The sequence below is a fragment of the Pseudochaenichthys georgianus genome, chromosome 10 (assembly GCF_902827115.2).
Source record: "Pseudochaenichthys georgianus chromosome 10, fPseGeo1.2, whole genome shotgun sequence".
NCBI lineage: Eukaryota > Metazoa > Chordata > Actinopteri > Perciformes > Channichthyidae > Pseudochaenichthys > Pseudochaenichthys georgianus.
Window position 1 is genome coordinate 2,193,024 of NC_047512.1, and position 72,089 is coordinate 2,265,112.

At 42.7% G+C, this 72,089-nt stretch overlaps 3 protein-coding genes across 4 annotated transcripts in view; 2 read left to right on the forward strand and 1 right to left on the reverse strand.

Moving 5' to 3' along the window:
* The first annotated feature begins 5,083 nt into the window (after positions 1-5,083).
* On the forward strand, positions 5,084-23,225 carry LOC139434681 (zinc finger protein 675-like). The gene is made up of 2 exons (XM_071204579.1): positions 5,084-5,136; positions 22,310-23,225. Exons 1-2 carry the CDS (start codon positions 5,104-5,106, stop codon positions 23,090-23,092), a joined length of 816 nt encoding a protein of 271 aa, XP_071060680.1. The 5' UTR covers positions 5,084-5,103; the 3' UTR covers positions 23,093-23,225.
* A 22,903-nt stretch (positions 23,226-46,128) lies between these two features.
* LOC139434729 (cilia- and flagella-associated protein 58-like) lies at positions 46,129-48,360 on the reverse strand. Its single transcript, XM_071204710.1, has one exon. It carries the CDS (start codon positions 48,358-48,360, stop codon positions 46,129-46,131), a length of 2,232 nt encoding a protein of 743 aa, XP_071060811.1.
* A 10,510-nt stretch (positions 48,361-58,870) lies between these two features.
* Positions 58,871-72,089, forward strand: part of lman2 (lectin, mannose-binding 2) — a 22,719-nt gene continuing 9,500 nt past the window's right edge. Inside the window, exons 1-5 of one of the 2 annotated variants that reach the window (XM_071204569.1) lie at positions 58,871-59,222; positions 64,840-64,958; positions 65,118-65,235; positions 67,890-67,969; positions 69,167-69,328. In XM_071204569.1, coding sequence (XP_071060670.1) covers positions 59,087-59,222; positions 64,840-64,958; positions 65,118-65,235; positions 67,890-67,969; positions 69,167-69,328 — 615 coding nt within the window. In that variant the 5' untranslated portion in view covers positions 58,871-59,086. Of the gene's footprint in view, positions 59,223-64,839; positions 64,959-65,117; positions 65,236-67,763; positions 67,847-67,889; positions 67,970-69,166; positions 69,329-72,089 lie in introns of both variants that reach the window. The other variant, XM_034093034.2, reaches the window with a different exon arrangement.

The following is a 72,089-nucleotide window of genomic DNA, read 5'->3' on the forward strand; positions in this document are numbered from 1 at the left end:
TGGAAACCCGAGAATATTGGATAGAGTAGAAGCGTTAGGAGATCAGGTGGACCTGCATTTTATATGTTTGAGTTGAGAAGAGCAATTATTAGTGCTCGCCAAACCACTCCTGGGAAAGATGGTGTTTGTTACAAAATGCTGGAACACACAGTGGCGTTTCTCTATGTACAAAAGTGGTGGGGCACAAAAGACGATGTCTATATATAAGCTTCTGCAGTGAGGTTCAAGGCTGGTGAGGCTCTGGCTCCGACTCTTCAGGTTTACAAATATTATATTTTGACCTAAATCAAAATATAATATTATCTTCAAAAGCCTCTTTTGTCTGATGCTTCAATTAATTTTAAACCGACAGCTCCACAGAAGGATACCCAAAACATGTAATTTTATCATTTAAATATTGAATTGTTCTCTCTTAGTAAGATCCCATTTCAATAAAATTGCAGTCTTACCTTGACTTGAAGATTAAGTCCATTTTCCTTTCCTTCTGGACAAAAATCTCTATTACTTTTTTGTAAAAGTCCTCCTTATGTTCTTGTAGTTTCAAAAGTCTATCATTAATCTAATCAATAGATTTATGATTTGAAAATTATAAGTAGAGTAGACATGTGGATATTATCCGGCTGAACAAAAAGTTCATTTATCTAACAGGTTTGTTCCCACAGATCTTAATTGGAGCTATTTTCTAAAATCCTATGGAGAAATCTCGTTGCTTTTTTGTGGAGGGAAGCCATGCGCAGCTTACTTCCTGGTTTTAGGACGCGTCTCTCTCCTCCTCTTCACACACCACACTTTTCGCGGCACACGTACTTACAGCCAATCAGCTCTGAATGATGTGAGATGACGTATGGTGGGGATGGCAGCTCAGTGCCCCTCGGGTCATTATTTTTTGCCACACACATGAAATAGACAATACTCTGAGCATGCGCAGTGTAGTTTTTGCAGTCACCGTTGACTTAGACAGAGAGAGGGAGGGGCAGGATCGGGTTTTGTCCCACATGGCCTCTAAACAGCTCAATAAGCACACACTGTAGACACTAATTAGAAGAACACATACTAAAACAGCAATGAGAGGAATCAGATGATTAAACATGATCTTAATATATTTTTTAATTATTTTTTGCATTTTTTTGTAATCATTATTTGTAATACTTTCTGCTGACACTAGGTGGGGCTGTGCCCCACCTGCCCCTAATGACCAGTCGCCACTAGGAACCCATGACAGATAACTCTCTAGTCATTGTGTTAAGGTTGTTTAACAGGGTGTGGGATTCTGGCCAACTTCCTTCAGTGTGGAAACAAGCGATAATAGTGCCCATCCTGAAGCCAGGGAAAGACCCTTCAGATCCATCTCGCTCCAGGCCTATTGCCCTGACATCTCATTTGTGCAAAATCATGGAGAGAATGGTTCCAGAAGGTTAACCGTATATCTTAGAAAGTAAAGCTCTGTTGTCCCCACATCAAAGTGGGTTCCAGAGGGGTCGGAACACAATGGATTCTATATGTTGCTGAGAATCAGACATCAGGAAAGCACAGACCAACAAGGAAGTAGTGATTGCAGTCTTCTTTGATGTTGAAAAGGCTGATGACCTGCTCTGGAAGGAAGGACTACTAATCAAGTTCAAATCATTGGGAATTGGTTCTAAAGCATATAATTGGGTTATGAATATTTTTCATTTGTTTTGCAAAACGCCATAACATTGCTCCTATATCGTTAAAATGGTGTGAGCAAACCTCTTGAACAGGTTATACAATAAGACTTCTTGGTGTTTGGTTTGACGGAAAGCTAACATGGAGCAGTCATATAGGAAAAGTTCAAATAAATGTAAAAAGGTCAACAATGTACTTCAGTGTTTGGCGGGGCAGGAGTGGGGAGCGAGTAGGGTCATCACTTCTGAATATATATCGGGCACTCATGAGACCTGTATTCGATGATGGGTGTGTTAGCGTTCCTGGCAGCAGCAGAATCTAACCTTAAAAAGCTGGATGTCCTCCAAGCTCAGGCCCTGAGAATGTAGTGGCTTTTAAAACATCTCCAGTATCAACAATGCAGGTGGAATGGGAGAAATGCCTTTAAGGATAAGAAGAGTGAAGTTAATGTTGCATTCTGGGTAAACCTTCAGGGGCAAGTGAAAGTCATCCTGCGAAAAGTATCTTGAAAGACTGCTGTGAGCACAATGAGGCACATTTAACAAGTGCTGGATGGATTGGCGATGTTTAAAGCAGCAAGTATCGCTTTGAATCAAATACAGTATTGCCCCACAGCTCCCACCTCGTCCATTCCACCCTGGTTGTTCCCCATTGCCAAAGACCCAATATACCGAGAGGAGTTAAAGGAAAAGAAAGAACTACCAGTATGGCGCATAGTCCAGAATCACTTTGCAAGATATCACTCAGACTCAACAATCATATTTACAGATGGCTCCAAAGATCCAGAGACAGGGCGTGCAGGGGCAGCAGCTTATATCCCAGTGAGGAATACACATATAGAGAAAAGGGTAACAGACCATGTGTCAGTATACACCACAGAGCTGTTGGCATTGGTGCTGTCATTGAAATGGATAGAGGAGAAAGAAATACATAACAGTGTAATTGCATCTGACAGCTTTTCAGCATTATCGAGTATACGATCAGGCAGATCTTCCTCTAGAACGGACATAATAAATGAAGTATTTCTAATGTTATATAAAATGCAAATAAAATAGGCATAGCAACTCGTTTCCTCTGGTTCCTGCTCATGTTGGTGTGGAGGGTAATGAACAGGGGAGTATTCTGGCCAAACAAACACTCAGAAGTATGAACATAGACATAGAAGTTCCACTCAGCAAAGCGGAGGTTCAAACATTCATTCAGAAATATGCACAAACAACATGGCAAGATCATTGGGACCTTAGTGATACAGGAAGACATCTTTATAACATTCCAAAGGTATGTGGGGATGGAAGGAAGGTTGGGTTTAAAAGAAGGGAGGAAAATGTCATTTCTCGGATGAGAATAGGTCATACAGGGCTCAATCATACATTAAGTATAATAGGAAAGCAATCCAACCGGAAAGTAGTATACACTGCAGCCAGCCAGGAACTGTTGAGCATGTTTTACTGCTTTGCAGGAAATCTAGTACTCAGAGAAATGTGCTTTTCCAGGACACTGAAGAAAGCAAAATGCCATGACTTGTCGCTATCAGGGCTGTTAGGGAAAAACATCAGGCAATATATATTGAGAGATTATTACGTTTCTAAGAGAAATTGATAATTTAAAATAATCTAGAGTTTTGGTTATTTGTTTATTGTTTTCTGCTTAGTCTCTTGTCCACACTCCAGGTCCAGTTGGTGGAGGTATGCACCTACAGGTTGGTTGCCAACCGCCAATACACACTGAAGAAGAAAAAGAAGGAAGTAGATGGGGCGTGATTTTAAAGTTCTTTGCAATCCGACAAAAAAACCGAGAGAAGAACAAGAAGAAGAGGTGAGTGGATTAAACACACGCAGAGGTTTCATTAAGTGTATTTACACCTGTTAGCTTAGTTTACAGTTAATCACGAATCAGAAGTTATCTTATTTAACACAGCTGTAATATTGGAAGAAAGAAACTCACAAAAAAACGTTATATGGTGCGCCAAAAACAGTCAAATTATCTTTAAATAAAGGCTAACAGCTAAAGTCTTAAAGTCTAACAGCTACAGTTATTATTCCAGTTCGGCTCTGGGTGAGGAACAGTTGATTTGTAATGCTAAGCTGACTTTATGTTAGTTATGTATTACACCAGTTGTCTTTAAGACAGTTTGAGTTGTTGTGATGGTGCTCTTTACCATAGATATAGTTTTAATATATGCTTGTTAGCATCGCAATTCCATGTGACGCAGCATTTTCCCATTGAAATGAATGGGGTTCTTCAGTTAGCAGCTAGCGCTAAGCTAAGCGACGGTTCAGCTCATTAGATAAATAGATATACTTTATTTAATAATTATTTACCTTAAACTGAGAAATGATTGTGTCACAGCAGAAGTGTTTTTCAGGCATTACACAAGTTAGGCATATTTAAAAGAGTACAATAAGATATAATAAAAATGAAGCATTAGCAGCAAGTTTACACACGGGACACCATTATCACTAGAGTATCTAAAGAAATACACAATATACAGAACATGCTGTGTACATGGAGTACATCTAAACAGTCTTACTGGCTAATGTTTGCTTTCTGTGTTAACTTAGTGATAGTTAATGACACAGATAGCGTTATAACCGTGGTTCAACACAACCGTTAATGTCACTTTCTATGTGAATAAAGTCATTTTAATGAAATAAAAGTGAACAAACTGTGAGCTGTAAGTTAGAATGTGAGTTGCTACACAGATTATGATGAATTATATCTAAATATTTGTATTGTATTAATAATAATTTACACAGAAAACCAACTTGTTATCGTAATGGTTAAAGTCATGTGCATGTAATGTTAATAACTATCTGACCTTTCTATCATGTTCTCCTCGGCTTAGCATCACATTGACTAAATGGATCAATTGTGTGTGTGTGTGTGTGTGTGTTTGTTGTGTGTGATACCTTAATAATGACTTTCTCTAACATTATTTATCCACAGTATATTCATAAGTTTATATGCATACCGTTTAGTTTGAGTAAACGCTCCCCTTGTGCCTTCAGCATATTGTGTTAGGACGGTATACTCTTCTTTATTGCCGTTAGCATTACTGGTTTCTGTGAGGTAACTCCTTTATGTTACAGGATGAAGCCTCAGTTTTATTGACTTGTTGTCTTCTAGTTCTCTCCTGACTTACAGAGTCCTGGAGCTGTGAGTTTCTCCTCTTCAGAGAAGCAGCTTTATTAATGTCTCCTATTGTCTGCAGACAAAAGTAGCATTACATGGAAATATTCAAGCAAAGTAAAAGTACCTCTAAATAGTACTTAAGTACAGTACTTGAGTAAATGTACTTGGTTACTTCTCACCTCTGCTATGAACCTACGAAGTAGCTGTGGATTAGTTTGGTTTGTGTGTGTCGGTTTGTATTGAGTTGTCCTTGTTTTGTGTCAGCTGTAGTTGTGTTGATTATTTCAGAGCCCCACATGCCGGAGAAGGAGCACTGAGAGCAGCATGGAGGAGAACAAGGAGACTCCTGGAGCTCAGGTCAGTGTGCACTTCATCACAATATATTCCTAATTCCAGCGTTTCCACCAGGCGGGCGTCTTGCCGTCATTTGACGCCCTTATTCAGCTCGGAACGCCCTGGACTCGAGCCGAGGGCGTCCAGAAGAGTTTTTATCGCTTGAAATGAGGAAACAGGAGAAGGACATCCCTCTGCTGGAGGGGCAAAGGAGTCTGGTGGGATTCTTTTCACCGCCAGCAAAGCGTGTTCCTGTGCTAGTGGAGCACGCGCGTGAACTGCGAGCGCCGGAGCCTCGCAGCGGCGAAACTGAGGCTCTGGTAAACTGTGGTAACACGAAGAGCCGCTTGGGAGCCGAAAGAGCCGGCTCTTCTTAGTGAGCCGAGCCAAATGATCCGACTCACTAAAAAGAGCCGGGATTCCCATCACTAATACGTGAAGAGATGGTATCTGTAAGGGACGGCTCAATTCAACATTCACGTCCAGGGTTTCCCTCACAGAGCCTTCACTTGGGCCGCCCAGGTTTAACGGCCACCAAAGGATATTTCCCGACCCATTCATTATTATTTTTGTATCCGTCCGCGAGCACGACGCCATCTGCAATCGATTTACTAGTGGACAATGATCCCTCGCTGGCTGTACCTGTTCGCTCTGCTATCGCGTGGAGGGTCTGCTAACAAGCAGCCAACAGAAAGGTTCACGTTCACGTTGTTGCACCTCACGAATGCCTAACACTGTTATCCCCAAATGAAAGATCACAACCCGTTTGAAATATACAATATGAATGCACAATATGGTTAGATAGAGGTTAGAACGTTGTTGTCTACGATTCTTTAGTTGTCAGATCAAGTCTGAAATGTGACTTGCATCACAGCAGCTCCATGTGTAACATCAACATAGACACATAAGACAAACACAATACATGAGAAACAAACAACTAACATGTAACATAACAGCAGGACCAGTGAGAGCTGCTCAAAGAGCCTTCAGGCTGCATCTGATCTGAAAAACAGGCTCAGGGCTTAACAGGTTAACCAAATGTCTCTCATGCGGCTTTCACACCAGCGCTTTTCAGTTTCTAGCTCCGAGCGGGAGCTTTTCTGGTTCAGCTCCGGTTTCCCTTTTCAGCTCCCGCTCTGTTCACACCGCCCACTGGCGCCCAGAGCTGCCCTCGCTGCGTCATGACGTCACCGTTTACGTCGCTGATTTGCTCCCCAACGGCAGCTCACAACAACAACAACTGCGTCGGGTCGATGATCGTGTTGCTTTTAATCACACGAAGCCAGAATAAATTGAATAACGACTTCTCCAACCTTATACTTTGCTCCAGAGTGCCGTGGTTCATTGTTTATTAATGTGTTTCTGCAGCATTTACCGACCGCTGCAGTGCTGCTCTTCCACAGGAGTTTATTCTCCCGTTAGCTCCCGGTTAGCTCCCGTTAGCTCCCGGTTAGCTCACACTGCAGCGGCCGCTCTAAAGTATTCACTGTCCGACTCACACAAGCAGCTGATGCATATCCCTAGTTCCCCTTAGCCTAAGTGAATGTGTGTCAGTCTGAATTGACACTGTTTGGTATCACAACGCTGTTATGAAAGTTTCTCTGGTATAAAACGGGTGATGTTGGGCATAGCAACCGAAGCTAAACTGACTACTTGCATCCGATAGCTGCAATAATACAAAACAACACGTCTGCCTCTCTCCACATGATCGATAACAGTGAACGGATGGTCAAAGTAAGGTCACAAATAAACAGATCACACGGAAGCCTGGTTAGTGTTGCCTGACTTTATAAAGTGTGTTTATAGGCACTACTGCTTGTAGGCAGGCTGACAGTCGACCCATGGGAGGTGGCTTTAGTTTCCTGCACGCCTCGACGTAAGAGAGACGTAAGCGACGTCTCCTCTTAGCTCCAAAGCTCTTGCCTCTGGACCGACAATTTTTTGGAGCTGGAAATGAAGCGGATTCCGGAGCTAAGAGCCGGCGCAGCTCCGGTGTGAACTGGAACACCCGGCGCTTTTCAGGCTCTAGCTCCGAGCCGGAGCTGAAAAGGCGCTGGTGTGAAAGGGGCATAAGAGGACTGACTGGAGCACAAAGGATGCTTCAGGCTGACTTAGTGAATCTCCATCAGATGGTAGCAGTTCAGATTCTCTGTTGGAGCATGCTTTGGGTCCCAGGTGATGCTGGTGGACAGCCTCTCAGGTTAGTATGGTCTGTGGGATGCCCCTGTGGGTGCATCAGGAGAGAGGAGCTGGCTGTCCTGTCTGTGCTGTGGTGATTGGTGTTTGCAGTGATTGCAGTAACTCAGGGCACCTGGGTCTGGTGTCCTGCAGCTATTCAGAGCCTCTCTGCTCCTCTCTGGGCTCTCTCTGCTTTTCCCTACAGGCCCCTGGGTTTGTTGAGTATATGTTGTTGTTACTTTAGTTGCTTTACTTTGTGCACCTCAACACTCTCACACATACACATTCATGCAACCCTCACCCTGCATTTACCAGTGTGCGAAAAAGTACACGTCCCACCGTCCGGGACGTGTTATTTATAATATCGGACAAGTAGATCTTTCAATTGACTTGTCCGGTGGACAAGTGATGTTTTTCGCCCCGATTTATTGACAAATTATTGATACATTCAGTTTACAAAAGGCAGAACTCATTCGCAAATTGTCCGTGTCCGCCATTGTTCGTTTAGAAATGTTAGTTTCGGTTCTGCTTGTCGATTCCTAAGGAAATGCATCTCGCCGCTTTCTGTACAGTTAGACGGGGGCGGGGCGGGAAGTGTAGCACAGTGGCCGGGTTGGGAAGCAAAACTCGGTTCCGAGTAGGAAGGAAAAAATAACAATTGTCCGGTCCCAGGATTAAGAGTAGTGAGGACAGGAGGCGAGGCCGAGCCCCGCGGACCGCAGCGCTCTCTCTCTATGCTCCGTGTCAGCTGATCGCTGCACGGTGCAGCTCAGCGTCTATCTCTCTCTCTCTTTCTACACACAGCGGATCCGCTGCCTGTTTAACAGCCTCATCTTTGTCAAACTTTCTTATGTTCTTTCTCTAACACGTAATGAAGGTTATTAAGCGTTTTAGCTCCTGTGTCGTTAATATTGACCGCCATTTCCTTTATGAAGTGAAGCAGCCTCCCTGTCTGTGTCCTCGCGCTGTCCTCACATCCCCGGACCCCCAGACTCGGAGGAGCACAGGGATGTCATGTTAGTATTGTTTATGAAGCAGGGTATAGAAAGTACATTATTGAAATGAAAATACTATTTATTTACTTTTACAAACAGTGAGCAGCTGGGCAGCTGCAGCATGTGTATTGCAGGACATGTGCAAGCGTTTTTGAGTTGTAGAAAAGCGCTAGGCCTATAGGCTATAAATATAATAATAATAATAACTTATTTGTATAGCACCTTTCATACAGGGGATTGCAGTTCAAAGTGCTTTACATCAGTAAAAAACAAGACATACAATCAGTGTAAAACAAGCAGCAAGAGCAAAGCATAAAGTGGGATAAAATAATTAAAAATAAAAACATGGGGAATAAAACAGAGAAATAGTGCAATGTCAATCACAGAGAATAGTGCAGTATAATATTGTAAAATCAGTAAAATGCTTTGGTAAAGAGATTTGCTTTGGTAAAGAGCCTTTTAAAAATGCCTAATGTATTGGCTTCCCTAATATTGTTGGGTAACGTGGTTTACAAAGGCTGCATCGCCGATCTTCTTATGACTCTTTCTGGTGACCTCTAATAGACCTGCATCTGATGATCGCAGTGTTCTGGCGGGTGTGTAGTTCATTAGAGAGTCAGCAATGTAGCTGGGTCCTTGTCCATTTAGAGCTTTGTATATGAGGAGAAGCACCTTAAAATCAATTCTAAAAGTTACAGGAAGCCAGTGTAGAGTAGCTAAGACAGGACTAACGTGTTCCCTCCTTTTGGTATTCGTTAGTAGTCTAGCTGCAGAGTTTTGAATGAGCTGGAGTCTAGCTTTCTTGGGGAGACCAGTGAATAGTGCATTGCAGTAGTCTAGTCGGCTAGATATAAAAGCATGAATTAGCTTCTCTGCATCATTTTGATTTATGAATGGTCTTAACTTCGCTATGTTTCTGAGATGAAAGAAAGCTATTTTGGTCACTTTGTTTAAATGGGCGTTGAAGTTCAAATCTGAGTCCAGGATGACACTGAGACTTGTCACCTCCGGTTTTATCCAAGTGGTTAAACTTCCTAGATTATTTGTTAGCATCTCTCTTTTTGAGATAATAATAATGTATTATTATTATTATTATTATTATTATTATTATTAGGCCTATGTGTTGGACATGTGTGGTTGGACTCTGTCTCACAGGCAGGTTGCAGTGTTATATCAGAGGACACTGGGCCAGTTGTACATTCTCAAACTGCACCACTTAGAACTAACTAAACAATGCAGAGATTATTTTTAAATATTGTATTCAATAACCGTAAGAAATTAAACAATATGAAGTGATTTGTAAATAGGAATACAGATTTGACTTAATGTTTTCATAAATATATTTTTCTCCCAGTTTGTCATGGGACTTACTTTTACCCTCTCAAAGAACCGGAATCGAGAACCGAAAATAACCGGAATCGAAAAGCAGAACCGGAATCGTTAAAATCCAAACGATAACCAACCCTATATGTGATGCAGTAACATCTTACCGCTCACTTACGTTAGCGGTGTTGTAAAAACCGTGGGAAAATGTAAAATACGATGACGAAGAAGAAGATTCCAGTGGCCCCAATATTTGTCCATTCTGGACAACTGAAAAATGTATTCGGACAAGTACATTTCCAAACTCACTTGTCCATGGACAAGTACTCTCTAAAAACTTTTTCTCACACTGATTTACACGACTGATACCACTGACGTCCACACCTCATGCCTTACTTATTGCTGCACTTCATTTCATTTGGATTGTTTCCTTTAAATAAACATGTTTTGATAACCGTTGGCATGGTGCGTCTCCTTTTTGTTGTGGCCTTTTGAGCCAGGTCATAACAAATGGGGGCTCGTCCTACGGGTTATTGGGTTAAAAGTTAGTGTCGTGCTCAGAGCACATGGCGTCATTTGAGCAGCTAATTAGTTGAGGTGGTCCAGCTGTGTGCTGGCTCGGCGCTGCTATTTGGGGGACACATCATGTTTTTGGGTTTCAGGAAGCTTTAGTGTTTGACATGGCGTCAGGTTTTGTGTGCCAATCAGAAGGTAAGACGTTGCTGCTTGTTACGCTTTTGTAAAGAGTTTCCCCCGCTAGGCTTAAGTGGCGTTTCCCCCTGGGTTGCGTCTGTTTGTTTTCATAGTGTTGTGGCGATGTGGTTAGTGTCAGCTGTTTTCGGACAGCTGTCTCGGGGGCACATCCTCTGGTGTTGCCTGCGTGCAGGTCGCTCCATAAATCCGCCGGGTTGCAGTGCGTAATTACCCGCCGCAAGCCACATGAAGACGAGGTGAGATTAGGAAGATTTTGGTTGGGCAGTTGGGGGGGAAATCCTCTGTTGGGTTTTGTCTTTGCCCAGGCGTGTTGACAGTTTAATACTTTGCTTTCTGATTGGGGATAGGCAATAGATTATGGCCTCTTTGTCGGCGTTTGTGGATGCGCCCTCAGTATCTTTCTTGGATGATTGCCAGAAGGCGCAGTTGGTCGAAATAGCAGAGCATTATGAAGTTGCTGTTGTAGGGAGCAAGCGGAAACAGTGAGATTAAAGCTGTCATCTTTGTTTGAGCGGGGAGTGTTGCAGAAGAGCGAGTCTGGTGCGGCAGGGGTCGTGCCAGTAGTGGTTCAGACGGCTGGTTTGACATTCGAGCAGCAAAAGGAGCTTTTGGCCATGCAGTTTAATCAGACGTTGGAGTTGAGGATGGAGCAGGAGAAGTTGAGGGGTCAGCAGCAGGAGGCAGAGAAGCGTTTAGAGGTGGAGAAGGTGCTGGAGGTGGGAAAGATGAAATGTGAGAAGGTGCTGGAGGTGGAAAGATGACATTTGAGGTGGAATATGCTAGATTACGGCTGATTGGAGAGGGCAAGCTTGCTCCGGTGGAGGATGGTTCTGATAGGTCGGCACCAGGTAGTGGCGATATTATTTCTTACTTGCGGTTAGTGCCAAAGTTGAATGAGCGTGACCCTGACATTTTTTTTACTCTATTTGAACACATAGCAGAGGCAAGAAACTGGTCAGATTGGGACAAAGTGCTGTTACTTCAGTGTGTACTCACTGGGCGAGCACGGGAGGCTTATTCAGCTATTTGTGGCGAAGATGCTTTGGACTATGCTAGAGTAAAATCAGCAAGTCAGAAAGTCTCTGACAGGGTGACCAACAATCTTTGAGCAGATTTATGATTTCTAACAGGTGGAGCAGTTTTGCCGAAGTAACATACTGATACCGGTTAGTAGGGATGTAACAATACCAATAACTCACGGTACGATAATATCGCGATTAAATATATATATATATATAGATATGCTTTGGCCATGGGTGACAGCAGTGGGTCAAACTGTGCCTTTTCTCTCCACCACTTCAAAAACAATACAGTTTTTGCCAAGAAGGTGAGGCTTATTGACAGGGCGAGATATAAATATACTGTTGATTCTTGTCAATGTCTCTAGGTATGTACATGGAGCCCTGTAAATACGATGTCCTTTTGTGTTATCTGTTTTAGGTTCATGTTGAGAGAGAATTGTCAACGGGGGGGGGGGAGCACGGTCGTGAACTGTCAACGGGGGGCGCGACGCACGCTTGTGAACTGTTAGCGCCGTGTTATGCATGCCCACTGCACCTCGCGGGAGTGCGCACAGCGTAAAGCCAAAACTCACAGACATTTCAATGATTTGTACAGTTGGTTTTGGAAACGGTATAATTTCCTTTTTGGCAGAAACTTTGGCGCTGTTCAGAGTTTGTTCTAATCCGTCAAAATGACGGACTGCTTTCAGAGTTTTCCATCATTGTTTAAAAAAATTCGTCATAGACGGAAAATATTCGGTTAACGAGACCTCTGATTGAGACATTTATTTACCGCGATATTCAATATGTCGTTACATTCCTACTGGTTAGTAAAAACCACAAATTAATGCTTTGACAAGTCTGCAGACAGACGGCAGGCGAAAAACCTTGCGGGTTCTCTGAATGGAGATCGGCTAAGCTAACGCAGTATATGCTCTGACCGTCCACACTCACAACAACGGCCTACAGACATAAATAAACCAGCGACTGTATTCTCCATGACACAGACAGTCTGTGGTTTGTACTTGTTTAACTTCGGTTTAGTTTCTGAACATATATGAGGAGCTCTGAGTGCTAACACCTAACGGCTGATGTTGGTTTTGTGGTTCACATTGAAGATGACGTCATGGCTCCGCCTACACTGCGTTACTATGGTTACTGCTCCAGTTTCTAAACTGTATTGGAAACGCCGCATAAAGTGAGCCTGGCCTACCTATACCGTACTAAGCCGTGCGAGGCCCTGCAGTGGAAATGCGCCATAAGTGGATGTCATTGAACACTTTTACAAGAGTGGTCCCAGTGCTGTGGTTTGGACGAAAGCCTGACTGGAACACATCCAAACTGTTTTTTAACCTCTTAAACCCCACAGACTCGGTTCCGGGGCCAAAATCGCGTCATTTGCAGGAAACAACGTCTAAGGAACCTTCATATTTAATATCCATATAACGGGAAAAAACTAATTTAACTGATCTTTTTCATTTTTTTTCTCAAAAAACACACAATGCTAACACTGACCCTCTGAATTAGCCCAGAGCGAAAAATGCTAACCTATTACTACACCGAAAATCACTCCTAGCTCCCTTATTACTTATCCTAGCTGCACATCCAACACATCGTTTATGATCGTAAAGACATCTAACGTTGCCCACCTCAACACTGAAAGATACAAACTCGCGACATTATCAACAAAAACGTACATCAAAACATGTGGCGCAAGGTAGCCTAAAACGCTAACATGGCTTACCTTGGTTTTGTCTGGTCAAAACTGGTCTTCAATGGCATTAAAACGATGCTGTAGTTAATCCATAGGTTCATATCCAATGTGGCTGTGTCCCCTTTGAAATGTTCTGATAATCTATAAGCAATAAAACTGCAATTCCGTTTTCAAATATCAGAGCAGGCCATTCCTACGCTCTGTAGCAAGATTGAATGCGCGAAGACGCAACCTTTTTTTTAAACATGAGTGTGTGCGGGACGATTTCCCTTGGATTCTATTGGCTCTAACGGTCAGAAAGAGATGTCACGTGTCAAAATCGAAGAAGAGGTTTTTTTTGCTAACTCTGTCTAAAAAGGTCAAATATCACTTGTTTTGCATCAATCTTGATAAAGGGTACTTATTATATGTTGTACTTTGGATTCCTAAAGCTTTTAGTCTACTAACCCATCATCCAAGGTTAGTTTTCACTATACGTACAAAATATCTTTTGGACGGACACTATAATTTACAGTTTTTTACCATGTTCAATCTGAATTTTCTTTAAAATAAAAAAACATCTATATTGATTCTGACTTTTCTACATCCAACTCACACGTTTATCATTACTTTGAGAAAAAAGATTATTAATTTAACTCTTTTTAGAAGGGAAGATATGGTCATTTGTTCTGGGAATGTCATTTTCGAGCCTGAAACCTGAAAAACAGGCTTGGGGCTTAACAGGTTAAAGTATTTGTAGGACTATTTATATTTATATTTATATTTTTTTGTGTTGCATGGTTGAAAATGTTTCGTATCTTGTATTTTGAGGTGATACTGTGACACATAAATAAAAAACAAAACGGTTTTAATTAGGTCAACTAAAATATGCGTCACATCCTGCTACGGTCCCGCGCGAGCGCCTTTTCTTGGAGGCGAATAACCCCCGGCTCGATGAGAGAACTATGGATAAATCAAAGAAAAGTACCGGAGGAACACAGGATTTAATTCTGCGTGGACAGAGTTATATGCTTTCACAGCAAACGATGCTGGTTTACTGGTATGTTTGATATTTAGAGAGAAGTTGTCAACGGTGGTGCAGCCTTTACGTATCGAGGAACAACAAGGGAGAGGAAGACAGCTGACGATCGTCAGTCATATTTCAATGTAATTTATTTCAGGTTTTTTTTTTTTTATATTCCATGGAATGCTCTTAACGTCCCGATAGCAATGAATATATTAAATGCTTTGACAATAAATACATACAAAAATTAATCTCTGGAAGCCGTAGCGCTGTAAAAAGCACGATCAATCATCTGAGCTGGCCCGGCTAAAATAACTGGATGGCCTAACTGCCTGTCAGCCTTCCATCTGTGCACAAACGTATCTCGTGCCCTCATTGGTCATGTGCGCGTTCGTGTGTGTTGGAGGAGGGGCTCCAGTGTTTCCCCTAGGATGGAGTCATAGTAGCGGTGCTAAGGCACGTGGGCCCAGCATAATGTGAGCGTGGAGCACGTGGAATAAATGAAAAATCTCTACAAAAGGCAAATACAAAAACAGAAACGTATTGACATAGTTCATATACTTCAAAATAGCTTCAAATGTATTCATTATTGTATGAACATATTTGAATTGAAGGGTGGTCACATCCTCTAGGGGGGTCTGGGGGTATGCCCCCCCGGGAAGATTTTTTTGAACATTTTAAAGTAAAAGCTTCAATCTGGTGCACTTTGAGCACACAATTACTAGAGACCTGATCTAGGGGAACTCTAAAACACCCATATGAAAAAGATCGGTTTACATTTGAATAATCAAATAAGTATGTGAACATAACCAATAACCTACCATAGCCAATAACAAATAAATGTAGCTTATTTGATTTTTGTTGTTCATTCATATCTTATTTGACCTAGTTAACTTATTTTACTTAATTTATTTATTTATGCATATTTTTGTATCTCTCCAACTTTAAACGATATTTTTGGATTACTGTCCTATAGTATACATTGGAATGATTTCAAACCTGTTTTTATTTATCCTAATAATTATAAAGGAGTGCCTTGGAAATATGTGTTTACATAATTTGTGGTCAAAACGTTTGAGACCCACTGAGATAACTTAGACTAAAATTAACTAAACACAAATCTAAACACTCAAGAGTCCTTTACCTCACTGAGCCTCTCAGTCTGACAGGAGAGCTCTCCTCCACCCTGGTTGTAGAAACATCTACTTCTTATATCCGTTAGCGCTACAAGCACTAGATTCTAATAACAACAGCGCCGGTACCGGTGCTCCCTTTCCCTCGCTCGCTCTCTCGCTCGCACTTTGGCTGTGAGCTGCGGGCGCCTGATAAGCCAACATCCCCAACTTTCATCACTTACAGCGCATCGTACAGGGCAAATGAAAAGTGTAACCGGGGTGAAAAGGGTGTTACATTTACTTAATTATGAATGTTGTTACATCAAGGCCGAAAATTTGGATGAGCGCCAACGGACAAAAATGTTTTTTCCCTCCCAGAGCTACCAGCGCATCGCCCCCCAGATCTGGCGCCCAAGGCGACCGCCTGTTAATACCAAAAATCGGCCCTGCCTAGTACATACAGTGGCAATGTCTCAACATTTAGCAAAAATACACCTTTATTGAACATACAGTAACAAAAATACTACAAATCCACATAACAAACAATCAAAAAAGAAAAAGGGTCGCCACTTATTATAATTTAAGAATTACATTTTATTTTTTTTGGGTACTGGCTGGCGCCCCCTAGCAGCGGCGTGCATATTTCAGCAGCGGCGCTGCGCCGCCACTATTTGTATATAGGGGAAACACTGGGCTCTGTAAGAAAGTCTGAAGGAAGAGGCATATTTTTTCCGGTTGTGTACTTTCAAATTCTAGCGCACTTGAGCTGGTTTCTCCATTCTTACCTACCCTACCTTTAACTCTTTTTAGGGTGCAGCTATACGTTTTATTTATTTCAAAGTGGGCCCATTTTAATAATATTTTGTTTCTCTTCAAATGTGCAGAGGACTCCCCAAGTGCTGTGTTTAATTTATTTTACAGTAGGCCGGTGTATTATTTTTAATTCTCCTTATAAGAGTTCTTTGTTTCTTATTAGAGGTTAACAGTTTTATATCATGTAATAAATAGCCTAATAAATGCAAAAAACTGTAGTTTTCGTCTGATATAACAATAAAAAACTATGAAATATGTTTTGCGGCTCCAGACAAAAAAAATGTTTTGGAAAAAGGAGCAAAATGGCTCTTTTGGTCAAAAAGTTTGCAGACCCCTGCCCTAGTTGGAGCAATGGCATCTATAACATTTTCATTTTTGAATTAAAATGATCTACTAGCTCATTTACTGAGATGTTAGCAGGGGCAAGTGTGGAAGAAACATTCCGAGTAAACATTTCCCTAGTATTTTCAGTTAAATATCGCTTTGTGGTTACCTCTTTTTGAACATTTGTGTGAACAGAAATGGAGCTCTCAAAGGAATGATCAGAGAGCGCAACATCAGTCACCACAACCTCAGAGATATTCAGACCCTTTGTGATCCTTAAGTCTAGGGTGTGCCCCTTATTGTGAGCGGGCTCCGTCACATGCTGAGTCAGTCCATCGTTATCAAGACATAGTTATTTTGCAGGTCACCCCTGAAAAATAGATCTTTTGATCTCAAGGGGCTTCACCTGGTTTAAATAAAGGCTACAAACAAACAGCCCCTCTGTCCTGGGGGTTGTCAACGTGGATGTTAAAATCACCAACAATGCCACAAAAATACCTCAGTGACGTGGTTGAAATCTTGTCTCCAGAAAACAAAAAACTGAAACAAGCGGTATCATTGACTGTGTGTTTGATGTGGCTCTTTGCAGTAACATAGAAAACATGTGGCTCTTAACCTCTGACTGGTTGGACACCCAGTTTTTTTTTTTTAAATATTTGTCTCACTATACAGGTTCATTTTGATTGTTTGTTTTTGAAAAAAATATGCGTTCTTTTCATATAAGCTGCCCCTGAATATTCAGGGACTCCACTCAACCTTTGAGGTCAAGAGTGAGAATCCAGAGATCTTAGAATCTATCAAAGATGTTGATCTAATTATATTAACAGAAACATGGTGTAAAAATGATCTGCTCACTCACTGTCCTCCAGGTTATAATGAAGTCATGGTGCCCTCTATAAAATCAAAAAACATACGCAGGGCAGAACATCGGGGGGGATCTTGGTGTGGTATAAAGGAGATCTTTGCTGTCAGATCTCAGTAGTAAAACAAGGTAAATCACACATTTGGCTAAGGTTAGATCAAACCCTGGGCATAACTGACAGGAATCTATACGTGTGTGCTATTTATATACCCCCAGTAGATTCTCCTTATTTTGAAGAAGACATTTTTGAAACTCTCCATTCAGAAATCGCCTATTTTCAGGCCCAGGGAAATGTGCTTCTAACTGGAGATATGAACGGACGAACAGGAATTGAACCTGATGTCATAGAACCACAGGGCAGCCACCATGTATTTGGTGAGCCCCCCCTGTTTACCACACCAACCGTCAGCCATCGGAACAGCCCTGACTCTGAAGTCAATCAGAATGGCAAAGAGATAGTGCATCTCTGTCGGGCCTTAGGCCTGTACATAGTGAACGGGAGGTTCAGAGGGGACTCTTTAGGGAGATTCACATACCCCTCAACTCTAGGGTCTAGTGTAGTAGACTATGCAATCACTGACATGGTCCCCTCCACTATCAGTGCATTCACTGTCAGACAGCAATCCCCCTTTTCAGACCACAACCAAATCAATGTGTTCTTTAAACTCTCAGGTCCAATGAGTGACACAACAAGGGAACCCAGTAAGCTGTACACATTACATCCTACTTACAGATGGGCCCCAGACAGTGGAGACAAATTCACCATGGCCTTGAACTCACCTGATCTGATGAATGACATGTCACTATTTGACCAAAGTCAATATGTTCCTACCAAAGATGGTGTAAACATGGCCATTGATTATATCAATATGATATTTCAGAAGGCAGCTATTAAAGCTGACCTTATCAAAAAGCAGAAGCCTGTTGGCTGACACATGGTTTGACCAGGAATGCAAGACCATCAGAAAAGACCTGAGAAAAATAGCAAATGAAAAACATCAGCAACCAAAAAACCCAGCCTTACATATTAGATACAATGACGTTTTAAACAAATATAAATGTACAAAAAAGGAACAAAAAACAAAACTATACCCACATGAAACTTGAGGATATTGAGAAAGCCATTGATCAAAATCAATTCTGGGATCTGTGGAACAACTTCAACACAAAACAACCACAAGCATTACCCATCCAAAACGGTGACATCTGGAGAGAACATTTTGAAAGTTTGTACAAAGACATACCAATAAATCTAATGAATTCAGATCAATGTATTACAAAAGAGAAACTCCAAACATTAGAAGAAACTATTACAGACAACCAAAAGCCCCTTGATTTCCCAATTACTTGGGAAGAGTAGACACAATCTCTCCGGCCAAGGAAAGCTTGTGGCCCAGACAACATTAAAAACGAAATGCTCAGATGCAGCACCCCAGAGATGCAGGGTACAGTGTTAAAGCTGTTCAATATCGTATTGCAGTCAGGATGTTTTCCTGACATCTGGTACAAAGGGCTCATTTCCCCCATTCATAAGAGTGGAGACAAATCAGACCCTAATAACTACCGTGGCATCTGTGTCAGCAGCTGTCTGGGGAAATTATTCTGTAGCATTCTAAATAAAAGAATACAAGATTTCCTTAACCTGTTAAACCCCAAGACTGTTTTTCAGGTTTCAGGCTCGAAAATGACATTCCCAGAACAAATTAGTATAACTTCACCTCTAAAAGGTTTATATGAATAATTGTTGTTATCAAAGCAAGGTTACATATGTGAGTTGGATGTAGAAGTGTCAGAATCAATATAGATTTGTCTGTGTTAGAGTAAATTCAGATGGAACATAGCAAAAAAATGTAAATTCCTGTCTCCGCCTAAAGAAAACCCATTACTTATAGTGAAGACCAACCTTGAATGATGGGTTAGTAGCCTAAAAGCTTTAGGAATCCAAAGTATAACATATAATAAGTACCCTGTATCAAGATTGATGCAAAACAAGTGACATTTGACCTTTTTAGAGAGGTTTATGAAAATAAAGTCCAGGCGGAATAAGATTAGGGCACATTTGGTTCCATCAGTGCCATTTGACCTTTTTCAGGTACCAGACTATAGAAATCATTGCATTACATTGAATCATCACTATAGGTATTCATTCAACCCACACAAACAAAAATGTCTTAAAAAAATATAAAAAATATTCTTGTAAGTGTAGCTGTGTGGGTATGTGTAGGTGTGTATGTGTAAGTGTAGCTGTGTGTGTATGTAACTGTACCAACGCACTATACAATAAAACTACACTGTAGGTCATTGTGTGTAGGTGTACTTTCACAATAAAAAAAACGGAAACATAGGTAACATTTGACTCCAACTGGGGCAGATTTATTTCAAACATTTTACCAACACACTATAGGCATGTAAAAACAAACATTTTACCAACGTACTATACAATAAAACCACACTGTAGGTTTGTAAAAACAATAAACATTTTACCAACGTACTATACAATAAAACCACACTGTAGGTTTGTAAAAACAACAAATATTTTACCAACACACTATACAATAAAATCACACTCGGTATATAAAAACAAGTATTATTATTTTTAAATAAACACTCGCAAAATGTTATACCTACCTGAACTTTATACCTACCTGAATGTTCCCGTATTTAGGTCGTGCCACTCCCTGAAACAGTTCTTTTTGACAGTGAAGCACAGAGGGACCTGGCACTTCCTGCAGTACACAGTCCTGCTGGGGTCACACCTCATCTAACAAAGAGATTAGATTAATTCACTGGCTTATACTTATAGGATAATATTGGACTATAAATGAATAATATTACACCAAATAAATAAACACATGTATATTCATTCACTGGCCATTCATTTAGAAAATGTAACTCCAAAAAGACAAGTAACACCATTTAGCATTTTGCCTAATCATTCCTGTAGCTTCTTGGCTAAGCTAACACTGTGATGCAGTTCCACCAAACACATAAGTAATATATAAAAAGGATAATATTGGACTATAAATGAATAATATTACACCAAATAAATAAGTAAACACACATATATATATATATTCATTCACTGGCCATTCATTTAGAAAATGTAACTCCAAAAAGACAAGTAACACTATTTAGCATTTCGGCTAATAATTCCTGTTGGCTAAGCTAACACTGATGCAGTTCCACCAAACACAAAAGTAATATAAAAAGGATAATATTGGACAATAAATGAATAATATTACGCCAAATAAATAAGTAAACACATATATATATTCATTCACTGGCCATTCATTTAGAAAATGTAACTCCAAAAAGACAAGTAACACTATTTAGCATTTTGCCTAATCTTGGCTAAGCTAGCACTGTGACGCAGTTTCACCAAACACATAAGTAATATATAAAAACAGAGAGATTACATACCTGGTGTAGAAGTTCAACATCCGAGTCACTACTGTCCGGATCCAGGTCTGGCTGGAGGAGATCTTCATCATCCGACGAAGAGTAATCTGGTATGATCAAAGCTATCGTCAGCTAGCATCTCTAGCACCTGCTCGGTGGTGAAGCTCTCCCTTCTGGCTGCGTAATGCGTAATGGAGCCGGAGTGGGCGTAGTTTATACTAGGATCATATCTTTGGAACCCATTGGTCGATTTGGGTGATTGACACCTTTTCTGAACCGTTGGAGCCAATAGAATCGAGTGACAGTTAGTAAGTCCCGCTAAACACTTATGTCAAGTAGAGAGAGGTTTGCGTAAACGGCATTAGCTCGGAACTGCGAAACTTTGTACCTACTCTGCTGCCATGAATGTAATGATAGATTATCAGGAACAATTCTAAAGTGACTAAGAGACATTGGATTAACCTTAAGCAGCGTTTTTATTCCCTTGAACAAGAGCTTTGATCACAAAACAGCAACGGAAAGACATAATTATTGTTATGGTTTTGAAAACTGTTGTTTTTTTTCTTCTCTATTCTGGCTGCTAGCTCAGTGAGTTTGTGTCCTACAGTGATGATACTTATAACAAAAATAATCTGTGGAGTATCAGCTTTCAGATGATATGTAGTTTGTGCAGAAAATATTAAGTTTTAATGATGGTTTTTGCTAGTTAGCACCGGAAGTAGCATCTGCCCGTTTTAGCTTAGGGCTAATGCTAACGTCTCTTGTGAGACTTGTGTTTTGTTTCTGTAAAAATGGTTCATATTGTCAGTTAGCTGAGATTCTTCTCGTTAATCTGGTATAACACATTAATAGGTTTTTAAATATTAAGATGCCCTGAGACACAGTGTTGTGAAAGAAAAACCCAGGGTCCCCGTCGGCGGGAACCTTCGGGCTTAACAGGTTAACCAACAATCCATATTGAGTAAAAATCTAATTGGCTTCCTCCCAAAACACCGCACCACCGACCATGTGTATACCCTTCATACTTTGGTTAACAAACATGTACACCAAACACAAAATGTTAAGATATTCACTTGTTTCATTGATTTCAATAAAGCTTTCGACTCCATTTGGCACGAAGGGCTCTATTAGAGCACTTTTACCAATTCCACTCTGGTTTGTGTTGCTTCCCTTTGGTTCCCCTAGCCCAGTAGGGAACGTAATAGTGTGTATAGACGTGCACGTGGTTAAAACGTAGCTGGCTGAAATGTCCCTAAAATGAAGTCCGTGTTTGAAATGTATCTCAAATAATGTATGTATTTCCCCACATAAACATAACAGTCTGTAATGAAATGGCTGTCTCCTGTGCGCTCCACTTACTACTTTCTCCTGCGAACGAGATACTTTCTCTCTTTTTTTTTTTCTTTCATTGCCCTCTAGGGGCTTCGTACAATGCAAATATTTTTTTTAAAAAGTAAAGTCCTTTCGAGTCATCTGTCTCACGCCTAAGTCAAGTCTCAAGTCATGAATACGAAGTCAAGTCGAGTCTTTTATCAATGTTAGTCAAGCAAGTCTCAAGTCAAAAAATATGCGAGTCCCCCACCTCTGGTATATACTTTGGTTAGAGTATTACTGTATCAAATATAATAAACACAAACAGTTGATAAGTAGTATTTTGTTAACTCAAGGTTTATATTAAGTGAGTTTTTATTGTGTTAACTTGTGTATTTATGCTTTTTAGATTGACTTTACCTCTTTCTCTGTCCGTCTGTTCTAGAAACCGAAAGGAAGAGAGAGACGTCACAGCTGTCAGCAATGTGACAAATCCTTTACAACATCTGGACATTTAAAGAGCCACCTGCATATTCACACTGGAGAAAAACCTTACAGCTGTGCAGAGTGTGGGAAAACTTTCACTACATCAAGTAATCTCAAATCACATCACCATATTCACACTGGAGAAAAACCGTATAGCTGTGAAGAATGTGGGAAAACGTTCACTCAATCAGGTGCTCTCACATCACATCAACGTATTCATACTGGAGAAAAACCTTACAGGTGTGAAGAGTGTGGGACAACTTTCAGTAGGTCAGGTGATCTCGCATCACATCAACGTATTCATACTGGAGAAAAACCGTACTGGTGTGAAGAGTGTGGGAAAACTTTCACTCAATCAAGTAGTCTCAAAACACATCACCTTATTCACACTGGAGAAAAACCGTACTGGTGTGAAGAGTGTGGGAAAACTTTCACTCAATCAAGTAGTCTCAAAACACATCACCTTATTCACACTGGAGGAAAACCGTACTGGTGTGAAGAGTGTGGGAAAACGTTCACTACATCAGGTGCTCTTAAATCACATCAACATATTCATACTGGAGAAAAACCTTACAGCTGTGAAGAGTGTGGGACAACTTTCACTACATTAGGTGGTCTCAAAACACATCAACGTATTCACACTGGAGAAAAACCATACAGCTGTGAAGAGTGTGGGAAAACGTTCACTAGATCAGATGTTCTCAAATCACATCTTCGTGTTCATACACTCTTAAAACCATAGTGGTGTTAAGAGTGTGGGAAAACTTTTTCGTAAAGTATTCACCTTAAAGTCCAGAGCGAGTTTCACTGTTCATTAATCTGCCGAGTAGTTTCTCCAATAATCTGCTTGTTTAATAAAATGTTGTGACTTTAAACTTTGATTGGGATGTTTTTTATAGTTCCTGTTGAGTTAGCAGTCTGTTCTGGTCTAAAAGAACCAAGGATTCATGTATCTAGAACACATTTACGATGTTTTCAGTTTGATCCTATTGTTAAAATGATCAGACTACCAAAAATAAAATGGCCTTAGAAACAGACTCGCAACCCTGCATATCTGTTGTGTTTTGCAGCATATTATAAACATGTCATTCCCTTATACCACAGGTTGTGTAGTGATGTATTTGAGGTGTACTGTCAAATAAAATCTAATTTTATTTATAAAGCAAGTTTAAAAGCGATTTTTGGTCGGGCCAAAGTGCTGTACATGTAATAAATACTACAATCACATAAAAACACATTACTACAATCACAATAAATTACAACAGATATATAAAAAAACACAGGGACATGTCAGGAGTCGTGCTCCGCTCTGACTAAAAGGCCAGGGAGAAGAAGTGTGTTTTAAGAGTAGATTTAAAAACCCCTAGGTGTGAGAGAAACTTCTGCTCCCGAACCCAATAACGCACATAGCTGTTGTTTATTTATATCACACACACACACGTAGTTCTTCTTCTCTGTTTTCCGGTTGTTGCTTGTTTTGAATGACGAATACACACTACCGCTGCCTGCTGGTAAGGAGAGTTATTGCCACTCACGCATGCGCAGTTCGTACGTGCTCGGCTGAAGTCTGGCTCCAGTGCAACACATGGCCAACACGCAGGAGAACACGCTGACGCAGCAGCGTGAGCAGAGATAGACTGCGCAAAATATACAGATAGCAGGAGACAGAGGACAGCCACGGTCAGATAGCAGGAGACAGAGGACAGCCACCAGGAGACAGAGGACAGCCACGGTCAGATAGCAGGAGACAGAGGACAGCCACGGTCAGATAGCAGGAGACAGAGGACAGCCACGGTCAGATAGGAAGAGACAGAGGACAGCCATGGTCAGATAGGAAAACATTCAGGAGCTATCTGGATCAGTCTTATGCGACAATGGAAACTGAACTAAAGAGAACATTTTAAACTTTAGCAGTCTGCGTGATCTGCCTGTAGGGAGGGGCGGGCCGGCCCTGCGAGTAAAGTAACGAGTAAAGTAACGAATTACTTTATGTAGATAGTAACGAAGTAGTGTAATATATTACTTTTTTTTAAAGTAATATGTAATATATTACTTTTTTTTAGTAACGACCCCATCTCTGGAAAACACTAACATTTTCCCATGCACAGAATATTAATATTTCCTTCACAGATCCACCCTTTTATCAATTTATTGATAACCAATTAACATTAGTCTAAGAATATTTCAGTCACTACTTAAATCAAATAAAACGTCCTCAGAGTTGTGTGGATTTCTCATTACATTAATCATATCAAAAGCAGAATAAGATTGGAACAGTCCATCACAATGGTCAATCAATCAATCAATCAATCAATGTTTATTTATATAGCCCAATATCACACATGTTACATTTGTCTCAGTGGTCTTCACAGTTTGTACAGAATATCAGTATGACAATACGACACCCTCTGTCCTTAGACCCTCACATCGTACAAGGAAAAACTTCCAAAGAAAACCCAGTTTAAATGGGAGAAACCTCAGGGAGAGCAACAGAGGATGGTTGATACAGACAACCATAATAGAAAAAAATCATCTTTCTTCAGTGTTTGATTTCTTTTATCAAAAAGGCACAATAATAACACATGCAATACAAAAATATAATAGTAAAATATATGTTTCAAAAACAAGATCTTTTATCATTTATCACTCAGTTAATCTCATTCATCAAACACAAATTCAACTTACATCTTAAAGATTTACTTCAAGGCAATTACTTATTAAAACACAATTTAGAATGTAGGATTATAAGAAATCCAATTGAGGTATAAATCAGAATCATTAGGGATTCACTTACAATTCAAAGTTAAGATAAATTCACAGTGATGAATCGATCAATCTGTAATCTGTAAAGGTACAGTGTCCTCAATCTTTAACGTTACTTTACGTTTACTTCAATACACTTATTCAAGAGTAAGGCACTTTACTACATACATTTTATTCAAATACATTTGTTCAAAAATCTGAAAAGGAAAAGTCAGACATTTTATTGTAAACAACCTGAGGAAGGAAAAGTCAAAAACATGTATTCTTTATTCCGAGTGTCAACTTTAATCAATTTATCAATCGCTGAAAGGAGGTACCCAAGGTACAGGAACTGCCATGGAGACCCATGGGTCTGGAAGCTCGGGGCCTGGAGGGTAGTCTTGGCAACCCTGCGTATGGCTAATTTAACTACAGTGATCAAACGGGTCACTAGGATTAGCACAACCAAGATAAACACTGCAACAGTAACAACAAATGTAACCAACCCCGCTCCCCAGGATCCAAGGGTTCCACTTAAATCCCCAAATGTAAACCCATGAGTTTCATGCAATTCTTTTATCCCATTAGCTGTATCGTGAACCATATCCATAACTTCCAGTGTGGCATCAGAGACAAAGGAACAGCACTCCGCACCAATTACTTTACATGCGCCCCCCTGGGCAGCTAAGAGGAGGTCCAGCGCCATGCGATTCTGTAGTGCTACCGTCCTAACTTCCTGCAATTCTTTATGTTCCGCTAACATCGGGATATTTGATACATTTAGATAATTTTCCACTACTTTGGATAATGCCATGATCTCCTGCTGACTAACATAAATGCCGTACCAGGGCAAAAATAGGCTCGCTACCTGTTGTCCTTTTGTAATGGACCTGCTGTTCCTGTGTAGAGAGGGAAGTATCGCTGCAATCTCATTTGCCTCTACTTTACGGATTAAAGGAATTAGGTAGGCTAGATAACAGGTGCCATAAAAAACGTCATGGTACGCAGCCATAAGCCCGGTCGGCACAAACTAAGTAAACTCTCTATGGGAGGGGAATTCTGGCTAATGTTACCCTCACTATGGTATTACAGTCGCTGTGTCCCACATCCGGAGAGGTGTGAGATCCTGCTTCATTCTGGAGACAGATGGACACATTCTTCCATTCGTGTACTACAATTGGGGGAACATATATTGAACAGTCCCGTGTAGGGGGATTGCCTAGGGGTATTGGTTGCGTACAATCATGTATTTTAACCTCAACGGAGTTCACTGTTCTGGAGCCAAACCAGGGCACAACTGTTACCAAAGCTTCAACCAGCAAAGATGCCATGTGTGGTTGTTTTGTGCATGTTGGACTTGTGGAATTAACCGAACAATTAGTTTGTACCAGAGCTAACTGGAATCTGTATTCAAAAGCTAGGTTAATGTATTTCTTCACATATATTAGTTTTAAAAACATCAATCGTTTGAAACCGTCAGGCAGATAATTTGTATTTACTGTCTCAACAATGAGAGAGACTGTAACGGTTTATCAGAGTCTGTTGGGTATGAAGGAGTGTAGCAGTCCTCAGCCTCATCGCTAATCCTAGAGTAAATGTCGTTCCAACTGATTAATTTATAGTCTACTCTTGCAAACGGGATTGGGCTAAACATAGGAGAATGCATGGATTCTGGCATGTTTTGGCACAGCCAACCGTTACTAATATTATGTTCATGTGCGTAGTCTAACATTAAGTTTACTGCAGAATTAGTTTTAGCTCGTTTAAAAGGAGTGATTAAGGCCTTTTGTGAATGTTTAAGTGGAGTATTGCATACAGTAGCACCTGGATTGGGAACCTGGTAATCTGGTTTCCTCACTCTACATGTTACGTCATCCCTTATCATTGTCTTATACTGCTCTCTCGTGCTACACCACAGTTCTGGGGGCATGTCTTCAATGGTGTCGAGTGCCATTCTCACCCCCTCCGACGCCACCCCGTCCGCACGGTACCGGTCCATTGGATATATCTCCCATGTTGACCAAACTGAGGACACATAAAATACAATAATACAGTTAGATGAATCACATATTGAAGCTGGACAGTTAAAATAAATAGTCTTTGATTTGTGATCAGGGAGGGAGACAATCCTCCTGATTCTTCCTCCTTTTCTTTCTCGTTGTGTCTCTCGCACCATACTGAGTGTCTGTGTGGTGATTGGATACAACCTGTCCTTGTCGCTAGGCACTGATTTGCCCGTTGGTGTCGTTTTTCCCTCAGGGTCTGAGCCCTGAGTGGTCAAGTCGTCTGCGCTCGTAGATAAGAGCACCTTATTTTCTTCCTCAGACGGGCGAGATCCCTCGCCACCTGTCGTTGGGATTTCCACAGCTCCATCTAGCAGGGCGACCTTGGCCAGGTACAGAAGACCCAGCATGACGATGATGATGACTGCCTTCACACGCCAGCATCCGGTAGAGGGGAGAGACGACATCTTGTAGCGTGAATCCACTCCGGTCTCCCTTGTACTCTCAGCGCTAAAGTAGAGACACTACATACTGATATACACCTGACCATCAGCAGGAGAGGACTCTTTAAAGTAGAGACACTACATACTGATATACACCTGAACATCAGCAGGGGAGGACTCTTTAAAGTAGAGACACTACATACTGATATACACCTGAACATCAGCAGGAGAGGACTCTTTAAGGTAGAGACACTACATACTGATATACATCAGCAGGAGAGGACTCTTTAAAGTAGAGACACTACATACTGATATACACCTGAACATCAGCAGGAGAGGACTCTTTAAAGTAGAGACACTACATGCTGATATACACCTGAACATCAGCAGGAGAGGACTCTTTAAAGTAGAGACACTACATACTGATATACACCTGAACATCAGCAGGAGAGGACTCTTTAAAGTAGAGACACTACATGCTGATATACACCTGAACATCAGCAGGAGAGCACTCTTTAAAGTAGAGACACTACATACTGATATACACCTGAACATCAGCAGGAGAGCACTCTTTAAAGTAGAGATACTACATGCTGATATACACCTGAACATCAGCAGGGGAGGACTGTTTAAAGTAGAGACACTACATACTGATATACACCTAAACATCAGCAGGAGAGGACTCTTTAAAGTAGAAACACTACATACTGATATACACCTGAACATCAGCAGGAGAGGACTCTTTAAAGTAGAGACACTACATACTGATATACACCTGAACATCAGCAGGAGAGGACTCTTTAAAGTAGAGACACTACATGCTGATATACACCTGAACATCAGCAGGAGAGGACTCTTTAAAGTAGAGACACTACATACTGATATACACCTGAACATCAGCAGGAGAGGACTCTTTAAAGTAGAGACACTACATGCTGATATACACCTGAACATCAGCAGGAGAGGACTCTTTAAAGTATAGACACTACATGCTGATATACACCTGAACATCAGCAGGAGAGGACTCTTTAAAGTAGAGACACTACATGCTGATATACACCTGAACATCAGCAGGGGAGGACTCTTTAAAGTAGAGACACTACATACTGATATACACCTGAACATCAGCAGGAGAGGACTCTTTAAAGTAGAAACACTACATGCTGATATACACCTGAACATCAGCAGGAGAGGACTCTTTAAAGTAGAGACACTACATGCTGATATACACCTGAACATCAGCAGGAGAGCACTCTTTAAAGTAGAGACACTACATGCTGATATACACCTGAACATCAGCAGGGGAGGACTCTTTAAAGTAGAGACACTACATACTGATATACACCTAAACATCAGCAGGAGAGGACTCTTTAAAGTAGAGACACTACATACTGATATACACCTGATCATCAGCAGGAGAGGACTCTTTAAAGTAGAGACACTACATACTGATATACACCTGACCATCAACAGGAGAGGACTCTTTAAAGTAGAGACACTACATACTGATATACACCTGAACATCAGCAGGACAGGACTCTTTAAAGTAGAGACACTACATACTGATATACACCTGAACATCAACAGGAGAGGACTCTTTAAAGTAGAGACACTACATACTGATATACCAGGGCCATATTCATGGAGTCTACATTGGGGGGGACCACAAATTCAATACAAATTTGAATACTAATTTCCTGCCATTCTAAAGGAAAATACATAAAAAATCACTAAAACCTGTTAAACACCATGCCCCTGCCCGTGGGGGCAAAACACAACAATAGTCACGAAACTGTGTCTCAGGCATGGGCGTAGGAAGCATCCTCAATGTGGGTGGGACAATTTGACGGGGGGTGTGGGCGGGGGGGGACCTAACCTCCTCTAGGGGGGTCTGGGGGCATGCTCCCCCGGTAAGATTTTTTTTTAAATGTTGAAGTTAAAAGCATCAATCTGGTGCACTTTGAGAGCAACATTAGGGACTAAATCTATGGATACATCTCAACAACACCCATTTGAAACAGAACTGAACAGATTTACTTTTTCTTTATGCATATTTTACAAATCACTCCCTTTTTAAACTGTAGTATGAGTTGGAATGATTTCGTTATTCTGTTATTCTCTTATTTTGTATAACTATAATGATCATATAAAGGTGTGCCTTGTAAATACTTGTTTTGCATCAATCTTGATACAGGGTACTTATTATATGTTGTACTTTGGATTCCTAAAGCTTTTAGTCTACCATCCCATCATTCAAGAGTGGTTTTCACAATAAGTAATGGTTTATTTTTTGCACGGACACTATCATTTACATTTTTTTACTATTTTCAATCTGAATTTACTTTAAAAACATCTATATTGATTCTGACTTTTTCTACATCCAACTCACAGGTTTATCATTGCTTTGAGAAAAAAGATTATTAGTTTAACCCTTTTAGAAGTGAAGATATAGTCAATTGTTCTGGGAATGTCATTTTCAAACCTGAGACCTGAAAAACAGGCTTGGGGCTTAACTGGTTAAAATGTTTTACCATAATGTCTAATTGTGCATTGTATTACATCGCCCTAGTTTAGCTTTTCTTGTTTTGTTGTTTGTAATGGCAGAGATTAGGGATGAATAAAGTACAACTATAACCATAATCACATTAAAGCATTTCAATCCATAGAAAGGTCTGTGCCACGCAATTTCAATAGAAACAGGAACACTTTATTGCCCTTTTGTTTTACAGCCACGACTCGCACTAGCTGCTTGCCGCTCATTCAAAATCAAAAAGACCCCCAACTTCCTCCCAGACACCCGCCCAAAAAGCCCAACCCTCAAGTAAAGGACCCAAAAGCCTTTTTGCGCTTATCGTTGGCACTGATAAAAGACTGGCATATTCCTTCAAGGTCCAGTCTGTCCAGTTTCTTCTGGTGCACATGACATATGGCCACATTATTCAGCCTTGTTTGACTCATCGATGATCTAAGCCATGTCTTAAGCCTCCTCAGGGCACTAAAACTCCTCTCAGCCTCTGCAGAAGAGGCAGGGACGACCAACAGAAGCCTTACTAAAGCTTCCACCTGACCGAAGAGACCTCTCACCTCTGGCACCATTTCCCGAATAATGCTAGCAACATCTGAGCTTGTTTCATAGGTGTAATTAGCCTCAAACATGGCCAGCTGCACCTGCAGTAGTCTTGAATTCAATTCAGGATACTCTTCTACCACCTTGTCCATGTCTCCGTGTAGCAGCACATTTTCAAGCTGCTGCAGCTTGTGGAATCCAACGTGTTCAAACCTCTCTATGAATTGAGTATTCACTGTGTCCAAGGCATTGTAGAATTGGACTCTGTACAAGGACTGGGCATCGGGATGGATATGGGCTGAAGCCTGACCGGTGTAACGCTTTGTAGGTTTGCGGACATGAGGGATCTGAATTGGTTGTAGGTCCAACTTTGTTGACACAGCAGTTGCTTTCGAGAACAATACATCAAAATGCTCCTCCGTTCGTTTGACCTGCATGCTTGTTTTGACATGGTCTACAGCCTCCAACATGCCTGAAACGGTCTGTTTCCTAAGCTGCAGGGAGATGTTGTTCAGGCACTCCAAATCCCCCATCAGGTCTTCAGCCATTAAAAGGCCGAGCACAGTGTTCCCTTTAAGAAATGTTCCATGAAGACCATTGGCCTTGGCTGAAGTTTCAGGTGAGCTGCATGATGCCATTTCTTCAAGGGCCATCAGCACTGACTCATACTGCTTGAGAACTGAGCGGGATGGCAGGGGTACGTACAGTCCACCTGGTGGGACAGAGAGGCTTCAATGAGGTGAAAGTTGAACCATGCTCTGATTTTGCGATATTCTGGAAAATCAACTTGAACTTGCCAGATTGATTAAAGAAGCCCCCCAATTCATGGACCAGACCCATTGCATCTCTTACTAGTGGAGAGGCTCCACAGGCAGCCTGCGTAATTAAGTTCACGCAGTGGGGACCACAGTGACAATACACAGCCAGCGGTTGTTCTTTCCTTAAAATGGCTTGTACTCCCTGCAATCGTCCAGCCATGTTTGCGGCACCATCATAAGTTTGTCCTCGGAGTTGAGACAGAGGAAGCTGTAGGCGCGTCATCACATCACATGCCATCTTGGCTATATTTTGCCCTGTTGTTGAGGACACTTGGTAGATTCCCAGGAATTCTTCCTTTGGTTGTAGATCTGCATCTACAGAGCGCACACATATTGACTCCTGCTCAACTCCTGATATATCTTGGGTGCCATCAATGATAATTGCGAACTGGACCACTGGCATTGATGTTATTTCCGACACAATTTCTTTGACGATTGTATTGGCCATCACCTTCAACAGTTCGTTCTGCAATTCCGGACTGGTGAAATCGAGGGGACCTTTTAGCCAGGAGGTCAGCTCTGCATCGCCCGTCGCCTTGTACTTTAGAAGCTGGCTTAGATTCCCACTCTCCTTCTGATCACCTCGAAAAGCTAGACCTTGCCGCGCCAAGTACCTCACACCCTCAACAATCTTCATCAGATTTCTTCTTGCTTGTTGCTGCCGTCTTTCAAGCTCACGTGAAAGTTGCACATTAACAGGCTCTGGCTCCTGAATCCTAGTCATCACAGCTAATTTGTGACACTGGCTGTGTTTATGCACACTAAATTTCTCCAGTGCCTTCTTCCAATTGTTAAAACCAGTCTTGACAAACGCTGAATCTGCTTTTGACGCAAGCTTAGACTTTTGTGCTGCAAAGTATTTAGCACAATAGAAACAGAGGACCCCTTTTACAGAGGGGCTGTAATGGAGCCATGTATGATCTTCAAACCACTTCTCCTGAAAGTAGAGTATTCTATTCGATAGGGTTTGACTGGGTATGACTTTCACATTTGGATGATTTGGGCAAAGTCCAAGCTCCTCCCCTTCCTTTCCTGTACCTTCATTTTCACCTGCCTGGCTGCTCTCTCTCTCATTGTCAAACTCACTCTCCCTACTTGATGGTATTACCTGAAATACATATGAGGATGATCTCATCTTAAATTAACATTAACATTAGACTGCTATGTTGTCATTATTCTGTCTTAACCATCAATATAGCTCCTTTCTGACTTACCTCCATGTCACCAGCGCACACTCTCCCTGTCTGGTCGCCATGCTCACATTCTCTCTCTCCCTCTCTCTCTTTACTCTGAACACACCAGAGTGAACATGGAAGAAATATCAGTAAACTATTGACTAGAAAGACTGTTGATACACATTATACATATGGGGGGACACAGGAGTCTGTACATTAAAGTGGACCTATCATGCTATATTTGAATAATATAGTGTAGGACCATACCTATATAAGGCATATTTATACTTTTTTTTTCTCAAAATACCAAACAGATCATGCATTTTAGCCATTCCTCATTTCGCTCAAATTAACACTGAGCCTGACATTTTGGATTCATTGAGAACAGCACCATCTTTTGGCCTTTTAAATGTACTACAGCTTCTCCAGCGCTTTAGAACGGCAAAGCACGTGGCTGTCTCCTCCTGATTGGTGGAGTTGGCCCAATAGCCGTAGCGCCACCGTCCTGACATCAGGACAGTGCTCAATCTGGATCCGTTTTTTTCAGATCCGTTGTTGCAACCCCTTTTTTAGAGATTTGGGCACAGAGGAAAATAGAGAGGGTTGTGTTTTCTGACTCTTGGTGAGTTCCCTGACGCACCGGGGACACATATTCATGTTTAAAAGACGTACAAAGGTGCATTTTGCATGATAGGTCCCCTTTAACATTAGACTGCTATGTTGTCATTATTCTGTCTTAACCATCAATATAGCTCCTTTCTGACTTACCTCCATGTCACCAGCGCACACTCTCCCTGTCTGGTCGCCATGCTCACATTCTCTCTCTCCCTCTCTCTCTTTACTCTGAACACACCAGAGTGAACATGGAAGAAATATTATCAGTAAACAAGCTATCTGACTGGAAACAATACTCACTTTCTCACTGCTCTTAACTTACTTTTTTTCTTTTCTGAGGCTGCCCAAAAAACTGTCTAATGTCACTGCCACCCTTCCTCTTGCTCATGCTTACAGCTTGACCTCGGCGATCTGCAGTTGCTGATGTGATGAATACGGGTCAGCAGCGCTGGATATAAGATCATTAAACATGTTTATTAGCAATTCTGAGCGTTCTAAACCCAGCACAAGCTATGATGCACACTGCAAACCTCCTGCGTGTGAGTATCTTTTAAATGCTTCTGACGATTATGAAATACTATTTCATAATAATTGTAGAATATTTATTATTTAATTAATTCTGGCACCTTTGGTATTCCATAGGTGTCTCACATCACAGTTTTAAATCTTTCCACACCCTACAAATTACAAAATAAAATAGAAATAATCCACATGAATAAATATCTATTGGATTACATCCAAAACGACACCGTCATTTTCCACATAGCTGACACTAGCCCGCCAAACCCTGGCTAACAACTGAAACCAGCTAGCCCACAGCTAGTTAGCTACTATTCCTGAAAAGTTCGGTTTTAACATCAGAACTACAAGTTACTTACACAAAGAAGCTAAACGGAGGGTTCATTAACATTACCATTACGAAATAAAAATAATATAGATTACTTTAGGGCTAACTAGAAAAGATACCAGAACTGATGGAGGGCAAATTAAAACATGACTGACCTGCTTGGAGCATCAAGCTAACTGAAGGTGGACGCAGACGTGCAACAGGGAAATACACCCCCGGGTACAAAATAAGGAACCAATTTACATATGAAAAGAAATATCATTTTGGTGAAGTTCACAATAACAGAAAATATAGATTTTCAAGTATACAAATAACCAAAATAAAGAAGTTATAGAATAGCAATTTTATTTTAATTTTAAAAATCAAAAAATTTAAACTTTTTTTTTTGTTGCTATTTATTGGGGGGGACATTTTGAGTGTATCTGAATATTGGGGGGGATGTCCCCCCCCCCCAATGTATATGGTGAATACGGCCCTGTGATATACACCTGAACATCAGCAGGACAGGACTCTTTAAAGTAGAGACACTACATACTGATATACACCTGAACATCAGCAGGACAGGACTCTTTAAAGTAGAGACACTACATACTGATATACACCTGAACATCAGCAGGACAGGACTCTTTAAAGTAGAGACACTACATACTGATATACACCTGAACATCAGCAGGACAGGACTCTTTAAAGTAGAGACACTACATACCAGAGGTGTGGACTCGAGTCAGAATCGAGTCATCAATTTGATGACTTGAGACTCGACTTGACAACATCACAAAACACTTGCGACTCGACTTGGACTTGAACACCAATGACTCGGGACTTGACTTGGACTTGAGCCTTCTGACTTGATACTTTAATTTATTCAAAAAAAGTTCCTCGCAATATATTTACCGAAACAATAAACCAAAACGTTGAATCTCCGCAACTTCCCCCATGATATAGCTATTAACCAATCAGGTTGCAGGAGAGAGTCATTGCCATGCCGCTGCTGCTGCGTGACCCAGCACTATCGAAAAAATGATACCGAAGGTAGTCGCATTTGGCTACAAAAACTACGCAGTTTAAAAAAAAAAGCGAACGGCACAATGCTTAACCTGTGCCGCACACATCACAGATGGAGACGCAACAACCTCGAACTTTGTTCGCCATCTGAAACTGCATAAAGAACGGTAAGTCAAGTCTACTGTTAGCTGTTTGTTCATCTCATGCAAACGTTAGCTTAAAAGCTACATATCTGTTGTCTATCCAGCTAAATAGATGCGGGTTCTATAAACAGTCTATGGTTAAAAATATACGGTTGCATTGAATACACAATGTAATATGTTAGCATTTTAGTGTCAGGATGGAACCCTTGTATTTTTCTCTGCAAACAGAATCTACCTACGGGTACAAATAAATAACCTGAACCTGAACCTGAACCTTACAGGGGCCAAGCCGCTAGGATAACGTTATGTTGCCGTTGTTACCGTTTAACTGGTTACACCGGGGAAGTCGTTACGTTACGTTAACGGTAGGAATGGGGCGTGTACTTTGAGGAGCCATTGTCGAATAGCCAGGAAATACACATTTCGATCGCTTCTTTTGTTGTTTACATTTATCTTTTGGTATATTTGGCTCCATAGGAACACTTTGATGCACATTCAGTACCAGTGTGTGAGGTTGTGGTTGCGATGCCGATATCCGGAGGCGTACAGCGAGGACTACAAAATGACAATGAGGTGACTGGGGATGTCTGTTCAAAACATTGCAAACGTGAATAAATCATTTCAAATATGTATTTGTCTCCGACTGTCATTTGTACATCGTTGTTAATGTGATGTTTAGTAGCTTTGATAGCTGTCCATACCTCCAGACAGCCTCAAAGTAAGACACAAGTTGTTTACTCACAGCCCGAATGCAGCATCGACATCCGTGGCCAGCTGTGTCCTCTCGATTAACTTGTGACAGGACTTCTGTAGCTATTCTCCAGCGAGCAAGGTTTGTATTAAATACCTCCATCCCTCTCATCACAACAAGACTCTACACTGTGCAGAAAAAAAACAACATAAATGAAAATAACCTTGCTGGATAGCTTAGAATGAAACAAACAAGGCCGAGGCTATATACAGGACGGTCCTGTACACAACGCCAAATGGCTATAGGACCGTCCTGTACACAGCTCTCTGAAATGGCTATATACAGGACGGTCCTGTGGATAAGATATCTGAAATGGCTATATACAGGAAATATACCAAAAGATAAATGTAAACAACAAAAGAAGCGATCGAAATGTGTATTTCCTGGCTATTCGACAATGGCTCCTCAAAGTACACGCCCCATTCCTACCGTTAACGTAACGTAACGACTTCCCCGGTGTAACCAGTTAAACGGTAACACCGTTCTCCAGAGACAAGTAATGAATATCCCGCGTATGCGATCCAGTTGTTGTGATTTGATTCTGTGCACTGGGAACGGTCTAGCTAGCAGGTAGTCATCATTGTGTCTATAAATATAGCCTTTATATTTACAAAAAACGACCAGAAAGGTATCTAGTTCCCTCTATATTTTCACTGATGGATAGCGGTAGTGTTGCACTCAGAAATTCGGTTCTCTTTCTTCACTGTCAGCACTTTAACCCCACAACGAGTACACTTTGAACACACACTTATTCTTTGCTGCGTCATAATTTACCGCCATAAACTCCTTACTTATTTTAATCCAACGAAGAAGCCACGATCTTCTTCTACTTGTTCTTCTCTTGTCTACTCAAAGGCAAGACTAGCAACAACAACACAATTAATACTGCTTCGAAGCACACGATATGGAGATGTGAATGACATTAGAAAATGATTAGGTACAACATTAAATACAAATAAAAATAGATTGTGGGGTCAAATACTGTACACAGTGGAATTAAACATTCTTAAGATTAACATTGCATTAACTTAACATCAGGGATCTTATTAATACATTCCTGCTGACAGTCACAGTAGCCTAACCTTACTGATCCCTCTTAAAATTCAAATAAAAACACGTTACTTTACCAGCAGATAGACAATTGATAATTCAATTATTAATGTGACTAATAAAGAGCAGTTTGATCTGCAATTCGAGAAAGAACAACAATGCATTTACTAATCGTTGTTTTCTTCACATGTTTACCTTTTTACAGATATGAAGAATACCAGAGGAACAAAAGCATTACAAATGATGCACAACAGCCTTCAGTCTCACAGTTTTTTGGCAACCAAGATGGACAGTACAGCGTGAATCATCCACAACAGAAAGCTATCACTAATGCAATACTGTCCGACTTAGTTGTCGATTGCAGCTTGCCCCTGTTAATTATTGAAAATAAGAGTTTTCGCCACTTTCTGACAGTAGTTGACAGAAAGTACAGGCCAGTTTGTCGCAGGACACTGACTGTGAAAGTAGAGAACCTTGCTGTGGAAAGACGTTTAAAATTAAAAACCCGGATGAGTAATATAAATCATGTCTCAGTCACTGTGGACATTTGGTCTGACAGAAAGATGAGGGGATTCCTTGGTGTTACTGCACACTATTTAGAGAAGGATGAAGAGAGGATAGAGCTGAAATCCTATCTCCTGGCCTGCGACCGCTTCAAAGGCTCACACCCAGCTGAAAGAATCTGTGAGCAAGTTGAGGCTGTTTGTGGTGAGTACAGCATTAAAAACAAGATGGACTACATTATTAGTGACAATGCCGCCAACATGCGTAAAGCGTTCACTGTGTGCTTCCCAACGGATCAAGAAGATGAAGATGTTGATGAAGAGGATGATCTTGATGACCCAGAGCTATGGCATGACCTTTCCCTTGAAGATCAGGAAACGGTAGATGCTGCCCTGGCAAAAGAACAGCGCTTGCAGTGTTTTGCGCACACACTGCAGCTGGTGGTGGGAGACGGATTGAAGGAAACAAAAGGAACAACCTCTTCTCTTGCAAAGTTGTCGAAGCTCAGCTCACTGCTGCATACAAGCACAACTTTTAAAGATGTGTTTGATGCTGAATTTGGGGAACAAAGAGGCATCCCTGCTGCTGTCATCACAAGATGGAACTCGACACTCAGGCAAGTGAAGGCAGTACTCCGTTGTGAACATCCGAAGCTTTGCCGTGTACTAGAAAAGGCTGGGCACAAGGAGTTGTTGTTCACAGCACGGGAGTGGAATGTTTCGAAGGAGTTGGTGGACATCATGAATCCATTTGGAGAAGCAACAGATTTGACACAAGGGGAAAAGATAGTGACAATCAGTTCTGTTGTTCCATCTGTCCTGTCCCTAAATCACCACCTCGAGAAGCTGAAGCCACAAGTCCGTTTCCTCAGCAGCCTGGTGAGAAGTCTCCAGGTGTCCCTGAAGAAAAGCTTTGGGGGGATTTTCATCAATGTGAAAATGGCCACATTAACACAGGATGGAACAACTGCCCCCTTTTCAGATCCTGTGTACCTCAAAGCAGCTGCTTTGGATCCAGCCTTTTCTCTGATGCGGATAGACCACCATGTGCTGGTCAGTCTTGAGGTCAAAGCTGAGGTTCTACAACATGTGAAAGGTAAACTTCATTGAGTTTATTATTACTATTTACTCATAATTTCCTTTTAATTGATTGCAACAATAATATGTGTTCAGTTTAACCTACTGCATCGCCAATACAAAATATAATAAGGGCTCTTTTGTGTCGTTTTGATTTTACATGTTTTGCCAGAACTGATCCTGCGAGAGGCTGTGGAGACAGAGCAACCTACGCCTTGTGTTGATGAGGAAGAGCAAGAGAGCCTTGGACAAGGTGAAGGGCTGTTTGCTGCCTACCATAAAGGCCCTGACACACCAACCCGATTTTGGGAGTCAGAGGCCGTCAGAGGCTGTCGGGCATTCGCGGCGCCGTAGTCAGGTTGGTGTGTCCCGCACCGTCGACCGTGACACGCCTTATTTGGACTGCCAGACCCGATGCATGGCCGATTCAACATGTTGAATCGGCCATGCATCGGGTCTGGCAGTCGGACCAAATAATCACTCTGATTGGCTGTTCAGCTAGCGAATCAGTGCATGAGAAGCGAAGCGGAAGTGAGGGACGTAAACAAACGATTTAAGAAGGCACACACAGACTGCTATTCATTTTCATCTCATCATGGCGATCTGGAATGATGCAAACGAAGACCTGCTCATCACCTTGATCCAGGAGAGGCCAGCTCTGTATGATATTACGGAGAAAAGATACTCTTCTTCTTCTCTGTCTTCCGGTTGTTGCCTCTTTTGAATGACGAATACACACTACCGCCGCCTGCTGGTAAGGAGAGTTATTGCCACTCACGCACTGAAGTCGGTGCGGTGTGTTCCCGTGCGACACATGGCCAAAACGCAGGAGAACACGGCCAGGCAACAGCCGACTTCAGCGTCGGCTAGTCCTCTGGTGACTGCTTGGTGTGTCAGGGCCTTAAGAGGAAGAAGAAGGATGTTGGGATCACTCCAGCACTGCAGCTAAGTCACTATCTCCACATCGCTGATGGACAGAATGTCCTTTTGTTCTGGGCAATGAACATGAAGGTTCTTCCTTCGCTGTTCAAAGTGGCCATCAGAGTGTTGGCAGTGCCTGCCTCCAGTGCTCCAGTGGAGCGAGTTCTTAGCCATGGTGGCATCATCCTGCGACCCCATCGTGCACAAATGAGTGACCGACTATTGACCAATTTGGTCTTTTGCAAATGCAATGCATTATAGGGCCCCGAGATAATAGAAAAAGTGTGGGTGAATGAAACTGTTACTTTGTGCAACTGTTATGTTTCTCAGCCTGTCGCTTAATTTAAATGTGTCTCTTGGACCCTGAGATTGATGCATCTATAACTTGTGTTTTTCACTCACTCACACTGTCTGACAATAACAAACACACACTTCACATAATTTTTCATAATAAAAAAGCACACAAATTGTGTGGCTGAATGAAACTGTTACTTCATTTCTTGTTTATGCAGCTGTTATGTTGAAAAGCACATAATGACTTGTTTAAGACTCGGTTTTCAAAGTTTAGGACTTGGGACTTGACTTGAACTTGCAAAACAATGACTTGATCCACCTCTGGTTTAAAGTAGAGACACTACATACTGATATACACCTGAACATCAGCAGGAGAGGACTCTTTAAAATAGAGACACTACATACTGATATACACCTGAACATCAGCAGGAGAGGACTCTTTAAAGTAGAGACGCTACATACTGATATACACCTGCACATCAGCAGGAGAGGACTCTTTAAAGTAGAGACACTACATACTGATATACACCTGAACATCAGCAGGAGAGGACTCTTTAAAGTAGAGACACTACATACTGATACACACCTGAACATCAGCAGGAGAGGACTCTTTAAAGTAGAGACGCTACATACTGATATACACCTGCACATCAGCAGGAGAGGACTCTTTAAAGTAGAGACGCTACATACTGATATACACCTGCACATCAGCAGGAGAGGACTCTTTAAAGTAGAGACACTACATACTGATATACACCTGCACATCAGCAGGAGAGGACTCTTTAAAGTAGAGACACTACATACTGATATACACCTGAACATCAGCAGGAGAGGACTCTTTAAAGTAGAGACACTACATACTGATACACACCTGAACATCAGCAGGAGAGGACTCTTTAAAGTAGAGACGCTACATACTGATATACACCTGCACATCAGCAGGAGAGGACTCTTTAAAGTAGAGACGCTACATACTGATATACACCTGCACATCAGCAGGAGAGGACTCTTTAAAGTAGAGACACTACATACTGATATACACCTGCACATCAGCAGGAGAGGACTCTTTAAAGTAGAGACACTACATACTGATATACACCTGAACATCAGCAGGAGAGGACTCTTTAAAGTAGAGACACTACATACTGATATACACCTGAACATCAGCAGGAGAGGACTCTTTAAAGTAGAGACACTATACTGATATACACCTGAACATCAGCAGGAGAGGACTCTTTAAAGTAGAGACACTATACTGATATACACCTGAACATCAGCAGGAGAGGACTCTTTAAAGTAGAGACACTACATACTGATATACACCTGAACATCAGCAGGAGAGGACTCTTTAAAGTAGAGACACTACATACTGATATACACCTGAACATCAGCAGGAGAGGACTCTTTAAAGTAGAGACACTACATACTGATATACACCTGAACATCAGCAGGAGAGGACTCTTTAAAGTAGAGACACTACATACTGATATACACCTGCACATCAGCAGGAGAGGACTCTTTAAAGTAGAGACACTACATACTGATATACACCTGAACATCAGCAGGAGAGGACTCTTTAAAGTAGAGACACTACATACTGATATACACCTGAACATCAGCAGGAGAGGACTCTTTAAAGTAGAGACACTACATACTGATATACACCTGAACATCAGCAGGAGAGGACTCTTTAAAGTAGAGACACTACATACTGATATACACCTGAACATCAGCAGGAGAGGACTCTTTAAAGTAGAGACACTACATACTGATATACACCTGAACATCAGCAGGAGAGGACTCTTTAAAGTAGAGACACTACATACTGATATACACCTGCACATCAGCAGGAGAGGACTCTTTAAAGTAGAGACACTACATGCTGATATACACCTGAACATCAGCAGGAGAGGACTCTTTAAAGTAGAGACACTACACACTGATATACACCTGAACATCAGCAGGAGAGGACTCTTTAAAGTAGAGACACTACATACTGATATACACCTGCACATCAGCAGGAGAGGACTCTTTAAAGTAGAGACACTACATACTGATATACACCTGAACATCAGCAGGAGAGGACTCTTTAAAGTAGAGACACTACATACTGATATACACCTGAACATCAGCAGGAGAGGACTCTTTAAAGTAGAGACACTACATACTGATATACACCTGAACATCAGCAGGAGAGGACTCTTTAAAGTAGAGACACTACATACTGATATACACCTGCACATCAGCAGGAGAGGACTCTTTAAAGTAGAGACACTACATGCTGATATACACCTGAACATCAGCAGGAGAGGACTCTTTAAAGTAGAGACACTACACACTGATATACACCTGAACATCAGCAGGAGAGGACTCTTTAAAGTAGAGACACTACATACTGATATACACCTGAACATCAGCAGGAGAGGACTCTTTAAAGTAGAGACACTACATACTGATATACACCTGCACATCAGCAGGAGAGGACTCTTTAAAGTAGAGACACTACATGCTGATATACACCTGAACATCAGCAGGAGAGGACTCTTTAAAGTAGAGACACTACACACTGATATACACCTGAACATCAGCAGGAGAGGACTCTTTAAAGTAGAGACACTACATACTGATATACACCTGCACATCAGCAGGAGAGGACTCTTTAAAGTAGAGACACTACATACTGATATACACCTGAACATCAGCAGGAGAGGACTCTTTAAAGTAGAGACACTACATACTGATATACACCTGAACATCAGCAGGAGAGGACTCTTTAAAGTAGAGACACTACATACTGATATACACCTGAACATCAGCAGGAGAGGACTCTTTAAAGTAGAGACACTACATACTGATATACACCTGCACATCAGCAGGAGAGGACTCTTTAAAGTAGAGACACTACATGCTGATATACACCTGAACATCAGCAGGAGAGGACTCTTTAAAGTAGAGACACTACACACTGATATACACCTGAACATCAGCAGGAGAGGACTCTTTAAAGTAGAGACACTACATGCTGATATACACCTGAACATCAGCAGGAGAGGACTCTTTAAAGTAGAGACACTACATACTGATATACACCTGAACATCAGCAGGAGAGGACTCTTTAAAGTAGAGACACTACATACTGATATACACCTGCACATCAGCAGGAGAGGACTCTTTAAAGTAGAGACACTACATACTGATATACACCTGAACATCAGCAGGAGAGGACTCTTTAAAGTAGAGACACTACATACTGATATACACCTGAACATCAGCAGGAGAGGACTCTTTAAAGTAGAGACACTACATACTGATATACACCTGAACATCAGCAGGAGAGGACTCTTTAAAGTAGAGACACTACATACTGATATACACCTGAACATCAGCAGGAGAGGACTCTTTAAAGTAGAGATGCTACATACTGATATACACCTGCACATCAGCAGGAGAGGACTCTTTAAAGTAGAGACGCTACATACTGATATACACCTGCACATCAGCAGGAGAGGACTCTTTAAAGTAGAGACACTACATACTGATATACACCTGCACATCAGCAGGAGAGGACTCTTTAAAGTAGAGACGCTACATACTGATATACACCTGAACATCAGCAGGAGAGGACTCTTTAAAGTAGAGACACTACATGCTGATATACACCTGAACATCAGCAGGAGAGGACTCTTTAAAGTAGAGACACTACATACTGATATACACCTGAACATCAGCAGGAGAGGACTCTTTAAAGTAGAGACACTACATACTGATATACACCTGAACATCAGCAGGAGAGGACTCTTTAAAGTAGAGACACTACATACTGATATACACCTGAACATCAGCAGGAGAGGACTCTTTAAAGTAGAGACACTACATACTGATATACACCTGAACATCAGCAGGAGAGGACTCTTTAAAGTAGAGACAATACATACTGATATACACCTGAACATCAGCAGGAGAGGACTCTTTAAAGTAGAGACACTACTGATATACACCTGAACATCAGCAGGAGAGCACTCTTTAAAGTAGAGACACTACATACTGATATACACCTGAACATCAGCAGGAGAGGACTCTTTAAAGTTGAGACACTACTGATATACACCTGAACATCAGCAGGAGAGGACTCTTTAAAGTAGAGACACTACTGATATACACCTGAACATCAGCAGGAGAGCACTCTTTAAAGTAGAGACACTACATACTGATACACACCTGAACATCTGAAAAAGCAGACTCCGATGCTCCACGAGTTGAAATTTAACAGATAGCTGTTACGGTTCTTCAACAAACGTTCAAATGACACACACACACACACACACACACACACACACACACACACACACACACACACACACACACACACACACACACACACACACACACACACACACACACACACACACACACACACACACACACACACACACACACACACACACACACACACACACACACACACACACACACACACACACACACACACACACACACACACACACACACACACACACACTTGTACAGAAGACTTCCTGCGCCAGCTCAGGAAGTACACCCTGCATCAGGAGCTGCTGACCCAGTTCTACTCTGCAATAATCCAGTCTGCTCTCTGTGCATCCATCACTGTGTGGTTTGGATCCCAACAGGAAAGGCTATATTCCTATGTGTACACATACTTGCTGATGCTGAGTCATTACTATCATTGCTGTCTTTCCTTCTGTCACACTAATGAGTAAGTCTATCTATACAGAAGCAAAGCTTGCATTGCATATTAGAACTTGAATTTGGCCACTGTTAATAATAATAATAGATTTAATTTGTTAGCGCTTTTACAGGTGCTCAAAGACGCTTATTATAGCTGCAATATGTAAAATTGGCCCTTAGCACACTGTTGCGTCCCGGCTCATAGAAAGTAACTTGTAACCAGTTGGAATTGGTAAATTGGAAGTTGTTTGATTAAAAAGTGCACAGTAAAATTGGCAACAAACAGTCACTAACAAAAGAAAAGGCCACAGAGGCACTGGTTTAAATGAACAACAAAAGGAACTAAGGTAGACTCTTTAAATAAGAGTTTTAAACAAGTTGGCACGCAACATGACTAACACACAAATAAACAAAAGAAAACCTCACTTCTAAAGTGGGAAGAATAATAGGCTGTTATAAAACACATCTCTTATACATAATACACAGCTGCAAACACGTATAGACAGGTTAATGGGCAGATAGAAGGCGGCGGCCGTAACACACACCCTCGGGGACGTGTTGCCTATGCTGTTAAGTATTTTATTTTGGTGAGTCTGTCGCCAGCCAGTATTGCTATAAACCTTTATTAATTGACCAACAGCTTTGGTCCAGGTTTACATCCTATCAGCTACTGCAGCGGTTCCCAACCTGTGGGTCGCGGTCCGCGGACCACTAGTGGCATTGCAAGTGGGCCGCCAAATAATTTCCTTTTTTTCATTTTAATGAATGAATACATTTTATTTTTACAGGCTAAAGACGCAAACATAACAGGAGAAATAAAGATACAGTCAGTAGGATCCCTTCAACATTTCACAAACAAAAGTTGGTTGACAACCAAATACCACCAAAAACACAACATGGAATAGTTATAGTTCCTTTGATCCCACTCTTCCTTAGAGCTAATTATTTCCCATTTGCGTGTTGAGCCGTCCTTTTTTTTGTGGCAATAATTTTTTACAAAAGAAATTGTATTTGTAATCTACTCTTCAAAGATTACTCCTTGATTGACTTTAAAAAAATATGTATTTTAGCCAGAAGAATAGTTGTATTTATTAACTGTGTGCGGTCTTCATCTAAAAGCCAAAATAAAAATATTAAAACATTTTCATTATTAAGATTTATTTTAATTTTAAACTCCCTTCCTTTCTCTTTCTTGATCCTCCTTAGCAACGGTCATTACAGTCCTTAGCAACGGTCTGTTCTACTGGATTTACAAAGTGTCACATGTTGTGAATTGTTCTGAACTTCATTTAGCCTCCGTATTGTTTATGGTTGAATATGGGTGGGCCGTTAAACTATTAACTATAATAACTTTAATCTAAAACTGAACTAAAACCAATGTAACTAGCCTAACTAAAAATTAACTGAAATAAGAAAACACGTTTTAAATTAATCAAAGGAAACTTAACACACTATATAAACATCCTAAACATTTACTAAAACTATCAATTAAAACTTATCTTAACTCATTGAAAATGTAGAAACTTACTATAAACTATTAATAACGTTAACCTAAAACTTAACTAAAACTAATTTAACTAGCTAACACTGAAAACTAAAACGTTGTGCCCGCTGCTCTTAAGGCGACCCAGTTCTCGGTGGATCCGATAACGCTAAGCTTCTGCGGCGCGGTGTAGGATGCTGCGGCGGTTTGGGAGGCAGGAGTTTCACGGTGGCGATGGAAGGCAGGGGGACGGTCTTTAGGATTTCTGGCAAACGCTCGGACTTGATGAGGACACAATTTGGCCGAGGTCTGTAGCCGGAGAAACCCTGGTCCTTGGCGGGGGATCTGGGCTTTTTGGAGATGGGGGGCAAGGGCGTCTGCTGGTTCATGTCACCAGACTCCAACTTCCTGAGTTTCTCCGCCAGCCGCCTGGTCACCTCTATAGCCTTCAAGTGGTCCATCTTCAGGGTCTTCCTCTCCTCTTCCACTCTCTGGTTCTCCTCCTTCAGGTTGTCGTACTCCGCCTGGTACACCCCGAGGCTTCCCTTCAATGCCATCAGCTCTTTGTTCAGGCGCCTGTTGTCCCAGCCGAACAGCTGCATCTTCTGTATGGCGTCGTCCGGCCGGCGGGCCAACATGCGCCGCAGCTCCTCGATCACCTCCTCCTTTTGCTCCAGGAGACGTACGCTCTGAGGTTTCCCAGTGAGCAAATACAGGCGGTGCTGGGCCTTCATCACTTTCACATAGGCGTGAGGGCTCTTCTTCTTCTCCCGAGTCCACTCCCGCCGCGAAGTGTGCTCACTCGCGCCCGGCACCTGAACGTTGCACTTGAGCTTGAGCCTCTTCATCTCCAGCCACATTTGCCTCTTTTGGAGCTCATGTTCTTTGATGGTGATTTTTTGCGCGTCCTGGCAGCTTCTCTCCTGGTTGAGTCGCAGCTGCAGCCGCACCACCATGTCCTCTCGTGTCTGCAGCTCTTTCTCCAGCGTCTCCTTCTCCACTGCGATCTTGGCCAACTTCATCTCCCCCAGCATCTGGTCCCTGTCGGCAGAAACCACGCACACGTCCTGCGTCATCTTGCTTTCCACCAAATACTGGCTGACTTTCTGCAGCCGGCTCTTCACGCAGCGCCTCTCCATCCTCAACCTGGCCAGCTTCACCCTCTGGACGTCGGTCTCGCAGGTCTGATCTTGGAGTTTCCCCTGCAGCTGGTGGATCTTTTTTTTTAGCAAAGATTGCTGCGCCTGTTCCTTGAGCTGGTTTCGCAGGAGGAGGTTTCTCTCCGCCTCCACTCCGTCAGCATGGATGATCTTCAGCGTTAGCCTCTTCTCCAGGTCTAACATCAAGGCCCTCAGATCGATGATCCCTTGGCCATGGGCGTTACTGTTTTGCGTCATCTTCCTCTCTTGATCGCGGAGTTTTATCTTCAGGTCACGTTTCTTCTTAACTTCGATCTCCATGTGTTTCATGAGGTTTCGCTGCTTCAACGCCTCTTCTTCGTACATTTCTGCTGCCGTTACGAGGGCTCCGTTTGCTTCCCGCAATTTCTCCATGTCGACTTCCAGGTTTGCATACTTATTTTCCCACCCCACTTTCTTATTCTCCCAGTGCTCGATTGTCGTGTGTAAATCATGTACCTTGGCCTTGTGTACATCGTCCAGTCGTTTGTGTTTTTTCAGCTCCTCTGACTGTCTCTCACACTCGTGTTTCGCCACCTTCAGTTTTTCCCGGTAAGGTTTCAGACTCTCGTAGCGTTGTTTGTATGTCAACGCAAACTCTTTCGATTTTTTTGCCTCCTTCTCGAGGCCGGCCACTTCCTTGTCCTTCTTCCTATGCAGTTCTCGCTGCTCTTCTAATGTCTTGATGCTGAAGCATTTATAGCCGCTCAGCTCCTCCACATTATGAGACAGCTTCTCCACCAGTATATTCAGCATCCTGTTCTCCTTTTGATGGTTTCCAAACATTTCTGCTTCTTTCTCCTTCTGTTGGCGGAGAGACTTCTCCACACATAACTTGTTCTGATACTCCAGAGACTCTCGTTTGAAGGAGTACATTTTCTGCTCAGAGTCTTTCTTCTCACTCGCACTGACAGTCTCTAGATCCCTGTGTTCAACTTTCAACTTGTCCAGTTCCTCTCTCATCTTTTCTAACGTGAACGTCTGATTTCTGACAGTGTGACTCAGCCCAGCGTTCTTCAGCTCCTCTTTCTTCAGATCCATCTCAGCTGTGACCATGGAAGAGATTTTCCTTTTCTGCTCTGCGTTCTGGTCCATCAAATGTTTCTCGTTGATCTTGGCTCTGTGTATTTCATCCTGGAGGCCCTGCAGGGCGACATTCCTGGCTTTAAGGTGGTTGGCGGGCTGCATTTTGACTTTGTGTCAGAGGAAATTTGTTTCTGTGTGTATGCTGGCTGTGCACTGTGTAACTGAACCAGAACCTCGCCTAACCTCAGGCTGTGTTTCTGTGAACTTGTCTGTGATGTCATCGCATTCCGTGGCTTTGAAGATGACATCACCACGGTTGCAATGGCTCGCAGTATATGATGTCATCACATTCTATCATGACACCACTGTCCCTTCATCAGCGGAATGCAGCATTCTTTCAGCTACAGAAACCAGTCACAACATATTCAGCCTTTTCAGCACATGATGGGAACCTTTCAACTTTTCATACTATATTTTATATTTATTCAGATTTAAAAACAAAGTTTTAACATGTAACTCAATGGGAGGAACCTTCAAATCCTTTTTTACCTACACCTTGCGCCAAATGCTTTAGAGACTTCATTCCAACTTTAAAATAATCTCAAGTCATTCTTCAGATTTTTGATATTTTTTACACTTTTTGAGATATTTAACTTAGTTTGGACCGTGGTAAAGAGGCCTTCTTCAGATTTTAACATTAGTGTGAATTGCGCACCTCGTTAAGCCTTATGCTACGTTCACACCGGACGCGATGCGATGTTTGGGGGCGGCGCGATTACATGTAAAGTCAATGCAGAGACGCGGACAGACGCAAATTCGCTCCGACGGCGAGCATGAAGCGGTGGACACGGCGCGAATCACGCGATTGAGGCGATTGAACTGTTGAACAAACGCGAGAGTTCAATTTTTTCAACTCGAGCGTCAAATTCACGTGGCGCGTTCTCGCGGAAGCCAATCAGCGGTGAGGATCTCAGCCTGCCGTTACTGACGTTCAACCAGAAAACATCAGCCATTAGCTGTTAGCAGTTAGCACAGACAGCTCCTCATATCTGTTCAGAAACTGTACAGAAGTTAAACAACAACAAACCACAGACTGTCTGTGTCATGGCGAATACAGTCGCTGGTTTATTTATGTCTGTAGGCCGTTGTTATGAGTGTGGAGTGAGCATAGGGTTGGGTTGTAACGGAATACATGTAACGGCGTTACGTAATCAGAATACAACAATCAAGTAACTGTATTCAGCTCGCTCGAGTAATCTGATTACAGTTACTTTAGTAAACCTGAAGTGAATACATTTTGGATTACTTATTGGAATTATTGGTGGAAAGATTTCCTCTCAACATTTGATATTCATTACTAAAGGTACAGCCGAATCATCACAGCCCACAAAACCTATTACCGCCGCAGATGGGCCAAAAAAGCGTTTGAAAAAAAATTGCGGGTCCGCTCGCTCAGTGAAACAATAACAACGAAACATGGACGAACAAAAGTCTGCGTTTAAATCGCGTGTGTGTATATAGGTGTGTGTGTGTGTGTGTGTGTGTGTGGTTAAAACACATCAGCCTGCGGTCGCTCTTTAGTCTTTACTTAGCCTTACTAATGATTATTTCTGAAGGTATACACAGGCGGTGGTGAAAGGCACTGCGCGGCGCGCTGGTCTTCTCAGAGGCGGAGCTAACTATGGAGTCAGATTTGGGTCAATATTCTAGCGCGTAAAACAAGCTACTCACGAGCTGAAAATGTGCTTTTACACGCGCATAAAATGACCCTCGCGCGCAGATTAAACCCCCGCGAGCGGCTCTGCGCCCGCGAGTGGCTCTGCGCTCGCTCGCGAGAGAAACAGCCTTCTTGCTCGCTCGCGGGAGTGTCAGCCTCGCGGAGTCTGTCTACGCGCGCGTGAAAAGTTTCTGGCACTTTGGGGCGGAGCCACTGGACTTTGATTGACAGCTGCAGGGGTTGCCAGGTTTGATAAATGTCTGAACTACCAAGAGCCGAGGAGAGACGGCAGCAAAATCAGTTGGACGAGATTGAATGGTAAAGTGGTCCATATGTGTATATATAAGTGTTGCATTTAAGTGATATATTGGTTGTAAAAAATTATTTGCTTGATACAAAAGGACATTCTTTATAACCAATTGCTTTATTATCACGCATTTGTAATATTTGTATGCTAGAACTTTTTGTATTCTTTTTGAAAAATAAAAAATAAATAGCTCACTTGTCATTCATTTTAATCCTTAATTATCCATCCAACACTGAAAAGGTGGTCCTTGTGAAGAGTCTCATCATATATTCCCTCAGCTGAAAGTCATTCACAACAATAGTTTTCTGAAGATTAAGTTTGTTTTAACCAAGGTATAAGGTTTTTTTAGGTGTGACTTTATGAATGATCTATTCTGTCAACATTTGATGAATTAGACAAATATTAATGTTTTTAAATGTTAACAATTATTTTCTTAATGACATATTGTGCTAATGAAATCCTTGTAAATAAATGTCCAATGAATTTATTCTTGCATTCAATTTTTTTGAATAAAAACCATATCCACCACCTGGTACTTCCAGTAATCGTCATTGACACACAATGTGCAGATATAACACAATCAAATGTTAATTCTGGTTAAAGAAATATAACACAAAATGTGCAGAAATAACAAATGAGTGTGTTCATCTTGGTTACACATTTATGACACACAATGTGTAAAATGTGCACATTGTGTGTTAGGGGCATGTAACACATTTTGTGTGTAAAAATGATTTACACATAAATAAACACAACACGTGTTGTCCCTGAGCACACTCTGTAGGTGTGTTGAAATTCAACACATGATGTGTCATATTTGACACATCCCTTCTAAGAGTGTTCAGCAGACAGTAGCTAGCAATTTTCGACAGATACAGTCCACTCAAAAATATATTGTTTTATATAAAATAAATTGTTATATATATATATATATATATATATATATATATATATATATATTAGCTGTACACTTTACGAATATAATAGTTTTTTATGGACAATTTTACCATTCAATCTCGTCCAACTGATTTTGCTGCCGTCTCTCCTCGGCTCTTGGTAGTGCAGGCATTTATCAAACCTGGCAACTTCGGGTTTTCTTGCAGCTGTCAATCAAAATCCAGTGGCTCCGCTCCAAAATCCCAGAAACTTTTCACGCGCGCGTAGACAGACTCCGCGAGGCTGACACTCCCGCGAGCGAGCAAGAAGGCTGTCTCTCTCACGAGCGAGCGCAGAGCCACTCGCGGGCGCAGAGCCGCTCGCGGGGGTTTAATCTGCGCGCGAGGGTCATTTTATGCGCGTGTAAAAGCACATTTTCCGCTCGTGAGTAGCTTGTTTTACGCGCTAGAATATTGACCCAAATCTAACTCCATACTAACCCTGTGAGAGTCACAGACATGAATTCATAGATCAAGGCAGATTGGTGCACACTCTCCTGTTTTGCCAATCCGGTGCTTAAACAAATATAGCTCTAAACCCCTGGCCGACATGTCCTTAAAATGAAGTCAGAGTTCGACATTTTAATTCATGTCCTGCCAACACTGGCAGGACAGAAGGCGACACGCCCGTTCTAAACCGTGTCCCTCACTCCTCACATCCCAAGCTGCATCCCCAACAAGTGTATTATGTTGTTGCATCGTTTCAGATGTGATGTTTCAATGTGCTCTTGATACGCCATTAAAACAGTAAAAACACGTTCAGTTTCCTTTTGCTTTTTGTGTCTCCTGTTCACCAAAACATACCCATCTGTGATGGGAAAAGAAAGTAATCCAAAAGTAATCTAAAAGTAATCTGATTACGTTACTTTTTTAAGACATGTAACTGTAACTGTATTCGGATTACTTTCAGAGCCATGTAATCAGTAATCAGTAACTGATTACATTTACAAAGCAGTGGCGTAGCCAGGAATGATTGTGTGGGTGGGCCTGGAGAAATGTAGGTGGGCCAGGGGGAGACATATTAAGCGTGGGGTCTGAGCTGAAACTTCATTAATGATTTTTTAATGCACTAATAGAACATAAGCATAAATTAGCAGTGAAAACAAAAAACATAGGCACGGCGGCCTCAGAATGTGTGTAAAACTGACATCCACATAGGGATGGGTATCGTTAAGGCTTTAACGGTACTACTACTTTTATCGATAGCACTTATGCTTATGCTCCAGGTTCAGTACCAACCACATCATAAAGTACGCGGACGATACAACAGTGGTGGGACTCATCAGGGACAACAAGGTACAGGCCTACAGGGAGGAGGTGAAACATCTGACAGACTGGTGTAACACCAACAACTGGATCCTGAATGTCGATAAAACAAAAGAGATTATTGTCGACTTCAGGAACAAAAAGCACACACCACTCCACATCAACGGCACAGCAGTGAAGACTACAGACAGCACCAAGTTCCTGGGGGTGCATATCACAAGCAGTCTGACCTGGTCCACTCACACTACATCACTATTTAAGAAGGCACAGCAGCGCCTACACTTCCTGCACAGCTCCCCCCTCCCATCCTCACCACGTTCTACAGAGGAACCACAGAGAGCGTGCTGACCATCTCCATCTGGTCGAGAGACTGCAACACAAAGACTGGAAGTCTCTGCAGAGAGTGGTCAGGACAGCAGAGAAGATCATCGGAGTTTCTCTCCCTCCCATCAGAGACACCGCGCAGAAACGCTGCCTAACAAAAGCCCAGAACGTTTTAAAGACCCCACTCATCCTCACCATGCTCTGTTCTCCCTGCTGCCCTCCGGCAAGAGGCTCCGCAGCATTAAGAGCAGAACAGCAGATTCTGCAATAGCTTTTTCCCCCAAGCCGTCAGACTGCTGAACAGCAAGCAGACCAGTAACACAGAGATTACATTACGCTGTGTAAAGGGCACATATTTGTTATATAGTATGTCTATTTTATTTATATGTATAGTAAGTCTTTATATTTTAAACACACACTTTATCTTTAATTTTATCAGCACCACGTCACTATTATTTATTTATATGTACAATTTTAGCAAGTTTTTATATTGTCCTGTTCCTGCAGCCAGTACAACGACATGTCGTTGTAATATACACTCTGTGTCTCGTTGAAATGACAATAAAGTATGTCTGTCTATGTCTTATCGATCCGGTCCTTTAACATTACTTTTATCGGTTATTTTGGAGAAAAAAATAAGGTCAACTAACTAAACAAATTGTGAACAAAACTAACATTGCTTTTTATTTAAATTAAATACATAATATTTCACATCAAAAGAAACAACAATGTTTTAACAAATCGTATTAAATAATCTGATGACAGAACTGTAAACAGAACAGCTGAGACTTTAACAAAATGAATAACTCAGTTTCCTCTAATCATAACCCATGTTTGTATCATGGAGTTAGCTCCGTGTGTTGCTGCTAGCATACACAACACCTGACGTGGAAACGTTCCTCGTGGACGGGGCTACAGAGCTGCTAGAAAGACAGTCCAACCCGGTGCATTCCTCCGTCTGGATGTGGAGCGCTTTTGCTAAATGTTTAGACAAATTGCTCGTGTTTCCGCCCTCACATGCTAAACTCTTATTGCACTTTTGGTAACGAGTATTGTCCCCATCGACGCGGCTATAGTTTAACCACACCTCGGAGCGCGTTCCCTCCGCCATCTCCTCCGTGTGTGTGTGTGTGTGTGTGTGTGTGTGTGTGTGTGTGTGTTGCTGCATGTAGCAGCTGCGTGTGTGTAAACTGCCCCGCCCCCTCGCACACAGACGGGGGATAGATCTCTTAAACGGAGTTGGCGACACTTAAACTGCAATGTAATGTTTGTGTAGCGATAATACATACAACATATATCGGGGGCACAGGATGTTTATCCTTGACAGTCGCACAGTGGGCACACACTGAGTGTTTTCATATTCAGCCAATGTGTACACGCTAAACTGCAGACCTCAAGAAGAAATAATACTTTCATTCACTCACGGCAAAAGTTACTTTACTTACTATAAAAACTCGCGGTAAAAAAATGCACTCCCTATTCCATTGTCATGAAGGTGGAATCTAACTATATCCAGAATAAGTTTTATTGGATCCAGGCTAGAAACATGTTTATTTCTGCTGTACAGTTGGGCATGTTAACATGGGGGTCTATGGGAATTGCTCCTTTTTGCATCCATCCCCTGTCGGCCACTAGATGAACTGCAGTTTGTGGCACTTCCTTCTGGGCTTCCCGGTTCTGCGCTATGAAGCGCTGATTGGCTGTGGGTGGGCCAGACGTGCATGTGGGTGGGCCCAGGCCCACCCGGGCCCACCCACAGCTACGCCGCTGCTACAAAGTAACCCTCCCAACCCTGATTATAATACAACGTTAGCTTAGCCTGGTCGACCCAATCTCCATTCAGGAAACAAGCATTCTAAAAGGTTCTTCGCCTGCCGTCTGTCTGCAGACTTGTCAAAGCATTAATTCATGTTTTTTACTAACCGGTATCAGCATGTTGTTACGTCGGCATCATTTTAAAACGTGTATTACAATTTAATCACGGTAAAATATGTTCATGTTGTAGCTGTAGCTCCCGAGCCAGCGCGTCTTGTTTGAATGATACGAGTAAACACAGCTGACAGCCGCGGTGAAACTCGAGCGACTAGAGCGATGCGATAGGAGCGTTTAGAGCGAAGCGAATATTCACATCGCGTCCGGTCTGAACGCAGCATTAGAGTGCGTGATGTCACAGTGGAGCAGAGCTTGAAATTCGCCTTAACATTTCTTTTTCAACCGGCCATAACTCCCAAACCCTGCACTCATCTTTTTTCATGAAAAACGTAGGAAAACCTCGCAAAAATGTTTAACGAAATGCCTCTTGAGAGCATGAAGTGACAAAAACGTTCAACATGTCTCGATTAAGGCCCATTGTAAATTCAGCCTGATCTTTCCTCGGAGCACCAGCTGCACACCTTTAGTAAATCTGCCAAAAATGCCACATTATTGACCCGAAAACACACAAAAAGCAGACTCAGACGCTCCTCAGGATCCTGACATGCACCACGCGTTAACATTTTACCGATAGCTGCTACCGTTTTTAAACTATAGTTAGAAATGCAAGAGGTTTATTTCTCATTCAGAACAATGGAAAGGCTCTCCTTTCACTGCTCATCTCCATGGTAACCTTTGATCTCTGGGCTCACACAGGTGTTTGATAAGCTGTCACCATGGTAACCTTTGATCTCTGGGCTCACACAGGTGTTTGATAACGCTGTCACCATGGTAACCTTTGCTCTCTGGGCTCACACAGGTGTTTGATAACGCTGTCACCATGGTAACCTTTGATCTCTGGGCTTACACACACAGGTGTTTGATAACGTCGTCACCTCAAACACAAACAAAACAGACTGGAGTCTCATTCTATTATTTTCTGTCCGATGGAGACTTCATACTGACTTCATCATGTTCCACATATTTTATACATTAGTGGTGCCGTATGGTTTTAGTGAATATGTGTACCTTGATTTAAAGTGTTACCAGTGTGTGTGTGTGTGTGTGTGTGTGTGTGTGTGTGTGTGTGTGTGTGTGTGTGTGTGTGTGTGTGTGTTGATCATTAATGCAGGTGTGAGGCTGTCTGCAGAGCCCTTTCTCGCTATCATTGGCAACAAACCATGTGTTTCTGTCTCTGAGCAGCTGTGCACGGCGGGTTATTATATTATTAATTTCTGGCTGCTGTACCGTTTCCCTACTGGTTCTCCTCAGCATCCATTTCTCATGCTTAACTTTCACCAAACACACACAGAGATCCACACCTCAGGAACACGGCATCCTGCTCTGGAAATGCAGAAAAAGCTGAATATTTTATTAGCTGAATGGAAGCTGCTTTTAGCTACAGAGACCAAGTAAGTGTGTTGCTGAACTTAGCGGAGAAATGCAGAACAGTGAAATGAACTTTTCTTTTACCTGGTGGTGGTAAAAGAAAAGGTTTAAAAAAGGTATAAACAACATGTATAGCCTCAATATCCTGAAATAGCTGAATAAGTTAATAGTTGAATGGTTTATAGCTGAAAGTATGAAGGAGTTAGATATTAAATGTAGTGAATGAATGTGTATTAAGAAGAGTAGTTTCATGTCTTGTTACATAAGAATAGATCATATTTGTTAGGGGTTATTATGAGAGAATGCCTTATTAGGCCCATATTGAGCATATATGGCCAGAACTTTAGACGTCTGCTTCCTGTTCAAACAAGCCAGCCATGAGAAGTAGTTCATCGACTCAGTATAATTAAAATGTTCAGGATCAGAAGTCACTCATTGTAAAATGTCATGTGTCATATGTCATGCGGAGGGAAGAGATTTGTAGCTTTTTCAAAATATGAACATCCCATAGCTGACTACAACAACTCAAAAATCTTGGCAAGTATATTTCAATCAGGAGAGACGGTTTTAGAATACATAATTATAGTAATAATGTAATGTAATGGAGTTTTGGTGATTAGGCCCCGTTGTGCAGGAGTATCATTCGGGAGGGGAGAACCGATCCGATGAAACCCCCCGGGGTCTAGACCCTGGTGGTGGTGAATGGATAGTTGGGGTAGGTCTGAAGGGGAGTGGCTTAGCTTGACCCTGGTGGTGGTGAATGGATAGTTGGGTCGGTCTGAAGGGGAGTGGCTTAGCTTGACCCTGGTGGTGGTGAATGGATAGTTGGGTCGGTCTGAAGGGGAGTGGCTTAGCTTGACCCTGGTGGTGGTGAATGGATAGTTGGGTCGGTCTGAAGGGGAGTGGCTTAGCTTGACCCTGGTGGTGCTGAATGGATAGTTGGGTCGGTCTGAAGGGGAGTGGCTTAGCTTGACCCTGGTGGTGGTGAATGGATAGTTGGGGTAGGTCTGAAGGGGAGGAGCTTGACCCTGGTGGTGGTGAATGGATAGTTGGGTCGGTCTGAAGGGGAGGGGCTTAGCTTGACCCTGGTGGTGGTGAATGGATAGTTGGGGTAGGTCTGAAGGGGAGTGGCTTAGCTTGACCCTGGTGGTGGTGAATGGATAGTTGGGTCGGTCTGAAGGGGAGGGGCTTAGCTTGACCCTGGTGGTGGTGAATGGATAGTTGGGGTAGGTCTGAAGGGGAGTGGCTTAGCTTGACCCTGGTGGTGGTGAATGGATAGTTGGGTCGGTCTGAAGGGGAGTGGCTTAGCTTGACCCTGGTGGTGGTGAATGGATAGTTGGGTCGGTCTGAAGGGGAGTGGCTTAGCTTGACCCTGGTGGTGGTGAATGGATAGTTGGGTCGGTCTGAAGGGGAGTGGCTTAGCTTGACCCTGGTGGTGCTGAATGGATAGTTGGGTCGGTCTGAAGGGGAGTGGCTTAGCTTGACCCTGGTGGTGGTGAATGGATAGTTGGGGTAGGTCTGAAGGGGAGGAGCTTGACCCTGGTGGTGGTGAATGGATAGTTGGGTCGGTCTGAAGGGGAGGGGCTTAGCTTGACCCTGGTGGTGGTGAATGGATAGTTGAATTCGGTCTGAAGGGGAGTGGCTTAGCTTGACCCTGGTGGTGGTGAATGGATAGTTGGGTCGGTCTGAAGGGGAGTGGCTTAGCTTGACCCTGGTGGTGGTGAATGGATAGTTGGGTCGGTCTGAAGGGGAGGGGCTTAGCTTGACGCTGGATTCAGAGGGACAGGAGGTGAAAAGGGGGGGAGGAGGGTTGCGTCGAGTCACCTGAAATGATAGCTGTCAGAGGTGGGAGAGCAGATTTAAAAGGGTTAGCGGAGCGCTATGATAGGCTCGTGAGAATAGAGCGAAGTGATTGGTTAAGCTGGGGAGTGGTCACTTATTGAGAGGAGAGAGAGTAAAATGGAAATAGTAAATGAATGAGTAAAGACGGTCTTCCTGGTTGAACTTCATGTTTCTTATATCTAGTCAGAATATGTCTCTACTCCTGATATAAGACATAATAACTTCAGAAGTAACACTGCAGTGATTTATCATTATATTGTTAAGTCAAACAAATCTTATTTTAAACTGTATCTCAGATGAAACACATTTACATATTTATTAGAAAATCACCAACTAACATCAGAACACTTTTGAGCATTTGCGGCTTATTTTGTAACACAGCATTTCCTGATTCTGGTGAAATATAGTTCAACATGAGTTCTCCAGCTAATTACAAGATCTAAATATGTATGTGATGTGTAAGAATGGTTATGCTATATAATATGGAGGTAGATTAACTCAGACGATTGCTAACAAGCATCAGGTAGGATTTTTTTTGTGAAATGGCAAGAGGGGTGAAGTGGGACTCCCTATATTTTTCTTTCTTTGTTTTTTCTCTTTCTTTTTGTATTATCGTTTACGTAATTTGTATCTGTGTTTCGTATTTGTATCCAACACATGTTTTTACTTTCAATATAATTCGCCTACATTGTGCTCTTAATTCCTACATCATTTTACTTAATTAAGGTTTTTATTGCTTTATTTTTTGTGGAGTACTTATAGTTTTTGTATTAATAGTACTTCTTCCACCTGATAAAACCCTCAGCTTTCTGCACGTGTTTATTCGCTGGCTTCTGTCGCCATCTAGTGGAGAACAGGCGAACAACACGTGTACTACAAGGCTCCTGATTGGCTTAAATTGCGATGTGCTGCTGTCTGATTGGCTGGTAACATTTCAACCGTCTAAAATCCGTCTTCCGTGTAGAAACACATCTTAATGTTCTGTAATAATTACAGTCTAAATACATAATGTAAATAAGATAGTGTTCGTTATTAAAATACGTGTGTTGATTTATGTATTATTTTAGAATACATAAAGGGTGAATACATTCTCTCTGTTTAGGAAGTGAGGCCAAAAGACTTCAGTCCTCCGGAGGATAATAGAGGACGGACCGAGTCAGTTTGTGAGAGTTTTTATCCGAGGCTGTTTTGGACAACATGGGAAACTTTGGAGTATTTGTGAGAACAGCTGCGGTTCTCCTGGTGTTCCAGCTGTGTGAGGTTCTGTGTGATATAACGGACGGGAACACGGAACATCTGAAGAGAGAACATTCATTAATCAAGCCTTACCAAGGTAACCCTGTTAGCCTGTTAGCATGTTAGCTCCTCTGGGCTGCTGTCATTAAGAAACAAACACCACTTTTTAAAGAAGTTATTGCACATTCAGAATACTTTAGTGTCCGTTAAATGTACCTGTAATGGACGTTTGTCTTCGGCACAGGCAACTCAGCATCGCAGTACCTTTGGCTTTATGCGTCCCTCAAAGGGGCCACAGATAGCTTAACATAGATACACATTTAATTACACTGTTTACGAAATAAACATCTTAACCAGAGGTGGGAGAAGTACTGAGATACCAGGTCTTGTACTTGAGTAAAAGTAGAAGTACTCAGATCTTGTAGTAAAAGTAGAAGTAGGCTACCAGATCGTGTACTTGAGTAAAAGTAGAAGTACTCAGATCTTGTAGTAAAAGTAGAAGTACCAGATCTTGTACTTGAGTACAAGTAGAAGTACTCAGATCTTGTAGTAAAAGTAGAAGTACCAGATCTTGTACTTGAGTAAAAGTAGAAGTACTCAGATCTTGTACTTGAGTCAAAGTAGAAGTACTCAGACCTTGTACTTGAGTCAAAGTAGAAGTACTCAGATCTTGTACTTGAGTCAAAGTAGAAGTACTCAGATCTTGTACTTGAGTAAAAGTAGAAGTACTCAGATCGTGTACTTGAGTAGAAGTAGAAGTACCAGAGTGTAGGAATACTCTGTTACAGTAAAAGTCATTCAAAATGTTCCTCAAGTGAAAGTAGAAAAGTATTCTCATCTAAATATAGTGAAAGACAGTGAAAGTAGTCGTTGCGCAGATTGGTCCATTTCAGAATAATATATATGATGTGTTTTATAATGATTGATCATGAAAGTGTTCTCAAAGCTGGTGAAGGTGCAGCTAGTCTGAAGTACTTTGTAGATTGCAGGGTAGCTGGTGGAGGTGCAGCTAGTCTGAAGTACTTTGTAGACTGCAGGGTAGCTGGTGAAGGTGCAGCTAGTCTGAATGGCTTTGTAGATTGCAGGGTAGCTGGTGAAGGTGCAGCTAGTCTGAAGTACTTTGTAGATTGCAGGGTAGCTGGTGAAGGTGCAGCTAGTCTGAAGTACTTTGTAGATTGCAGGGTAGCTGGTGGAGGTGCAGCTAGTCTGAAGTACTTTGTAGACTGCATGGTAGCTGGTGAAGGTGCAGCTAGTCTGAAGTACTTTGTAGACTGCAGGGTAGCTGGTGGATTTACTCCAGGTGGAACTGAAGTCTGATTCAACACTTGGTTAGATTTCACATCATTCATCCACATCTGTGAAGTAACTAAAAGTACACCATGTACCTCTGAACTGTAGAGGAGTAGAAGTGTATATATATATATATAACCTGAACGACTGGTATTTCCGCCCCTTCATTCTTCACGGCATTGCTCGACCTGCTCAGCTTCATTTCTTAGAGGAAACATTAGGATAAAGCGACACTTAACGTCAGGCACCTCATGCTGTGAGACGTCAGGCTTTGGACCAAACAATCGAAGTTACCGAGACAACCGAATGCAGTTTAACAAAGTGCAAAAAGAGCTTCAGAGGAACGTCCTCTTAGTTGGACTCTTCAAATACTTTATCCGTCTGCTATCAAACTGCTTTAAACACGCCACACTAAATTACGCTACGTCTTGCTGTCCACCTGGATGTGTCGTCTTTTCCATTGTAATTTGTGTTTTTCTATATTTTAAAAGCTATTTCTTGCCTCTATGTGTTTGCTGTAATAATTCAAATGTCCCCCTAAATGTAACACATCTCAGACAAGGGTGTCAAACTCAATTTCATCGCGGGCCACATTAGCATTATGGTTGCACTCAAAGGGCCGGTGGTAACTTTATAAATATATATCAAATAATGTATTACATTATTGCCTCTGAATGATTATTATCGGATTGGGTAATAACTAAGTAAGTTTGAAAGCAGAAGTCCAGGGCAAATAATTGCAAGTCTCTTCAGTGCGCATGTCACAAAACGAGATGCATTGTGGGACATGTAGTTTATGGGCAACCTGCTTCTGTAAAGCGGCATGTAACCGTATAATAAACGTATTCTATTCTTTGCAAGCTCTTGCGGGGCCACATAAAATGAAGTCGCGGGCCGAATGTGGCCCCCGGGCCTTGAGTTTGACACCCCTGCTCTAAGACCAATTAAGAGGAAGGAGTAAAGCAGTGTTTCCCCTAGGTCAGGGGTGTCAAACTCAAGGCTCGGGGGCCACATTCGGCCCGCGACTTCATTTTATGTGGCCCCACAAGAGCTCTGAAAGAATATGATATGATTATTATACGGTTACATGCTACAGAAGCACATCGCCCATAAACTACATGTCCCACAATGCATCTCAAATTTGCCTTTTTTTTCTCAGAATTTGCATTTTTTCATAGAATTCCTTTTTCTCAGAATTAGATTTGTATTTCAAAATGTCACTTCTATTTCTTTTTTCTCCAGAATTTGGCTTTTCTTTTTAAATCATTTTGGGACATACGCACTGAAGAGACTTGCCCTATTCTTCTGCTTTCAGACCGAGTTAATTATGAAGTTATTACCCTAATAAAAAAGCGACAGTAGATATAGATTAGCTGCAATTTGGTGCTATATGTATAAAACCATTTTTTTTTTAATAAAAACTCACCTTCAACACAAGGCTTTCCAGAGTGCTTGACATTGGAAGCATTAAGATGTAGTGCAGCAGAAATACATTACAATACAATCATCAAAAAGAGAGGGAAACATAAAACAAGTAGGACCGGTCTAGATGTTACAGAGCGGTGACTAGTGATTTTATATAATATGCTAAAAGCTTTAGGTCATTCTCTAAAGGTGATGCAGGCTGTCTTTGCTTTAGAAGAAAGCCCTTAGTGAAAGATACGGGACAGATGTGCTTTAGTGGGACACTCGTATCTCTCGATCAGACCGCGAGCTGCAGGCGACCGTTAGAGCAGCAGGTGTGCAGCTGAGGGACTACATGCAGGTTAACCACCTGTATTTATAATCTGCAGGTAAGTCAGGCGTTTGTTCAGGGCGTGTGCAGGGGAAGGAAAACAGACCGGTGTCCTGTCCGTCAGCAGAACACGCGTACTGATGAGGACACTACATACTAACGGCTACACTTAGATACAGCTAAACGTGCATTCAAGCTGTGGTTTTCTCACGTAAACGTCTCCACAGTAGGGATGGGTATCGGTTGAAATGTATCGATTCCGGTTCTTATCGATTCCCAGTTTCGATTCCAAAATTGTAAAAGAAAGAGGTCAAATGTTATAGATAACAAAAATATCTTTATTCTTTCTTCCAAGACACAGATAGATAATGTAGATCCTTCACTAACGTGTAGTTATCTACTCATCCACAGAACTATTCTAAACAGCCGGTAGCTCCACGTGACTCGATAACCTGATGAATGGCAATAACTCGTCTGTAGAACAAGCGATACTCGCCCTGGCGTTATATCCCCTAACATCCTCTGAGAATAACAAATGGCCTGCTGACACACGCTGACTCGGAACAAAGGAACCGTGATGTAAGTGAGTCCAGTTTAAAAACAACAATCATGTTCCTCCAGACACTTTATTCATACCCTTTAAAAGGTTTTTTAAATGGACTGTACTTGTATAGCGCTTCATCCCGTCTTTACGACCCCTCAAAGCGCTTTACATGCTACTGACCCACTACTGACCCGCTACTGACCCGCTACTGACCCGCTACTGACCCGCTACTGACCCGCTACTGACCCGCTACTGACCCACTACTGACCCGCTACTGACCCGCTACTGACCCGCTACTGACCCGCTACTGACCCGCTACTGACCCGCTACTGACTCGCTACTGACCCGCTACTGACCCGCTACTGACCCGCTACTGACCCGCTACTGACCCGCTACTGACCCGCTACTGACTCGCTACTGACCCGCTACTGACCCGCTACTGACTCGCTACTGACCCGCTACTGACCCGCTACTGACCCGCTACTGACTCGCTACTGACCCGCTACTGACCCGCTACTGACCCGCTACTGACTCGCTACTGACCCGCTACTGGCCCGCTACTGACCCGCTACTGACCCGCTACTGACCCGCTACTGACCCGCTACTGGCCCGCTACTGACCCGCTACTGACCCGCTACTGACCCGCTACTGACCCGCTACTGACCCACTACTTAGACTAACGTGAACTATCTAAACCAGTGGTTCCCAACCTTCTTCCCCAAGAGCCCCCCCAAATGACTCTGGTTGGAAGTTGCGCCCCCCCTGGTGGGAGGGATTGACCAATCAGATGAGGCTCACGTCATGCCCCTGCCAACCTGTGATTGGTCAGTGCCATGCCAAGGGAAGCCAGAGGCGGCTGGCCTCACAATCCAATCAAATCGCATCAACTCATGCCCCTTTCACACCAACGCGTTTTCAGCTCCGGCTCGGAGTTGGAGCCTGAAAAGTACCGGTTTTTCCTGTTCACACCGCAGAGGCGCCGCCTCTTAGCTCCGGAATCCGGTTCACTTCCAGCTCCAAACAATTCTCGGTCTAGACTCTAGAGGCAAGAGCCTCAACAGCGCTTCAATACAATCGGCCATTGTTGTTGTTGTCGATGTGAGGGATTTCCGCGCGGTTTGGATTTTATGAAGCAGGCACGTAGACGGTGGCGTCATGACGCAGCAGCGGCAGCTCCGGGCGGTGTGAACAGAGCGGGAGCAGAAAGGGGAAACCGGAGCTGAACCAGAAAAGCTCCCGCTCGGAGCTATAAGGGAAAAGCGCTGGTGTGAAAGCCGCATTAGTGTTGCAGTGACGCGTCCTAAAACCCGGAAGTAAGCTGCGCTCGGGTTCCCTCCACAGAAAGCAACGGGATTTCTCCATAGGATTTTGGAAAATAGCTTGAAATAAGGTCAGTGGAAAACTGTTAGATAAATGCACGTTTTGTTCAGTCGGATAATATCCACATGTCTACTCTACTTTTATATTTTTCGAATCGTAAATCTAATCGATAGAAGATAGAAAGCGCCACTGCACCACTCTCTCCGCCGTTAGAAAGTAGCAAGCAATTGAAGCAAGTGCAATTACGGAGGGTGGAGATTTGGAGTATTTAATTAACAATAATTGTACTAAACTTCCGCTACAGCAGCAACAAATACAATCTGATGACAGGCCGATGCCCAAACTGGAGCTGTGTACAGCGAGGAGAACAGGAGCGAGTCGGACGTAAAACGTTAAAGGTCTCCTGATTTAGTTTGTGAATGCTTATTAGAGTTTGGGCTGGAGAGTGCGTGCGGACCTGTCGGTTAGATACCAGGCGTGTGCAAGTCCTGCATCTGATACACATGTGTGTAAAATGGTACCGGGTGCTGTAATCACTCATCTGGTTATTACATTGACCACCCCCAATCCTCAATGCTCCTCAACAATCCAACATAAACAAATAATTATAATACATTTGACTTGTATAGCGCAAAGACGCTTTGACAGAGAATAAAACGACCCATGTATATATCAGACCTAACACAATAACATAGTGCAGATTATGTTGTGAGTAGTGCAGGTGGAATGAACTATATACATGTTGCACAGAATGTTGTCGGTAAACAAGTGACTGCAGGTAGAGTAAACAGTGTGTTGTTGTTGTTGTTTGCTTGTTGTGCTCAGGAGTGGGAAACAGCCCCTCCAGTCAGTGGGACTTCTGGGGCAGCACGCTGGTGACGAGCTCGTACGTCCGCCTGACTTCAGACGAGAAGAGCAAGCAGGGCTCCATCTGGAACACTGTGGTGAGGAGGCGCTGCACCCAGGCTCCCAGCAGGGGGCGCTGCAAGGCACTTCAGGAGGAAGTCTCTGTCTCACCTGTCGTACAGTGATCACATATTCTGTTCTCTCTCTGTCTCTGTCTCTCTCTCTGTCTCTCTGTCTCTCTCCCCCCCCCTGTGCAGCCGTGCCACCTGAAGGACTGGGAGATGCACGTCCAGTTTAAGATCCACGGCTCGGGGAGGAAGAGTCTGCACGGAGACGGCATCGCCCTGTGGTACACCAAAGACAAACTGCACCCAGGTACACTCATCCTACCCACAATGCACCTGTCTCTCCTGCAGCTTCCCCCCTTCACTTTGGTGTCTTTTTAAAATAAACATTAGTACCATGCAACGTCTTTATGATCCTCTTATATTTTTACCCTGTTTTATTTTAGAGTACCGTCCCAACCCTGATCTTCAGCTCCCGTCCTTTTCTTCCAGAGATCATTATCATTACTCCGTCATGCCCCTTTCACACCGACGCGTCTTCAGCTCCGGCTCCGGTTCGGAGCTGGAGCTGAAAAGTACCGGTTTTTCCTGTTCACACCGCAGAGCGCCGGCTCTTAGCTCCGGAATCCGGTTTTCCAGCTCCAAAAAATTGTCGGTCTAGAGCAGTGCTTCTCAAAGTGTGGTCCGCGGACCATTGGTGGTCCGCGGACCATTGGTGGTCCGTGAGCGCCCCCTAGTGGTCCGTGAGTATATTGGTAATATTTCACATTTGAAATAAATAAATATATTTAAGTTTTCCGCACCCTCACGGGAATATCTCCGCAATGGAGCGAGCTTACGTTTGACTTTCGATTGCATGAAATAGCCCAGCGCAACACCTTCATCACACATGTTGCCACCTGTTTGTACCATTTTCAGGCGATTTGTAATCTGTTCTAGAAAAACGATGTGTTTTTTATATTTGTGGAGTTAGGTGGTCCGCGAGTGTTTTTTTATTGGTTAAGTCCTTGGTATGAAAAAGTTTGAGAAACACTGCTCTAGAGGCAAGAGCTTCGGAGCTAAGAGGCGGCGTCGCTTACGTCTCAATTACGTCGAGGCGAGGGCAGATTCGTCGTTGAAGTAGACGCTGAAGACCACAAAGAAGTCTTGCAGGCACGTAGATGGTGACGTCATGATGCGGCAGCGGCAGCTCTGGGCGGTGTGAACCGAGCGGGAGCAGAAAAGGGAACCCGGAGCTGAACCAGAAAAGCTCCCGCTCCGAGCTAGAAAGCTGCATGAGTGAACTCTCCCCCGGCTTGAGCTTCAATCTCAGGATCCTTGTATCTGTGATCCTCTCCAGAAAGGAAGTAGCATCACATACAGAGACTAGTTCCTGAGCAGTGTCCTTCACATGCTGATATCCAAGAGAGGGAGTCACACAGTCACAAGATGGAGGAACAGAAAGCAGTATCAATGTTTCCTTCAGATCAGCTCCACGTCAGAAATGAGCATGCTTGATGTCTCTCTCCATAGAGGCTGAGTCATCATGTTCATCACATAGCTATCATCTGCCTCAAGCAGTCCTGATGCTCTTCCAGGTCATCACACATCCTGCCATGCTCACAGCTAGTTGATACCTTTGTTATCACGTTACTCTCACGTTGGAAGAGGACACTCAGGCTGCAGTCGAATAGTCCATTTAGCTTAGGAACCTTCCTAAAGGAGTGAAATGACCCGGAAGTCCCTCAGTGGCAGCCATGATAAGTGCCGTTCGAATTCTCTAGATGATAGGAAAGGAGGTTTCAAACTTCCTTTATAACCTCCTTTAGCTTAGGAACCACTGGACCTCCCTCACCGAAAGGAAAGGAGAAAATGCTGCCCCACAATGCATTGCAGCCGCAGCATTTGCCGTCACTCAACAGTCGGCCGTTCACGGAAACAACCGATTATGACGGAGAAATGATATCATGAGAGTTACGGTGCTTATTAAGCATTTTAAAACATAGGTGGTAAGTTGGCAAAGTGCTTTGTTTTGAACGTTCATCAGTATTATAATCAAAGAGAGAAATATGAACGTTAGTTTTTACTGAAATTATCAAATAAAGTCAACATTTCAGTCTTCACTGAGCTGTGTGGGGTTTGTTCAACTTCTAAAAGATGTTTGAATGGTGATATACACAGTGATAGATGTTAAGGACTAACGTTTATAATAAATACATCTGTATTGATTTTAAGATCTTTAGTTCATACAATCATACGTATTGGGATCATTTGTATTAATGTGGACCGGAGGGAGAGGGTGACGAGCAGAAGTTTCACTTTCCTTTTTTATTTAAATTCCAACTTTGGTCCTGAAGAATATGTTTCTCTGTTGTCCACGTTCATAAAGCAAAGCAGCAGCATCAGAGCACGGTGCAGAGTCTCTAGATGAGTTCACAGGAGTCCCTCGTTCTTATTAAACATCCATGTTGTAGTCCGCTGTATAGAAAACTGTGGTTTCCATGGTTACCCACAGCAGCAGACGCACACAATGACGTCCGCTGGCGCATCATAAACACGTCGGATAGGGAAAGTGCATTCGGATTCTCTAAAGTACCGCAGTCTCTTCTCCTAAGTCCTTTTGAATTCTCCTATCCACTATCCCTTAACCCCGTGACGTTTCACTCAGAGGTCAAGGAATAGGAGATAGGGTTAGAACTTAGGAGCTGATCTTTAAACTATCCGACTGCAGCCCTAGCCTTTGTAGCATGCTGCTCTCACGTTGGAGAGGACACTCAGTGCTTCCCCTCATCAGTGTCCCGTCTCCATCCTGTTGGTGTGTGTGTCTCGCCTCACGTCTCGTCTCTGCTCCACCTCCAGGCCCCGTGTTTGGAAACCAAGATCAGTTTATTGGCCTGGCTGTTGTTGTGGATACCTTCCGCAATGACCTCCATGGGATGGATGTAAGTGTGTGTGTGTGTGTGTAACCTGCTTGTCTCTTTGCAGGCCCTGTGTTTTCCAACAATGCTCAGTTCCACGGGCTGGCTGTGTTTGTAGATACTTACTCTAACGATGATGCCACAGATGTGAGTGTGTGCTGCAGCTCTCCGCCGGCATGCTTCATCCACTCTGAATGGGCATGTTGTTGGCATGTTCACATCGTCACACACAGAAAGACACTCGGAGAAGCTAATATTGATCCATATCTGATGGTAGACTTGCAGGGATACTCAACTTGCTTCGCCCTGGGTTCACGGGAGACCAGTTACTCACAAGAGTAATAGTATGAGTACAAACAAAGCATCTATTTATCTGTCAAGTTGAGTATCACTGTTTTGTGAATGAAGACGCATCCACTGCTCCACAGATCCAACCAAACGTCTCTCAGAGGGGCGTGGGGAGGGCTCCTTACTTTCATCTAGCACCAGACAGAGAACCAGCACTTTGGAAACAGGGCTGAAACAGAGGGGGTTATGGGTAATGCTGCAATGATCTGTCTGGTGTTTCAGCCAATCAGAGACAGGCTCTGGATATATCTGAGAGCTGTGATATATTGATGAAGAACAGGATGATAGGGGAGCTTTAATAATATGCACATACATCCTGTGTGTGTGTGTGTGTTCGTGTGTGTGTGTGTGTGTGTGTTTGTGTGTGTGTGTGTGTGTGTGTGATGTTGATAGCTGCTCTCCTGTGTGTGTGTGTGTGTGTGTGTGTGTGTGTGTGTGTGTGTGTGTGTGTGTGTGTGTGTGTGTGTGTGTGTGTGTGTCATGTTGATAGCTGCTCTCCTGTGTGTGTGTGAGACATGTTGATAGCTGCTCTCCTGTGTGTGTGTGTGTGTGTGTGTGTGTGTGTGTGTGTGTGTGTGTGATGTTGATAGCTGCTCTCCTGTGTGTGTGTGTGTGTGTGTGTGTGTGTGTGTGTGTGTGTGTCATGTTGATAGCTGCTCTCCTGTGTGTGTGTGAGACATGTTGATAGCTGCTCTCCTGTGTGTGTGTGAGACATGTTGATAGCTGCTCTCCTGTGTGTGTGTGTGTGTGTGTGTGTGTGTGTGTGTGTGTGTGTGTGTGTCATGTTGATAGCTGCTCTCCTGTGTGTGTGTGTGTGTGTGAGACATGTTGATAGCTGCTCTCCTGTGTGTGTGTGTGTGTGTGTGTGTGTGTGTGTGTGTCATGTTGATAGCTGCTCTCCTGTGTGTGTGTGAGACATGTTGATAGCTGCTCTCCTGTGTGTGTGTGTGTGTGTGTGAGAGAGACATGTTGATAGCTGCTCTCCTGTGTGTGCAGCGCTCCTTCCCCTTCATCTCTGCGATGGTGAGCAACGGCTCGGTGAACTACGACCACGGGAAAGATGGCCGAGCCTCTGAGCTGGGGGGCTGCTCGGCTGAGATCAGAAACAAAGATCACGACACGTACCTCGCCATCAGATACTCCAAGGGGAGGCTCACCGTATGTACACACACACACACACACACACACACACACACACACACACACACACACACACACACACACACACACACACACACACACACACACGTTCACTAAGCGGAGAAACGATATCCTGTCACAGAGATCTGCTATTTTAAAGTCAAGTCAACACATATCGACCCTAAATAAAGTCTGTATTAAGAACGAGAGATGTTTTAACATATGGCTTAAACAAATGACAACTAGTGGCACTTATGTCTGACTAGTTAGCACACAAGCCTTACTAGTGACGCCAGGAGCAGCGCTAGCACCAAAGTCCCAACTTGTAAGCGTTTTGAAGAACTCGTGGCCCTCTGAGCGAATATCTAACGAGTGAACTCAAAGGGCCAACTAGTGCAGGCCGCTGCCGGGTGCTATCAAGGATATGGAATAAGTACTCAAATGGCTGTACGTCGTGTGTGTGTGTGTTAGGGTAGTGTGTGAGTTAGCGTAGTGTGTGAGTTAGCGTAGTGTGTGTACGACTTGGTGTGTGAGTTAGCGTAGTGTGTGAGTTAGCATAGTGTGTGTGTTAGCGTAGTGTGTGTGTACGACTTGGTGTGTGTGTTAGCGTAGTGTGTGTACGACTTGGTGTGTGTGTTAGCGTAGTGTGTGAGTTAGCGTAGTGTGTGTACGACTTGGTGTGTGAGTTAGCGTAGTGTGTGTGTTAGCGTAGTGTGTGTGTTAGCGTAGTGTGTGTGTTAGCGTAGTGTGTACGACTTGGTGTGTGTGTTAGCATAGTGTGTGTACGTGGTGTGTGTGTTAGCGTAGTGTGTGAGTTAGTGTAGTGTGTGTGTTAGCGTAGTGTGTGTGTGTGTGTGTGTTAGCGTAGTGTGTACGACTTGGTGTGTGTGTTAGCATAGTGTGTGTACGTGGTGTGTGTGTGTTAGCGTAGTGTGTGAGTTAGCGTAGTGTGTGTGTTAGCGTAGTGTGTACGACTTGGTGTGTGTGTTAGCGTAATGTGTGTACGTGGTGTGTGAGTTAGCGTAGTGTGTGTGTTAGCGTAGTGTGTGAGTTAGCGTAGTGTGTGAGTTAGCGTAGTGTGTGAGTTAGCGTAGTGTGTGTGTGTGTGTGTTAGCGTAGTGTGTGAGTTAGCGTAGTGTGTGAGTTAGCGTAGTGTGTGAGTTAGCGTAGTGTGTGAGTTAGCGTAGTGTGTGTGTTAGCGTAGTGTGTGAGTTAGCGTAGTGTGTGAGTTAGCGTAGTGTGTGAGTTAGCGTAGTGTGTGTGTTAGCGTAGTGTGTGAGTTAGCGTAGTGTGTGAGTTAGCGTAGTGTGTGAGTTAGCGTAGTGTGTGAGTTAGCGTAGTGTGTGTACGACTTGGTGTGTGAGTTAGCGTAGTGTGTGTGTTAGCGTAGTGTGTGTGTTAGCGTAGTGTGTGTGTTAGCGTAGTGTGTGAGTTAGCGTAGTGTGTGAGTTAGCGTAGTGTGTGTGTTAGCGTAGTGTGTGAGTTAGCGTAGTGTGTGAGTTAGCGTAGTGTGTGTGTTAGCGTAGTGTGTGAGTTAGCGTAGTGTGTGAGTTAGCGTAGTGTGTGTGTTAGCGTAGTGTGTGAGTTAGCGTAGTGTGTGAGTTAGCGTAGTGTGTGTACGACTTGGTGTGTGAGTTAGCGTAGTGTGTGTGTTAGCGTAGTGTGTGTGTTAGCGTAGTGTGTGTGTGTGTTAGCGTAGTGTGTGTTAGCGTAGTGTGTGTACGTGGTGTGTGTGTACGTGTTGTGTGTGTAAGGTGTGTGTACGTGTTGTGTGTGTAAGGTGTGTGTACGTGGTGTGTGTAAGGTGTGTGTACGTGTTGTGTGTGTAAGGTGTGTGTACGTGGTGTGTGTGTACGTGTTGTGTGTGTACGTGGTGTGTGTGTGTACGTACATCTAGTATTAAAAGCCAGAGCAAAGAGGTGAGTTTTTAGCAGATATTAAAAAAGTGAGGGGATGGAGTTCACTGAGCTTGTTGTCTTTGTGCTCATGTCATACAGCTCTGTAACCCCGGTGGGAGCATGTTGCATATTACCTGGTGAAGAATACAGGGATGAATGGACCGCCTTACCAGCGGCGACCCAGCTTGATGTGCCAGCCCTTATGAGGCATCTCAACATCGATTAAATTGTATATTGTAAATTGACAACATCTTTTGATCTTTTGTACAGTGCATTTGGTTCTCTCTTTTATTTACCACATTCAAGACGGGCACAATTACAATAGTGCAGACACACCTTTGTGCAAAGATAATATGGCAGTATCAGAACAGTGTGGCGATATAATAACAAACTGCCAGGTGTCGTATGCACAGTAAATAGGCTCAGCAGTTAACACACCTTTATTATATATCCTCCTGAGAGGAACTCGGTACACTAACTCCTAAGATGTTCCCTTACTATAATTAATTAAAATATTGAACTCACAACACTGGTATTTACAAACTTAACCATTTCTCTTTCAATAAATGAATAGTGCTTGTGTTGATGGACGACATTTTGAAATACAATGAAATTATCTATTTCAAAGCCACATATTGTGGGTGGGACACAACTAAAGCTTCGCCAGTTTATAACCGATGAAACATGATGGTACATTTGGAGTTGGGAACTGCTTTCTGTAGAAGCTGCTGCATCCCGTCCTCGGAGTAAATTGCCAGAAGCGCCGACACTTCCTCATCATTCCACCGCTCCGGTGTTGTAGTACGTGTGGTCATAACTGCTTTAAAGTACAAAAAAACTACTCGCTCAGATGTGGTTTTGTCGCGAGGAAAAAAATGGCT

Bases quoted from the DNA above. Each gene is read 5' to 3' on its own strand.
- LOC139434681 (XM_071204579.1), top strand. From the start codon at position 5,104: ATGGAGGAGAACAAGGAGACTCCTGGAGCTCAG. The intron at 5,137-22,309 runs GTCAGTGTGCAC...CGTCTGTTCTAG, and splicing joins AGGAGACTCCTGGAGCTCAG to AAACCGAAAGGAAGAGAGAG.
- LOC139434729 (XM_071204710.1), bottom strand. From the start codon at position 48,360: ATGCAGCCCGCCAACCACCTTAAAGCCAGGAATGTCGCCCTGCAGGGC.